Raw genomic sequence first — 69501 nt, forward strand, 5'->3', positions numbered from 1 at the left:
GCGTATGACTTGTCTAACTATTCCCTTTTCTTCTCCCCGTGATCATGTTAAGTGACAGGAGGGCAAGGGCTGTTTACATCCTCAGTAGCCAGACCATACCTGGGGACACAGGGTCACCGGCACAACCACCCACTGGCCTGTCGTGAGCTGTGGGAGGCCGTGGGGTCCTGTGTTGCTTAGCTGAGGTGGTGGCATGATGATAAGAATTTGCGATGACTGCTGATCAGGCTCCTTTTCCCGTTGTGTGCCTGGTGGAAAGGAAACCCTGGCAATCCTAGGAGTGTTTTGAGAACTGGAGGTGAGATTGCAGCCACGGAGACTCAATGATGGGCGGGGGCTACCTGGAGATGGAGAGGAGCCACGTTCTTGTGGGCTTTCTTGAAGCATTTCCCTGTCCCCTCCCCATTTAAAAGTTACTTTATAGTCTAGTCGAACTTCTATCTTTATCACAGGCATACGCAGCAATCCATCCACACAGTTTAAGAAACCACCCTTCCCTTCTCAATCACCAGAGGCACGACTTTTGGCTGATTCCTTGATATTTACCACCATGTATCCAAAGAGCCTCCAAGGTTACCCTGTTACAGTTTGCTTCTGTGATGGACACCTGGCTTCAATCTGTCCCTCCATCCCACCCCCTTCCTGTGTCCCCATCCCTCCAAGGCAGGCTGGGGGGGAACTGCCTAAATGCAGATAGATCAGTGTCAATGTTTGCATTATTTGTTGTCATTCAGTTGCTCAGTCATATCTGACTCTTTGCAACCCCGTGGACTGCAGCATGCCAGGCTTCCCTGTCCTTCACCATTTTCCGGAGACTGCTCAAACTCATCCACTGAGTTAATGATGCCATCCAACCATCTCGTCCTCCATCGCACCTTCTCCTCCTGCCTTCAATCTTTCCCAGCATCACGGTCTTTTCCAATGAGTCAGCACTTCTCATCAGGTGGCCAAAGTGTTGGAGCTTCAGCTTCAGCATCAGTCCTTCCAGTGAATATTCAGGATTGATTTCCTTTAGGATTGACTGGTTTGATCTCCTCGCTGTCCAAGGGACTCTCAAGAGTCTTCTCCAGAACCACAGTTTGAAAGCATCAGTTCTTCAGTGCTCAGCCTTTATTGCAGTTCTGCAAATGCTGTCTGAACCAAGCCTCCTAGAGCCACAGGATACTTTGCCTTTATTGCTGTTTTCCCAGTATTTAATTATCACCTATTTCCTCTTGACCAGTTTTCTACGTTTTTATCCTTCTTCTACCCCCAAACTCTCCCTCGATGCTTCAGATCTTCTCTCAGTAGAGCAAATGCACCCATTATTGCCCCAGCTTCACCTTCCTGAGGATGACTGGTCCTGTCTGTCTGGTGGGAGACCCAGAGTCCAGGATGCTAGGATCTGACTCAAGTGGTCACTGGACCACTCCAGTTGCTGTGCTGGGAACAGACTGAGGGGGTTGGGTGTGCAAGCAGGGAAGCCAGGAGGAGGCTATTTTAGTAAGTGGGGTATAGGACCAGGCTCCCTCCTCCTCTGTGGTTGCAGTGCTGGTGGTGGGAAGTGGCTGGACTTTGAAAGATGCTGAAGGAGAAACCAGCAGAACTGCATGTGAGGCGGGAAGGAAGGAGAGGAGAGGAGTGTGCCTGACCCCACGAATGATCGATGCAACAGGATCACTGATTAACATCCTCAAGGCAGGGGCAAGTTCTAGTCCATCCACACTGTTATAACAGATGGCGCAGGCTGGGGGGTGGGGTGGGGAATGGGCATAGTTATTCCAGTTATGGATGCTAGAAGTCCAAGGTCAAGGTGCCAGCAGACTCTGTGTCTGGTGAGAGCCCCTTCCAGGTTCATGGAACGGGTCCTCTCACTGTGCCCTCACCTGGAGAAGAGGTGAGGGAGCCCTGTGGGGTCTCTTTTCTAGGAACCCATTCATGGAACCCCTGCCCTAATGACCTAATCACGTTCCTGAAGGCCCCCTTCCTGACACCATCACATTGAGGGGTCCGAGCTTCAACACACGAATTTGTTCGGGCACAGACATTCAGGTCATAGCAAGGAAGATGCCAAGTTCAGGTGGGGCCACGTCCACGTGGCTGTCAGGTCAAGTGGGCGGTTAGGATCGTCCCCACTCCCAGGCTCGGAAACAGCCCCGTTGTTCGCCCAAGGGCTGTGGGTCTACTGCCACTCACTCCCACCAGGAGGTTCTGCTGATTTTCTTGAATTTCGTCGGTGACTCCTCCTTTGTCTTGTCTGCGGTCCCTTTCTGAAACTATTACACTTTTCTTACTGGACCGCTCGGAGGCCCGGGGATCTTGTCATTTTTCCTCTCCATCGCAGTCGTTCTGCTGCTCCTGGGAGATTCCCAGCCTCTCTTCCCTCAGGCTCCCGTCTTCAGCCCCCCGGGGATTCACGACCCCGAGGGTGCAGCGGCCCAGCCCTGGATCGGCCAGCCCCGGGCCGCGGGGCCCGGGGAGGAGGGCGGGAAGCACGCTGGCTCTAACCCTGTGTCTGCAGCCCCACAGAGTCCGTGTTTATTGATTTGTTACTTAGGAGAAGTCTCACGTTTCGGTCAAGTGGACTTCGTGCCCAGCTCCGCCCCACAGGGAGGTAGAACACCTGCGGAACCTGATTCCCAGCCCGCTTTGAGTCCGGGAGTGGGCGCCCACCCCCTGAGGGGAACGTTCGCGCCCGGAACCCTCGCCGCCGTGCCCCGTCGCACCGGGGGAATGCGCTTGGGTGCGGGACGCGCGGTGCGCGGGTACCGCGGTTCCTGTTCCGGTTTTGACCCGGCTAGGAGGAGGTGCGCGATCCCGGCCTGCGGAGGTAGAGCCCGCCCCCTCACCCCTCACCCTTCACCCCTCTCACCCCGCCCACCGCGTCCCGTCTCGTCCCACCGCTCCCCCTCCCACGCAAGGGCCGCGTCCCGTGGGGACCCTGCCTGGCCTTCTCGGCTCTGAGGCGACGTCCAGGCCCCTAGGATGTGGGAGGGAGTCGACTTCAAGTTCAGCCAGGGTTGGAGGGGAATTTGCTCTGTTGTGACGGAAGTAGATCCATTTCCTTCCTCGTTGGCCGCTGGAATCCTCCTCGAAGCATCCCCATACAGTCTTTTACACTAAAGAGGAGGTGGTAGTGAGGGGTACTCTGAAGGATGATTAGGAGTTTACCGAAAAGGGGAAGGATGACAACGCAGAGGTGGGAAGAGGAATCACGTGTTGGGAAGTCTAGGTTTCCAGCCCGGGGAGGAGCGATGTTTGTCTGGAGGCCTAGGCAGGGACATTTGGGGGCAGGGGCCACCGGTGCTGAGCCCAGGAGCACACAGGTCCACAGTGGGCTTCCGAGGGCCCCTGGCGGTTCTGATGTGAAACGTGACAGACCAGCAAGTCTAGCGACCTTTCCTCAGCCCCTGCTGGGGCTGGGCAGCATGCAGAAGATCCACTCTTCAAAGCAGACAAATTAAATCACGGGCTAGGGGTCATAAGCTTCTTCGCTCCAGCTGGCATCTTTAAAATGGTATTTTATGTCCAAATATGGATATTGGTTTAAGCATTTATTTTCTTCCTTTTTTTTTTTAATACAGTGTGAATGTCTGTTACTTAAAAATGTAACTTTGAAAACAGTTCCCAAACCGCAGGTGGCGTGCTGAAACAAGTGTTCCACCCCAGAGGGAGAGTGTGGTCCCCTCTCCTGCCCCACACCTCCACCCAGGCCTCAAGACAGCAGGAAGGAGGATGGGGGGGAAGGTGGTGCTGACCCATCAGGTGCCATTTTACTCATTTCGAAACCAGCCGCCTTCATTTGAATGCAAGTATCATTCTTATCGAGTAATTTTTGTCACACGGCTCCGTGGTGAGCAAGGTGCTGAGCATGGCTGGTCCACTACCCTCCCCCCTCTGTGGGTTCTCACAGGAACTGAAGGCTCAGACAGGTGAGGAAAACTCAGAAGAACCAGTGAATGTTTCAGTCTGGGTCTGTTTTGACTAAAATCTGTGCTGTCAACCAGCACCCTGGTTAGGACACGACAGATGTTATCTTCTTCCAGGTGTCGGGCTTGTGTCCTGAGAGGGCCGTGCACCTCAGTGCTCTCACCCGAGAACCTGATGGTCAGAGCACCGGGTGGCCTCTGCCGCGTCTCTGCTGGGCTCCAGCCGCCTGGCAGAATCTGAACACAGGGTGGCCTTCCCAGGAGCAGGTGTCTGGCTCACCACCGTTCAGGTTTCCGTGCTGTTGGCTGGGATCCTTTCCTGTTGCACACCATGACGGTGGTCTCATGATGTCGTTGACTGAGACGGAATATTCCTGGCCATGTTGCACGGCAGCATCACTCCAGTCTGTACCACGGTGGGTGAGGGCAGCCGGTGGGTGAGGGCAGCCCATGACCAAGCGCACCTGTGGTTAGGAGGCAGGGCTCTTCCTGAGGCAGCTGCTCTGTCTGGACCTGGACCTGCTCAGGACACAGTCCTCTGCCCTGACCTGGTGCTTTTTGCTGCTCCCCATGACCTTGGACATGTCTGTGACCATGGACGGAAGAGCCTGGCTTGCTATAGTCCATGGGGTCGCAAGAGTCGGGCACGACTTAGCAACTAAACCACCACTATGACCTTGGAGGTTTTAGCTCTGTTGAACGACTGGAAGATGAGTGGCTTCAGGAGCACATGAAGCTGTTCTGAAGGGGTGACCCCTGTCCCCACACATTTGGCCGGAGAATAAGTTAGTGCAGCCTCTCTGGAGGCCACTTGGGCCGTATTTACAGTAAAAGTCACTGTTGTTGTGAGGCTCGAGGGTGAGTAGGAGGGGTCCTTCTCAGCCTCTGCTTCACAAACACCCCTGGGTGAGCACAGCTAAACGTCCCCCCAGCTTTCTTCCCTGCAGGCTGATGTGACAGGCTCCCTGTCTCCCCAGCTCCAGCCACCTGCCCCACTGTGCCACAGAACACCCATCTCCGCGCGGAGCCAGCTGATCTCGCCACCTCCGAGCCCTGGGACACTGGGGTCAGGTCACTGCTGCTGGATACTGCCTGGCGGTGCTCTGAGCGCCAGTGTAGCAGGCCTTCCAACTGACTTGATAACTGACTTCTTCATTCTGCATGTGAGACTTCCGTGAACTGCTAGCCTTAATTAAGAGAAGGCCGTTGTCTCATTTTTATTTGCTTCTGTCATTTTGAGAAATTAAAGAGTTATTGACAATTACAAACACCCTGTAGATACACCATCCAGAACACAATTTTAATATTTTCCTGTTTCTTTTATGTATCAAAATGTTTGTGCTGGGGTTGAAATAGCTCCATTTTAAAATATAAGCATCATTTACTAAATTTTTATTTTCTTTGGCTCCAAAATCACTGCAGATGGTGACTGCAGCCATGAAATTAAAAGATGCTTGCTCCTTGGAAGAAAAGCTATGACCAACCTAGACAGTGTATTAAAAAGCAGAGACATTACTTTGCCACCAAAGGTGTGTATAGTCAAAGCTATGGTTTTTCCAGTAGTCACGTATAAATGTGAGAGTTGGACCATAAAGAAGGCTGAGCGCTGAAGAATTGATGCTTTTGAACTGTGGCATTGGAGAAGACTCTTGAGAGTCCCTTGGACAGCAAGGAGATCCAACCAGTCCATCCTAAGGGAAATCAGTCCTGAATATTCACGGGAAGGACTAAAGCTGAAGCTCCAATACTTTGGCCACCTGGTGCGAAGAGCCGAAGCCCCTGATGCTGGGAAAGATTGAAGGCAGGAGGAGAAGGGGATGACAGAGGACAAGATGGCTGGATGGCATCGCCAACTTGATGGACATGAGGTTGAGCAAGCTCCAGGAAATGGTGCAGGACAGAGAAGCCTGGAGTGTTGCAGTTCATGGGGCCACAAAGAGTTGGACACAACTGAGAGACTGAACAACAGGTAGACTTTTAAAACCTGATCACAAAAGTCATACATGCTCATTGCGTAAAAACTGCAGAGAGTGGAGAAGCACAAAGAAGAAAACAAAAGCCACCTGCCACCTGGGGGCTCACCTTCCCGTCCCTGGGTGGGATGTCCCTCCCCTGGGCCTCACTGAGAGGGCTTGTGTGGTCAGGCTGTGGCCCAGCCCCACACACATGTGTGTGCCCTGCTCCCCTCAGATCTTCCGGATCACCCAGGTCAGCCCTAGTTTTTCAGTATCAGAAATAATGCTGCAGTGAAGACCCATGGTGAACCTTCACATACATCGCTGATTATTTCCTTAGGACGCATTTGAAAAACAGCCGTAGGAACAGAGGGCTTGCATTTCCTATTTTTGTGTTTCATCTTGAAGGGACTATTGAATGTCCACTGGGATGGCTGAGCCGAGGCCCCAGGCCTCACTAGGCTGGGGGCGCCGGCCAGTTAATGTGGTATCTCTTGGGGCAGCTCGCAGCATGGTCTTGACCTTCCTCGCCCAAGGCCTTTCTCACCGCTCACGGTGTCGCAGAGTGGTCAGGGCCTGCGGGCAGCCAGGCCTGGGTCTGGGAGCTGCTTTTTCTGCTCCTCTCTGGCCCTGGGCAGGTGACTTCACCTCTCTGTCTTCCTTGGAAGCAGTGCTCTGGCTGCTGGCTCACTGCATCCGTTTCCGCCTGCCCCATGTGCAGTCAGAGGTCAGCTAGCCCTCCTGCCCTGGCTGGGGTGGGGGGGTGGGCAGGGAAAGTGGGGTTCAGCCCTCTTTTTTCCAGTTCAAGTCCTAGAAGCCCAGCTTTTCGCTGGGGTGGTGCAGCCCGATTCCCCAGAGGGAGCAGGCAGGCGGCTCGCCCCTCGGCCCCTTGTGGTAGAGGAAGGCCGCTCCAGTGGTCTCGCTGGCAGCAGTGTGACACTGCCTGTGCCGCCCTGTGGGGCCTGGTAGGTAGATGGGTGGGAGCAGCAACCACTCCTGGCCGTCCATCTGTCTGCCTCTCTGCACCCCAGAAAATGCTGCCGCTTCAGCAGGCATCCCTGAACATCTCTCTTGCATTGTCACCAGCAAAAGTCAGGCCTCGGGCCATAACCCAGAAACAGGCGGTACGTTTTCTGTTTACGGTTTCCCTTTGTTTTCGTTTCTCTGCCCTTAAAGCAAATAGAGAAGGATTTGCTAGAAGTGAGAAGGGGAAGCACTGAACCCCTGCTTTGCTTTTCAGTGGCTCACTTTCTCTCTGAATCTGTCACATCCCACATGTTCGTCACATTTCTTGTTTTCTCTGGTCCAGCCGAGCTGTTTTCTTAGAACTTGTCATGTTTCTTTATGGTAACAAAAATCCAGAGGTGTGAACGGCTATGAGCCCACCTCTGAACCCTGCATAGAGGGTAAGCCATAAGACACTCTGGCTTTTGGTCGCTGCCTCTGAAAGGGGCGTGGGCCACGTGCCCTGGAGGGGCCATGGTGATGGAAGCCTGGAGCCTTCCGGAGCAGCTGCCGGCTGGGCAGGCGTCTCCCCCGTTCCAGGCTTCTGCCTGCTGGGCCTGGAGGCTGGCAGGCCTTGTGTCAGGAGCCCCTGCTGTGGGGAGCAGGTGGCCGGCAGGCTGCACAGGGAGGGGCTCAGGCCAGGCCTTCACTGCTGGGGGCTGTGTTTGTTTTGTTAGGTAATTATAAAGTGCTGTGTGTAATCTTGTTTTAAATGAAAAAACAGAGGGCAAAACTGTTTGGTACGTACACCAAACAACACATTCTCTTTCTCCTGGAGCACGTTAGTGACAGAGAAAGTGAGGCTTGTCAGGAACGGGATGCCTGAATCCAGGGCAGGGTGTGGGGGCTGGGGTGAGGGCAAGCCACCGAGCCGTGGGTGAGGGGCCACCTGCTCATTTTAGCCTCTGACATTCAGAAGAGCCCTCTGGGGTCCCTGCACCTGTCCTCTGTCCCTCAAACACGGAGAGACGCTTCCCCCCACAGTGCAGCCAGGATCAGGCCATTTCCTTGTGCTCTCATGGACGAGGAGGACGTGGGGTCTGGCATGGTGGCTGATGGGGAACGATGGCTGGGGGTGAAAGGTTCTGGCTGGCTCTGGGCTCTGATTTAGGAGCAGGCTGACTTGGAATTTTCTCATGGGTGAGATAGGGTTACCAAAGGTTGCCCTATTTCTTGAACAAGGCAGTTGAAGATGAAAACACATCATGATATATAAAGTGTAGTATTGCTGTCAAATAACACTTGTTAAAAATCCTCTAAGAGAACTTCCCTCGTGGTCCTGTGGCTAAGACTCTGCTCCCAGTGTAGGAGGCCTGGGTTCAACCCCTGATCAGGGAATTAGATCCTACATGCTGCAACTAACACCCACTGCAGCCAATTAAATATTTTTTTAAATCCTTTGGGAACAACTCAGAAAGCTGGTCTACCCATCATCTCCTGGTCAGGGATGCTGCTCTGGCCAAGAGCATCGAGGTGGAAGAGGTGGGCCTTGAGACAGGGCAGGCAGTGGTCTGTGGACCTTGCAGGCCGCCCTATTGCTGGGAGGGAACCATCTTCAGTGGTACTGGGTGGCAGGCGGGTTCCTGACTGCTCCAGTTGTGGGGAGGTGTGGAAAGGGTGTGCCCAGGTCCCTGACCACCCAGGGTGGGTGGGGTCCTAGGGCAGGGCACAGAGTCGGGCTAGCCCTCCCCCAGGCTTTGTCCTCTGAAGCAGTCTGAAGAATTCCAGGTGCGTGTGGCGGGTCATGGCCCTCCTCCTGGCTGTGTTGGTCGTTGTTTTGTCATCAGGTTGTGGGGGAGAAGGAGGGAGTTCTCTTCTAGCTTAAAGAACAGATGCACAGACTGTTGAGTGTGCTGCCTCTGAGGGTCTGCTCTGCTTTAGACAAGTTCCTGGGTGACCTCAGCGGGGTGAGTGTCTGGAGCAGAAGTGAGCCCTGTGTCTGTATCCGGCTCGCTGGAGCCTCCAGGCCCCTGCTGAGGGTGAGGGAGCACAGTTTGGGGGCTGGGGTGGGGGTTAAGGCACCAACCCCACACAGCTAGAAATCCAAGTAACCTCACAGTCAGCCCTCCTGTGCACCCTCAGTCTCCATGTTCATGTCGTGGAAGGACGTAAGTAGCTCTGTTTCCCTTGACTTACCTAGTTTAGTTCATTGTTTTAGAATCTTGTATGTTTTTAAAATCCTTAACATAATGAGATTAAATTAAAAGCCATTTAAGTTCCAAAGGCATGCATCGAGAGGGTGTTAGTGTTTCCTGTCTTGGGACGACCCCCGACTGGAGGTGAGGCCGCCTCTCCTGGCCACCATGGGAGTCAGGCCAGGGCAGGCTGTGACCTCAGTGCCCTCTTTTCCCTCCCAGGTACCGCCAGCTGGCGTCTGCTGCCGCGATGCCATTGCCACACGTGGGGATGGCCCTCCGGCGCCTGGCCTGGGCCATGGCCTCCCGCCGGCTGGCCCCCTGGACATGTAGAGCGAGTGGCCTCCTGCACACGGCCCCAGCCGCATGCTCGGACTGCAGTGCCCCGGTCTTCAGCCGCGCCCCAGCCTTCGGGGACAGGCTCGCTCTCGTCGACCAGCACGGCCACCACACGTACAAGGACCTCTATTCACACAGCCTCCGCCTGTCCCGGGAGATCTGCCAGCTCCGCGCTCGTGCTGATGGGGACCTCCGGGAGGAGCGGGTCTCTCTCCTGTGCTCCAACGATGTCTCCTTCGTGGTGGCGCAGTGGGCCGCGTGGATGAGCGGCGGCGTGGCCGTCCCCCTCTACAAGAAGCACCCCCGGGCCCAGCTGGAGTACTTCATCCAGGACTCGCGCAGCTCCGTGGTCCTTGCCAGCCTGGAGCATGTGGAGCTCCTAAGCCCAGTGGCCCAGAAGCTCGGAGTTCCGCTCCTGCCTCTCCCGCCCACAGTCTACCATGGGGTGGCCGAGGACCCTGAAGAGGGCCTGGTGCCAGAGCGGGACTGGAGAGACCGGGGTGCCATGATCATCTACACCAGTGGGACCACGGGGAGGCCCAAGGGCGTCCTGAGCACCCACGACAACATCAGGGCCGTGGTGAGTGACCGGGCCGCCACCTTCGAGAGGGGTGAGCTGGGTCCCTGCAGTCAGTCCCTGCAACAGCCATGCCCAGACAAGTGCCTTCCTGGTGGCCTTCTCTTCACAGGCCCGTGACAGCTCTCACCATCACCCCCACCCTGCTGGAAGCACCCAGAGATGTAGGGCCAGGGCCGTGGGACCACCAGTCCCACTGGCCATGTAGGGGCGCTGTGCCAAGGTGCCAGGGTTATGGGCCCCCCAGGCTCCTCCAGCACAAGATGGGCCACTGTACATGGGGGAAGGTTTTCAAAGAAACCAGCTGCCAGTGAGTACCAGGATGGTGCCCTCAGCACCTTGAAGCGCGGCTTCTTTGGGAAGCAAGAGAGCAGGAGGTGCGTGCCACGGCTCAGGTATTACTCTGCATACTTAGTTACTGTCTTTGTAAAGCTCCGCAGCTGCTTTATTCATCTGTAGTTTATACTCTTCTTGCTTCCAAAAAGTATGTGCGTGTACAGCAGGAGTGGGAAATAGAAGCTCAGATCCACCAGAGGGAGGCCAGAGATCTGGCTAATTCAGTCTGTAAGTCAGCGTGAACCGAGTTGGGCTGGCTGCAGGCCAAGCGAGATTACAGACTGTCCCTGTCTCCCAGGAGAGGCCATCTCTGGGCCAGTGTTTCTGGGGTGTGGCAGTCACCGCAGCATGCACGAGGATGGGCTCGGCAGTGACTCAGGAGTTTTTGGTGGAACTAGGGAGAAAGAGGTGCTGGAATCAGCAGGGTCAGACTGGCAGCTGGATTCAAGCCTGGGCTTGAATCTACAGGAAGCACTTGTAGATTATCTGACCGCCTTGGGGGAGAGCTGCCCAGAGTCTGCAGAGGTCTTGGGACTCCAAATCTAAGGTCCTTTTAAACTGGCTGAAACTCCTGACTGCATGCAGCCCTGCTCTCCAACAGAAGGGTTGGTGGCTGGATAGACAGCCCCCGGTCAGACGCCAGGTCATTTCGTTATCAGCTCCCTGGGATGTGCCAAGGGCGGGCCAGCGGGTCTCCCTCTCCCCACCTTGGCTAGGGAGGCCAGCCCTCCTGCCCTGAGGCTGTGCTGTCATCCTGCAGGTGACGGGGCTGGTCCACAAGTGGGCCTGGACAAAGGATGACGTGATCCTCCACGTCCTCCCGCTGCACCACGCCCATGGCGTGGTCAACAAGCTGCTGTGCCCACTCTGGGTAGGGGCCACCTGTGTGATGCTGCCCGAGTTCAGTGCTCAGTTGGTAAGTTGGGGATGAGCTCTCAGTGTTGCCGGCTGGGCCCGGGGGGTGCAGGCACCCAACGGGGAGTTTCCTGTTGCTGCTGGAGCCAGGGATCCCGAGTCGGAGCTTCAGGCAGCACAAGTTATTCTGTCAGTTCTGGAAGTCCAAGTCCAGAAGGGTCTCACAGAGCTGGGGTCCAGGTGTCTCAGGCCTGATTCTGTCTAGAGGCCCCAGCAGGATCTGCTCCTGCTTCTCCCAGATCGTGGAGGCACCTGCATCACGCTAGCCTCTGCTTCTGTGTCCTCGTGGCCACCGTCCCTTCTGTGGTCATACCTCCCACTGCCTCCCTCCCGTAAGAACCATGTGATTGCATCGGGCCCACCCAGCGTCTGGTCTGGTGGAGTACGTCCCCGTGGTGTCGTCTAGTGTGTCTCGCTGTCCCTTCTACTTCTAGAGATGTGATGCCAAACTGTTTCCCAGAGTGGCGGTAGTGTTCACGTTCTCACCAGCAGTGCGTGAGGACTCCAGCTCCCCCATTCTCACCAGCATTCGTTATCTCACTGTGGTTTAAGTTTGCATTTCCCTGATGACCGAGGATAGTGAGCATTTTTTCATGGTCTTATTGGCATCTGTTTCTTTGGTGAACTGTCTGTTCAGATGTTTTGCCCATTTTAAAGTCAGGTTGTTTGACTTCTTAAGTTTGTTTATTCTGGATGCTGGTTCCTCATCACATAGATGGTTTTGCAGGTATTTTCTCCCATTTTGGCTTGTCTTCTCGTTTTCTTAATGACATCTTTGCAGCACACATGCTTTTAATTTTTTTGATGAAATCCATTTTATCCATTTTTTTCATTTCTTAGATCATGTTTTTGCTGCCATACCTAAGAAATCTTCGCCTAACCAAAAGTCATGAAGATTTTCTCCTACATTTTTTCCTTGAAGTTTTATGGTTTTAGCTGATACGTTTAGGTCTCTGACCCACTTTGGGTTAATTCTTAGGTATGGTGAGAAATGGGTCTAGAATTCCTCTTTTTGGATGTGGATATTCAGTTGTCTCTGCACTGTTGGTCAGAAAGATTGTCCTGCTGGAGTGATCTGGTGCCCCTGTCACAGATCTGTTGGCCGTCATCGTATCGACTGTTTCTGGAATCTCGTCTGCTCCAATGGTCTGTGTATCTGACCTTAAACCAGCGTCACATGCTGTTGAATGTAGCGCTCTGGAGTCAGTTTGGGGGCATTCTTCACTTTCCTCCCTCCTTTCCACATTTGTTTTGACTTCTCCGAGTCCTCTACCTTTCTCTGTAAATTGTAGGGCCAGCCTGTTGATTTCTGTAAATCAGAGTGTGCTGGGGTTTGGGGAGAACTGCTGTCTTAGCAACACTGGGTCTTCCCATTCGTGGACATGGATGCATCTCTACTGACCGAGCACACTGTCTCCCCTAATGTGTCATGCTGTGTCATCTCGTCCTACACGTGGTGACACTCTTCTTTTTCCTCTTCTCTCCTGTATGTATTTCTGTTTGGATCGTTTCCATTGACTTGTGTCTGACTTCTGTCTTTTCTCTGCTGCGTCTAGTCTGTTAGTGTTTGCAGTGAATTCCTAGTTTCGCATAATGTACTTTCCAGCTTATAATGGTTCTCTTGTATTCCTACTTCTCTGATGAAGTCCTTGATCATCCCCCAATTCATTCCTCTTCTCCAAATTTCTTAACCTATTTAATAATTTCTACTCCTTGCCATAATTTCAACATGTGTATTCTGAGGGTCTGCTCCTGTTGACTTTTCTTCTTTTCATACAGGCTTTATAAAGGGGCAGGGTTGTCTGTAAAAGAACGATACAGTTCTCTCCCTACAGAGGCACGCCTTTCCTGTGGAGTAGCTCAGGTGAGGAGCTAGCTACTAGCGTCTGATTAGGAGCCAGGGTAGGGGCTGCCTGTGGGAGCGGCTATCTGTGTGGGGTGTGCTGAACCCCTGTCCCACCCTGACTAGGTGCTGGCACAGTGGCTCCATGGGAATGAGGGTGAGCACACACGAGCACTTTGCCAGTGTGAGCTGAAAAACTGGAAGCATCTCTATATTAAAACAAGAAACATCTGTCAAAGAGAGTAAAATACAAAATTGACGTGACTTCTTCGGATACAACAGTACAACCCTCTGCCCCCATCGTGCGTGGTCTATGCTGCGCTCCAGCCTGCATGGCCCCTTGCCCAGCTGCGTCCACGCTCGTCTTCATGGCTGGAAAAGTCTGAGGTGCCACCTCTCCCCTGATGGTGGATCTGAGGCCAGTCCCTGAGCCAGGACCCATCCCCTCCCCCCCCCCATCCTCTTCCACCTCAGACCAGATGCCAGGGTCCCCTGCACAGTGACTCCACAAGGGCCAGGAGCTTCTGTCACCCTGTGAACGTGAGACCCTCTGGCACTTGAGAAAAGGGGGTCCTCTGTTAAGAGCACTATTCCTGGAACTGAAGGCCCACACATCTGTCTGTGCAGGTGTGTCTTCTAGTCTTTTTGCTGTCTGCGGCCTTTTCTCTTCTTAGGTTTGGGAGAAGTTCTTAAGTTCTGAAGCTCCCCGGATTAATGTATTTATGGCAGTGCCTACCATCTACAGCAAGTTGATGGATTATTATAACAAGCATTTTACCCAGCCTCATGTCCAGGATTTCGTGCGTGCAGTTTGTGAAGAAAAAATCAGGTCAGTGAATATAGTCCACCTTCCCATCTGGAAAGTCCTAAAGATCAATAAATGTAACTCACTTTTAGTGAGTCAGTTCTACTAAGTTTTAGGAAGCACTGTGTTCTTTGTACTTTAAAATGTGTCTCTACGTCTCTCTCAACACACCTGTATTCCCAGCACAGCTGCCTGGGTTCTGCATCCTTGTCTTTGTTCTGTCTCTGGGTCCCTCTGTCCGTCTATCTCTGTCTGCCCACCCGTCTTCCAGTGGAGCCTGAAGGGTGAGGGTGAGAATGTCCTACCTGAGCCCACATCTGCAGGCTCTCAGCAGCCTCCCAACCCCCCCGCAGATACCCTTCCTAACAGACATGCTAGCTCTTCGGCCCCATCTGTGGCGCGTTTGGTCTCCATGTTGCCACGAGTCTGCAGACCACGGCTCCTCTCCGTTTGTAGTTGCTCGGTTCACCTGGGAGTGCAGGTACGGAAGTGACTAGTTTGGCAGGTCTTTACAGGTCTGATGACATGTGCACCGAGAGCCCGGACAGCCGTGAACTTCACACCCTCTGTGTATCTGATTCCTGGTTCTTACGAGGAGCTCAGGAAGGGTTTCCTGGAGAGAGTTCCCGACTGCCCGAGATGAATATCTGATCTGGGCCTTCTGCTCCCGTTTAACCGGTCTCTGCTCCTCTTCTGTAAGATGCTTGGTGGAACTGGTGCCCTCTGTGAGGGTGCCATCCTCCCACGAGGCACTGCTTTGGGGCCCCCAGGACAAGGATGGCATGCACTGTGCTGAAGCAGCCGTATGCTCCTGAGAGACTGAGATGCCTGTGGTTGTGCTGGGCAGGTTGATGGTCTCGGGCTCTGCTGCACTGCCCCTTCCAGTGCTGGAGAAATGGAAGGGCATCACCGGCCACACTCTGCTGGAGAGGTACGGGATGACGGAGATTGGCATGGCCCTGTCCAACCCCCTGACCGCAGCTCGCCTGCCAGGTATGAGCAGCACCCACCATGTGTCCTCCCTCTGCTCTGGGTCCTTGGGTGGACCAGTCTACAGGCGATGCTGCCCTGCTGGGTTAGGGGAGCCTTCCCAGGTGACCCTGGATTCCACGTGACCCGGAAGCCATGTGCTTGGTAGAGCACCCCCAGGCTGAGTGCTGCGTCCTCCAGACCAGGTCACCTGTGGCCCAGAGCCTCCCATCCAGGTGCCCTGAGCCACACAAGGGCAATGGCAACAGAGGAGATGGTGGGTGTGGGGGGCAAGGGAGGAAGGGCCCCCACCTGTGCTTGGTGACCTGTGTGCCTCTGGATGGCCTGCTGCTCTGGGAGGCCTCCTGCCCTTTGGTCTTCCTGTCCCTCCTTCTCTGGGGCATTCCACACAAACAGCCTTCAGATCTCGGATCCCTGAGAGGGAACCTTAGGGCAGAGTCCGAAGCCTGAGACGTGAGCCTGTTCTGTTCTGGGCTCTTTTCCAGCCCTCGTGGCCTGTCTCCTCCAATTTGTCCAAAACACAGGAGGAGTCTCAGAAATAAATCTAAGGTGATTCTGTGCCTGTACTTCTGTCTGTCCATTCACTTGTCTTACATGGACAGTAAAAGGCACCCTTCTTGGGGGGTGGTCTGTGAGTTCTCAGTATGTCCACCATCACTGTCAGGTAGACGACTCTGAGTCACCTCAAGAGCCTCCCCACTTTGTGGTCAGCACCTCCCCCCTGACCAGCGAGCAGGTCCCTGGTTGCACTCCCTGTAGCTGTGCATCTCCTGGACCGTCACACAGACTCAGCCTCTGGACCTGCCTTTGGGGTCTGTCTTCTCTCACATGGTAGGACGAGTCTGAGACACATCCTGTGCCAAGCGTCATCTATGGTGTTCATGGGCTGCCTTTTGCTAACCTGTCCACCACCGATGGATACTGGATTGTGTCCAGTCTTGGACAGTTACTAGTCAGGCTGTTGTGAAGGTTTGTGTGCAGGCTGCTGTGTGAACATGTCCTTACATCTTATGGGCAGATGCCTCAGAATGCAACTGCTAGGTCACAAGGTGGGTGTGAACTGTGCACAGAACAGTCCCGAAGCAGAGTTGATCTTACCCCCGACAGATGAGGACCCTGAGGCTTGAGCAGGTGTTCATGCTCTGTTGCCACCAAAGACAGCCGGGTCTGGGGTAAGAGAGGGGCCAAGAGGTGGGCAGGGAATCTCCGGTCAAGACCAAGAGCAAGCTCAGGCTGGGAGCTGGGACCAGGGCCAGGATAGGATTCAGCAGCACAGGGCCACTTGGGTGTCTGCAGGAAGGTGTGGGGCACGTTTGGGGTAGAGGCAAAGGCCAGGGACAGAGGGACCTGCGCCAGCGCCCTCCTAGGGTGAGGCCCCGGGGGTGACCTGTACACGCACTGACGGGTGGCTGCCAGCACTTACTGGGCCCGGCCAAACAGGCACCCCAGGACCCAGTGCAGCACGGCCTCCAGCCCCAGAAGCCAGGAGGGGACGTAAGACAAAGTTCCCCGGACACAGCTAACACCCATTTTAAAGAGAAGCAGAAGGATGGAGTGACCCTGACCACATCCAGCATGCTCCTTGGTGGACACGACCATGCAGTCTGGGAGGGGCTACGCCTCCATGCTGTGAGAGGGGCCGCATCGCCGCTCTGTGGGAGGGGTCGTCACACCGTGTGGGAGGGGTCACGCCCTTCTCTGTGGGCGGGGCTGTGTCAGGCAGTGCGGGAGAGGTCACGTTCCATGTTGTGGGAGGGGCCGTGTCCAAACAGTGTGGGAGGAGTCACATCCCATAGGATGAGAGGGGTTGTATCACGCACTGTGGGCGGGGCCACGTCCGTGCAGCGTGGGAGGGCTTTGTCACACAAAATGGAAGGGGCTGCGTCACACACTGTGGGCAGGCCGGTCATGTTCACGGCATGTGGGAGGGGGCCACATCAACATCGTGTGGGACAGGTTTCTTTCTGGGCTGACAAAGTTCTGGAACTAGATAGGGGTGCTGCTTGCACAACGTCGTGAATGTGCTAAGTGCCACTAGTTCTATGCCTTATACTAAATAACTGCATCATATATAGATTTTGCTTCAGTTTTAAAACCTTTGGGAGCAAAAGAGGAGGAGGCCCCTAAAACCTTAAAAGACAGGCGGAAATGAACAAGACGTCACCATCTAGCAAACTGAGACCCGGTCACAGACTCTCCCAAGAGTGTGGATCCCAGAATACTGAGCAGCTCGTGGAGTTTGCCTACTGGGTTTCCTGGGGGTTTTTCAGTTCAGTTCAATCACTCAATCGTGTCCGACTATTTGCGACCCCATGGACTGCAGCACGCCAGGCCTCCCTGTCCATCACCAACTCCTGGAGTCCACCCAAACCCGTGTCCATTGAGTCAGTTATGCCATCCAACCTCATCCTCTATCGTCCCCTTCTCCTCCCACCTTCAATCTTTCCCAGGATCAGGTCTTGGCATCAGGTGGCCAAAGTATTGGAGTTTCATCTTCAACATCAGTCCTTCCAATGAACACCCAGGACTGATCTCCTTTAGGATGGACTGGTTGGATCTCCTTGCAGTCCAAGGGAGTCTCAAGAGTCTTCTCCAACACCACAGTTCAAAAGCATCAATTCTCCTGCACTCAGCTTTCTTTATAGTCCAACTCTCACATCCATACATGACCACTTGGAAAACCATAGCCTTGACTAGATGGACCTTTGCTGACAAAGTACTGTCTCTGCTTTTCAATATGCTGTCTAGGTTGGTCATAACTTTCCTTCCAAGGAGTAAGCATCTTTTAATTTCATGGCTGCAATTACCATCTGCAATGATTTTGGAGCCCAGAAAAATAGTCTGACACTGTTTCCACTGATTCCCCATCTATTTGCCGTGAAGTGGGTTTTTATCCTGTGACAAATGTTAAAATAAAGGGCCTGAAACCTTGAAGTGAAGGCTCAGACACCAGGCCTCTGGCCCTGGAGGCTCTGTCCCGCCTCAGTTGTTCATTACAGTGTCATCGCAGCCACCACCTGCCCTCACTTTTGCAAGTTTAAAAGTTGACTGTAACTATGTGGAGGAAAGCACTGAGCAAACTACAGGGATCTAATAAGTGAGCCAGGATGCTAGCTGCATCACTCCTGCTGTGAGGATGCCCACTGCCCCTGCCCCACACCTGTTCCACTCTTGCCCCTCACCAGAGACAAATTACAGTCACCTAGGCCCTGACTACCCAGACAGGTGCTCAGTGAGGCAGACGTGCCCTGCATCCAGCTCTGGGTGCTGGGTGACCACCAAGGTGACCTGAAGACCTTCTGGGGCATTTGGAGCCCCAGCTGCTGCTCTGTGGTTCTACCTAAGGCTCTGCTCTTGGCTGCTGGTGCTTTGCCCCTCGGTGTGCACCTGACCCTAGGTAGGATCCTCCTGTCTGTGCACGAGACGGTCCGTGGGTCTCCCCCCACCCCACCCCAGTGTGCCCACATGACGTCAGGCAGCTCCCAGCACCTCCGCATGCGGGCACTCTCCAGAATCCTACTGACCACCTCTGTTACTTGTGCCTTCCTGCTCCTTGCAGGCTCTGTGGGGACCCCGCTGCCCGGCGTCGAGGTGCGCATTGTGTCAGAAAACCCACAGAAGGACGGCTCCCCCTACATTATCCATGCAGAGGGAAATGAGGAGGACACCAAGGTGAGTCTATTCGCACTGGTGGCACGTGGGCATTGCACAGCCATTACCACCCAGCAGGCCAGTGGCAGAGGCAAAGTCCTTGCTGCGCGGGGCAGCCCCTGGACCACAGCAGTGCTGATGGGCCTTGACTCCGGGCACTGCTGGTGTTTAGGGCGCTGCCCGCCATGCAGACAGTGCAGAACAGAGTGAAGCCAGGTTTCTCCCCAGCTCCTTCCTCTGAGCCATGTTGAGGGGGGTCAGGAAGACCTCAGCTAGGACAGCCTGAGCTGATGGTGAGACTGGCCCCCCAGCCTAACAGTCACCCCTTTGGAAAAAATTCATTGGAAACGGAGATTCCTGCTTGGGAAGCCACTGTCTGCCGTCTGTGTTGTTCTAAGATCCAGAGGTGAAGGGAAGCAAGGACTGTGGTCTCGTTTCAGTGAGGACTGTCATAGCCACAGGCCTGCTGGTCACCAGTGATCAGGATCACAGAAGAGGTCGGGATTGGTGGGAAGTGGAATTTTTAAGAGATTGTTTTATGTACAGCAGCTCTTTATACCGTGGACTTCTGTTAAAGCTGAAAGTACCAGGGGTTCCTCATTTCAGCACTTTTTTCCTTCCTGCCCGTACTCTAGCGTCACTCCCCGTGCCCCCCACCCCACCCCTCACCTGTGCCTGGAGGGGCCCAGGCATCCCTGCCCTTGTGGACCTCAATCTCATCATGGGAGATGGCAGCATCCAGGAGATGGTTGTTGAATGTCTGAGATCGAGCACGTGGGGGGAACTTGGGTGGTTTTTACTGTGATTTTATGAAAAATGACATAAATGCCGTGGCCTGGGCATGGGTTGGAAAAAAATTTTCAGGCAAGAGGCAAAATGAGAGGAGAATGGAGTTTATTAGGATGGGAGACAGTGAGCTGAGACCTTTCGTGGGCTAGTAGCCAGTTTTTACAACCTCAAGACAAAGGTCCTGCTGGAAGAGTGGCATTAGGTGATTGGTTAGGGTGCTATAAGGTGGGTATTTTTAGCTAATGTGAGGTCAGGGAGCTGCTGGTTTAGATCCTGGGGGCTCATGGCAATGGTTGCTATGGGACTCGGTTGTTCTGGAGCTGACCTTGGTATAGGACTCCACAATCAAGAAGTATGTGTTCCTTTAACGCAAGAACCTCTCACCTGGGTTGCTTTTGCTGGGCTCATGCCCTCTCGGCCTCTCCTCCCAGGCGTAACAGGCCTCTAGACCAGCCTTGTTCACGTCCACAGTGTGTGGGCAGCTTTCACGGTGGCCTAGAGCTCCCCAGCCCTGGTCATCACTCCCTGACCACGCTCTGCCTGGGCTCTAGCATCAGCCCAGCTGGTTCAGAGCTGACAGCCACACTCACATCCCAGGATCCTTTTCTGGCTCTTGGCCTGTTCCCTGAGGTCCCCTCTGCCTCCTCATGGACTCCTGCCCACACCCAAGTCACCTGCCCCAGTGTCCAGCCCTCCCTGCAGTATCAGGGCAGCTTCCCCCCGCACCCTTCTCCCCGCACCCTGCCTTGGATGCTCAGCCCACCCCCCATTTTTGGTGTTTTTCCAGGGACCCCGCACTGGAGGAGGTCTCCCCAGCAGAGGAACTGTGTGGGTAGCTGGGCCCATAGGCACCAGCAGCACAGACAGCATGGGGGCCCTTGCACCACCCTCCTCCAGGTGCCTGAACACCTTTCTGCGAGATATCTCGAGACCTGCTGGAGAGAAGGCGGGGTGGGGAGCAGGTCCCTTCTCAGTCACAGCCAAGCCTAATGACTTTGTCCCTGTGGGGCGAGCAGCCCGCCCCCTCCGCCAGCTCCTGCTCCAGCCTGTAGGGCCCTCCTGACTGAAACATGCTCAGAATAGGAGGCTCCAAAGCGGCAGCCCGGGCCCTGAGCACCTTGACAGTCAGAGAAGGAAGCGAGTGGCCCACAGAGGTGGGGGCTCCAGGGCCCTGGGGACAGCAGAGGTGAGGAAGCTTGGGACTTGGAGCTCTAAGTGGTGTGCTCTGGAGCGTTTCCAGTTCAGTCGAAGGGCCCATGGGAATGCAGCTGTCTGGATGGCTCACCAACAGGTCTTTTGCCTCCCCTGCCGCGCATCCCTCCCCCCATGCTTGTGCTCACGAGAGGGGTGGCAGCGCCCCCATTCCGAGGCTGGGTGGGACTTGGGGTACTTCTCACTGCCCTGCCCCTGTAGGGACCCTGTAGAGAGAATAAAGTGAGTCTCCATGCAGGGGCAAAACCTGCATGGAGCCTACGCCCAGCTTCCCGCGCTTAGCGGGACAAAGCGGCCAGGGTGAGGCCCAGAGGCATGGCACCCGGGCTCAGGCCTTGCTGGGGGGAGCTGGAAGCAGGTACTGTGCACTGCTGATGGCGATAGAGGAGGACGCGGGCTCCCAGGTGCGCACCTGGTCTGAACACGTTGCTGAAAAGTACTGGTTATGTCCCTGACCCGGGACTTGGCAGCAAAACCCTCCAGCTCTCATCTGATGGCTGCCCGCACTCCACACAGTCCAGACAGGAGGGACTGTAATGTTCGGAAGTCAGGGGGCCTACTGGTGTTGTGGTTCAGGGGTTTTGTTAATACCTAATTGAAAATCACTTCAAACTTACAGGAAAGTTGCAATAATACTTGAGTCAGGAAAGCCCTCTGGCCTGTGCCCAGTGCACCTGTCCTTCCGCACGCATGCGGGCTCACCCTCCTGACGGTGGGCCCAGGCGGGCATCCACTCCTGCCGGTCCTTGGCTCACTGCCTGCACACCCCACTACCCCACCTCCGTGCAGTGACACCACGTGGCGACTTCCTCCCCTGCAGGCTCATCAGGGGTCTTATTTTTTCCATATGGAGATCCAGTTGTTCATATGCTATTTGCTGAGAAGACTACCCTTTCTTGTTTGTAAAGTATATACCTGTGGATCACAATAAACTGTGGAAAATTCTGAAAGAGATGGGAATACCAGACCACCTGCCTGCCTCTTGAGAAACCTATATGCAGGTCAGGAAGCAACAGTTAGAACTGGACATGGAACAATAGACTGGTTCCAAATAGGAAAAGGAGTACGTCAAGGCTGTGTATTGTCACCCTGCTTATTTAACTTATATGCAGAGTACATCCTGAGAAATGCTGGGCTGGAAGAAGCACAAGCTGGAATCAAGATTGCCAGGAGAAATATCAATAACCTCAGATATGCAGATGACACCACCCTTATGGCAGAAAATAAAGAGAAACTAAAAAGCCTCTTGATGAAAGTGAAAGAGGAGAGTGAAAAAGTTGATTTAAAGCTCAACATTCAGGAAACAGAGATCATGGCATCTGGTCCCATCACTTCATAGGAAATAGATGGGGAAACACTGGAAACAGTGTTTATTTTTGGGGGGTCCAAAATCACTGCAGCCATGAAATTAAAAGACGCTTACTCCTTGGAAGAAAAGTTATGACCAACCTAGATAGAATATTTAAAAGCAGAGACGTTACTTTGCCAACAAAGGTCCATCTAGTCAAGGCTATCGTTTTTCCTGTGGTCATGTATGGATGTGAGAGTTGGACTGTGAAGAAAGCAGAGCGCAGGAGAATTGATGCTTTTGAACTGTGGTGTTGGAGAAGACTCTTGAGAGTCCCTTGGACTGCAAGGAGATCCAACCAGTCCATTCTAAAGGAGATCAGCCCTGGGATTTCTTTGGAGGGAATGATGCTGAAGCTGAAACTCCAGTACTTTGGCCACCTCATGTGAAGAGTTGACTCATTGGAAAAGACCCTGATGCTTGGAGGGATTGGGGGCAGGAGGAGAAGGGGATGACAGAGGATGAGATGGCTGGATGGCATCACTGACTCGATGGACGTGAGTCTGAGTGAACTCCGGGAGTTGGTGATGGACAGGGAGGCCTGGCGTGCTGCGATTCATGGGGTCACAAAGAGTCAGACACGGCTGAGCGACTGAACTGAACTTATATACCTATTTGAATATATGTGTTGTTGTTTAGTTGCTCAGTTCTGTCTGATTCTTTTGCACCCCAAGGGTAGCCTGCCAGGCTCCTCTGTCCATCTCCTCTGGGATTTCCCAGGCAAGAATACTAGAGTGGGCTGCCATTTCCTTCTCTAGCGGATCTTCAACACCCAGGGACCGAACCCACGACTCCTGCATTGCAGACGAATTCTTTACTGCTGAGACTCCAGATACATTTTCTTCCATTGATATGTGTATCTGTTCTTCTGCAGTACCACAGTCTTGACCACTGTGACTTTATAGTAAATCTCAAAATTGTAGTGTTAATCTAGCAACTTTATTCCTATTCAAAGTTTTCTTGGCTGTTCTAGTTCTTTTGCTTGCCCATACCATTTTAGAAATAGTTTGCCTATATCTACAAAAAATTCTTTTGGGAGCTTGGTGAAAATTGCGTTCAACTATATATCAGTTTGGGGAGAGTTGACATCTCTACTCTAAGGATTCTTTCAATCTGTAAATGTGGTACACCTCCCCATTTACTTAGTTCTGCTTTGGCAGGGGTTGTGTGAGTGAGATCTTCAGCATGCTGCTGCTGTACATGTTCTGTTAGACTCATACCTGAATATTTCCTCCTTTCTCCATCCCTTACTCCTTTTTCTCTTTTTCAGTGATTGTAAGTGCAGAATTTTTTTTGGTTTTTGTTTCTAATTATTTATCCCTAGTATATAGAAATAGGATTGATTCAAGCTATTCACTTTGTATCTTGGTAAATTCATTTTTTAACTTTCAGTTCAGTTGCTCAGTTGTGTCTGACTCTTTGCGACCCCATGGACTGCATCACGCCAGGCCTCCCTGTCCATCACCAACTCCTGGAGTTCACTCAAACTCATGTCCATTGAGTTGGTGATGCCATCCAACCATCTCATCCTCTGTCCTCCCCTTTTCCTCCCACCTTCAATCTTTCCCAGCATCAGGGTCTTTTTCAACTGAGTCAGTTCTTCGCATCAGGTGGCCAAAGTATTGGTGTTTCAGCTTCAGCATCAGTCCTTCCAATGAATATTCAGGACTGGTCTCCTTTAGGATGGACTGGTCTCCTTTAGGATGGACTGGTTGGATCTCCTTGCAGTCCAAGGGAGTCTCAAGAGTCTCCTCCAACACCACAGTTCAAAAGCATCAATTCTTTGGCACTCAGCTTTCTTTATGGTCTAACTCTCACATCCATACATGACCACTGGAAAAACCATAGCTTTGCCTAGACAGTCCTTTGTTGGCAAAGTAATGTCTCTACTTTTTAATATGCTGTCTTGGTTGGTCATAGCTTTTCTTCCAAGGAGCAAGCGTCTTTTAATTTCATGGCTACAGTCACCATCTGCAGTTATTTGGGAGCCCCCCCAAAATAAAGTCTGTCACTGTTTCCATTGTTTCCCCATCTATTTGCCACGAAGTGATGGAACCAGATTCCATGATCTTAGTTTTCTGAATGCTGAGCTTTAAGACAACTTTTTCACTCTCTTCTTTCACTTTCATCAAGAGGCTCTTTGGTTCTTCTTCTCTTTCTGCCATAAGGGTGGTGTCATCTGCATATCTGAGGTTATTGATATTTCTCCCAGCAGTCTTGATTCCAGCTTGTGGTTCATCCAATCCAGTATTTCTCATGATGTACTCTACATATAAGTTAAATAAGCAGCATGACAATATACAGCCTTTATGTACTCCTTTCCCGATTAGGAACCAGTCTGTTGTTCCATATCCAATTCCAACTCTTGCCTCTTGACCTGCATACAGCTTTCTCAGGATACAGGTCAGGTGCTCTGGTGTTCCCATCTCTTTAAGAATTTTCCACAATTTGTTGTGATCCACACAAGGCAAAGGCTTTGGCATAGTCAGTAAAGCAGAAATAGATGTTTTTCTGGAACTCTCATGCTTTTTTGATGATCCAACAGATGTTGGCAATTTAATCTCTGGTTCCTCTGCCTTTTCTAAAACTACCTTGAACATCTGGAAGTTCATGGTTCATGTATTGTTGAAGCCTGGCTTGGAGAATTTTGAGGACTACTTTCCTAGTTGTGAGATGAGTGCAATTTTGTGGTAGTTTGAGCATTCTTTGTCATTGCCTTTCTTTGGGATTGGAATGAAAACGGACCTTTTCCAGTCCTGTGGCCACTGCTGAGTTTTCCAAATTTGCTGGCATATTGAGTGCAGCACTTTCACAGCATCGTCTTTCAGGATTTGAAATAGCTCCACTGGAATTCTATCACCTCCACTAGCTTTGTTCATAGTGATGCTTTCTAAGGCCCACTTGACTTCACATTCCAGGATGTCTGGCTCTAGGTGAGTGATCACACCATTGTGATTATCTGGGTCACAAAGATCTTTTTTGTATAGTTCTATGTATTCTTGCCACCTCTTCTTAATATCTTCTGCTTCTGTTAGGTCCATACCATTTCTGTCCTTTATTGAGCCCATCCCTGTGTGAAATATTCCCTTAGTATCTCTAATTTTCTTGAAGAGATCTCTAGTCTTTCCCATTCTATTGTTTTCCTCTATTTCTTTGACCACTTAGGAAGGCTTTCTTATCTCTCCTTGCTAGTCTTTGGAACTCTGCATTCAATTGGGTATATCTTTTCTTTTCTACTTTGCCTTTTGCTTCTCTTCTTTTCACAGCTATTTGTAAGGCCTCCTCAGACAACCATTTTGCCTTTTTACATTTCTTTTTCTTGGAGATAGTCTTGATCACTGCCTCCTGTACAATGTCATGAACCTCCATAGTTCATCAGGTACTCTGTCAGTCAGATCTAACCGCCTGAATCTATTTCTCACTTCCACTATATAATTGTAAGGGATTTGATTTAGGTCATACCTGAATGGTCTAGTGATTTTCCCTACTTTCTTCAATTTAAGTCTGAATTTGGCAATAAGGAGTTGATGATCTGAGCCACAGTCAGATTATATTCTTTGGCTGCAAAGAATACAATCAGTCTGATTTTGGTGTTGCCGATCTGGTGATGTCCATGTGAACTCTTCTCTGGTGTTGTTGGAAGAGGGTATTTGCTATGACCACTGCGTTCTCTTGGCAAAACTCTATTAACCTTTGCCCTCCTTCATTCTGTACTCCAAGGCCAAAAATGCTTGTTACTCCAGGTATTTCTTGACTTCCTACTTTTTAGCTTTAGGACTTTTTAAAAATTATTTTTCCTTGAGATTTTCTACATACGCAGTTGCAAATAGAACAATATATTTCTTCTTTTCCAATCTGTATCCCTCAATTCTTTTTCTTGACTTATTGCCCTGACTAGGATTTCCTGTATGATGTCAAATAGGAGTAGTGAGAGTGAATGTCCTTATCCTATTTCTGATCTTATAGGGAAGGTATTTGGTCTTTCACTGGTAAGCATGACAGTAGCTAGACTTTTTGTAGATCCCATTCTGTTTTTGATATGCTGAGAGTTTTTTCTCATGAATGGATATTTTCAAATGTCTTTTCTGTGTTAATTTCTTCTTCCTTATTTGGCCGCTAATATGATGGATTATGGCCTACCCTAGTGGTTCAGACAGTAAAGAATCTGCCTGCAATGCAGAAAACCCGAGTTCAATCCCTGGGTTGGGAAGATCCCCTCGAGAAGCGAATGGCAGCCCATGCCAGTATTCTTGCCTGGAGAATCCCTTGGACAGAGGAACCTGGCAGGCTGCAGTCCATGGGGTTGGACACAACTGAGCAACTAACTCACATGGTGATTGCACTGAATGATTTTTCTTTTTTTAACATTTACTTATTTATTTGGCTGTATTGGGTCTTAGTTGTGGCACTCGGAATCTTGGTTGCCTCATGCGACAGTCTCTCACTGTGCTGCGCGGGCTCTCTGGCTACAGCCCCATGAACTGTAGCCTGCATGTGGCACCTTAGTTCCCCAACCAGGGATCAAACCCTTGTCCCTTGCATTGCACAGTGGATTCTTAACCACTGGACTACCAGAGAAGTCCCTGCATGATTTTTCTAATATTGAACCAGCCTTGCATTTCCAGGACACACCCCACTTGGTTATGGTATATCATTCTTTCTATATAGTATTGGATTTGCTTTACTGACATTTATTGAGGATTTTTGCATCTGTATTCATGAGGGATTTTAGTCTGTAGTTTTCTTGTACTTTTTTCTGTGTTGCATATGAAGGTAATGCCGGCATCATAAAATTATTTGGGAGGTGTTCCCTCTTTTATTTTCTAGGGAGGATTGCATATAATTGGTGTTATGTATTTTATAGAATTTCTACCTATCCGTCATGCCTAGTGGTTTCTATTTTTTATTTTTGGAAGGTTTTAACTATGAATTTAGTTTCTCTAATAGTTATAGACGATTCAGATCATCTCTTACATTTGGGGTGAGTTTTGGTAGATTGTGGTTTTTGAAAAATTGAATACTTTATGCATGAAGTTTTTCACAGTATTCCTTTATTGACCTTTTAATGTCTGCTTAGTATAAAGTGATATCCTTCTCACAACACATATTGATAATTTGTCTCTTCTATTTATTTTTTTCTTTGTTATTCTTGCTAGAATTTTATCCATTTTTAAAATGTTTTTTTAAAAAAATTCACTTCAGGATTCCTTGATTTTTCTCTATTTCTTTTCTCTTCGCAATTTTAATTGGTTTCAGTTTCTATCTATATTGTTTCTTCTGCTTGCTTTTGGCTTACTTTTCTCTTTTTCTATTTTCTTAAGGTAAAACTTTAGGTTATCAATTTGAGACTCCTTTTTTTCTAATATATGCATTTAATGATATGAACTTCCCTCTAAACGTTGCTTTAGCTTTGGTGGTTTAGTTGCTAAGTCGTGTCTGACTCTCGGAACCCCATGAACTATAGCCCACCAGGCTCCTCTGTCCATGGAATTTTCTAGGCAAGAAGGCTGGAAAGGGTTGCCATTTCCTTCTCCAAGAGATCTTCCCAACCCAGGGATCGAACCCATGACTGCTGCATTGCAGTTGAATACCACTGAGCCACCAGGGAAGCCTTACCTCTGAAATTTTGATACATTGTATTTTAATTTTCATTATATTCAAAATATTTTCTAATTTCCCTTAAAACTTTTTCTTTGACTGATGGATAAGTTAGAAGTATGTTGTTTATTTTCCAAGTTTTAAAATTTTTTCTTTTATTGATTTCTAATTTAATTCCCCTGCAGTCAGAAATGGAGAAGGAAATGGCAACCCACTCCAGTACTCTTGCCTGGAAAATCCCATGGACAGAGGAGCCTGGTAGGCTACAGTCCCTGGAGTCATGAAGAGTCAGACACGACTGAGTGACTTCACTTTCACTTTTCACTTTCATGCATTGGAGAAGGAAGTGGCAACCCATTCCAGTGTTCTTGCCTGGAGAATCCCAGGGACGGAGGGGCCTGGTGGGCTGCCGTCTATGGGGTCGCACAGAGTTGGACACGACTGAAGCGACTTAGTGGCACCCACAGCAGCAGTCAGAAAACATATTCGGTATTATTTCAGTTTTTATAAATTTGTTGAGATGTGTTTTATGACTCAGAATGTGGTCTTTCTTGGTGACTGTTCTGGTGTACTTGAACAGTGTGTATTGTGCTGATTTTGGTTGGGGTGTAAATGTCCCTTAGATGAAAATGGTTGATGATGGTGTTCAGGTCTCTCTCATATCTGTGCTGGTGAAGAGGAACTAAAGAGCCTCTTGATGAGGGTGAAAGAGGGGAGTAGAAAGGCTGGCTTAAAATTCAACATTCAAAAACTGAGGTCGTGGCATCTGATCCCATCACTTCATGGCAAATATAAGGGGGAAAAGTGGAAGCAGTGACAGATTTTCTTTCCTTGGGCTCCAAAATCACTGCAGATGGTGATTGCAGCCATGAAATTCAAAGACGCTTGCTCCTTGGAAGGAAAGCTGTGACAAACCTAGACAGGGTATTATAAAGCAGAGACATCACTTTGCTGACAAAGGTCCATCTAGTCAAAGCTATGGTTTTTCCAGCAGTCACGTGTGGATGTGAGAGGTGGGCCATAAAGAAGGCTGAGCGCTGAAGAATTGATGCTTTCAAATTGTGGTGCTGGAGAAGACTCTTGAGAGTCCCTTGGACTGTAAGAAGATCAAACCAGTCAATCCTAAGGGAAATCAATCCTGAGGATTCACTGGAAGGACTAATGCTAAAGCTAAAGCTCCAATGCTTTGGCCACATGATGCGAAGAGTTGAATTATTGGAAAAGACCCTGATGCTGGGAAAGATTGAAGGCAAAAGGAGAAGGGGGCAGCAGAAGATGAGATGGTTAGATATTATCACTGACTTAATGGACATGAATTTGAGCAAACTCCAGGAGATAGTGGAGGACAGAGGAGCCTGGCCTTCTACAATCCATGGGGTCGCAAGAGTTGGACACAACTTGGTGACTGAACAACCGTGAAGCTGCTGGTAACATTCTGCTGTTAAATTTATTTTGTTTGTATTAATATAGACGCTTCCTGATCTATGGCTTGGTTTCTTCTGACTGGTGTTTGCATGGCATATATTGTTCTATCCCTTTGCTCCTAACATGCCATGCAACTGTATTTGAAGTGAGTTTCCTATAGATAGCACATGTGTGTGTTAGTCGCTCAGTCATGTCCGACTCTTTGCGACCCCATAGACTGTAACCCGCCAGGCTCCTTTGTCCATGGAATTCTCTAGGCAAGAATACTGGAGTGGGCTGCCATGCCCTCTTCCAGGGGATCTTCCCGACCCAGGGACTGAACCAGATTCTCCTGCATTGCAGGCAGACTCTTTACCTTCTGAGCCACCAGGGAAGCCATGTAGATAGCACATAGTTGGATCATGTATGTCTTTTAATCTAATTTGAAGTTTGTGTTATAATTGTTATATTTAGACCACCATGTACATTTAATGTGACTGTTGATATGTTTGAATTTAAGCCTCTCATTTGTTTTTTGCTTACTGTTCTGGCCCTCAGTTTCTCATTGCTTGGCTTTCCTCCAACTGCCCTGTTTGGGGTCAATTTTTTTAGTCTTCCATTTTAATTTGCCTGCTGAGTTTTTGAACATACATCTTACAGTTTTTAGTAATTGGTCTAAGGACTACAAAATACATGGTTCACTGCTTGAGATCTACTTAGACTCAACATTGTGACACTTCCAGCAGGACACAGAACTCCTACTACTGCCAAAGAAAAGGTAATCATTGCTCGTGTGAAGTGCTGAGGCTGACAAGGACCCAAATGATGGGCATAGGGACCCCTCGTGGGATAGGCAGAAGGCAGAGAGACTGGGCTCAGCCCTGAAAAGAGCATCAGCAAGAGGGGGTGACAGCCAAGGAGCCGTGGGGGTCACTGGATGGAAGTTTACCAAGAGGAAACCTCATGGGTCAGGGGGATCCTGGCTAAACAGATTCCTAACAGGATTTGTACTGAAGGCCAGCTGGATGGGTGGTCAGCCATCACCAGCGAGGTGGCAGGGGATGAGGAACTGGACAGATAAGAGGGTAAGCAGATATCCGAGTGGAGGGGCCTCTCACTAAACTGACTTAGCTGAGTTCTTGCTAAAACTGGCTTTCTTAGGAAGTACACTTTAGCTCAGTTGGTAAAGAATCTGCCTGCAATGCAGGAGACTGCGATTTGATTCCTGGGTCGGGAAGATCTACTGGAAAAGGGTTAGGCTACCCACTCCAGTATTCCTGGGCTTCCCTTGTGGTTCAGCTAGTAAAGAATCCACCTGCAATGCAGGAGACCTGGGTTTGATCCCTGGATTGGGAAGATCCCCTGGAGAAGGGAAAGGCTACCCACTCCAGTATTCTGTCCTGGAGAATTCCATGGACTGTATGGGGTCGCAAAGAGTCGGACACGACTGAGCGGCTTTCACTTTCACACTGATGGGCCTAGGAGAGGTTTAGGAGGCTGACCGCTGTTGAATGGAGCAGAGGGTCTTTGTCATACGCTTGGGTCGCTGTGCCTTCTCCCTTTTAGGTTGTCGTTGTCATACATAATGGTGCCGTGTATGGCAAGCTTCCTTAGTGGTACAGTTTTTGCTTTCAGTGGTCAAAAATTCACAAGGATAAGAGTCAGTTTTATTCAGCCAAATATTTACCAATTCTGTTGCTTTTCCTTTACTTCTGATCTTCCAGGTTCATTCTGACTGAGGAATTTTGTAGTAACTTTTCTAGGTCAGATCTGCTGATGAAAGATTCTTTTATTTCTTTCTTCATCTAAGACTGTCTTTACTTTATCTTCATTCTTGAAAGTTAGTTTCACTGGATTTGGAATTCTGGGTTGTCAATTATTTCAATGCCTAAAACATGTTATTCTGGTCTTTTTTTTTTTTTTTCTGGTCTCCACTGTTTCCGCAGAGAAGTAATTAGTTGTTTGAATGCCTCAAAGTTATGCCCTGATGTCAAGAGTTTTGTCTTTCTTTTTAGTTTTCAGTGACTGGATTATGATATGTCTTGGCTTGTATTTCTTTGGGCTTATTTGGGGCTCATGGAGCTTCTTGAGTCTTGAATCTTGAGCCTCTTGAATACATTTCTGTATTTCACCAAACTTAAGGGATTTTAAGCCAAATTTTATCAAATATCTTTGTGTCCCTAGCTTTTCCTCTTCTGGGAATCCGATATCATGACTGTTAGCCATTGTGATACTGGTCTTGGCTTCTCATTACTGGTTTATTTTTTCCAATAGTTTTTTCTCCTGTTCAGGTTGAGTAATATCTATTGCTGTTTCTTCAGGTTCTACGATTCTTTCAGTTTTGCTACTGAGCCCATTCAGTGTTAGTGTTAGTCACTTCAGTTCAGTCGCTCAGTCGTGTCCAACTCTTTGTGACCCCATGAATTGCAGCATCCAGGCCTCCCTGTCCGTCACCAACTCCCAGAGTTCACTCAAACTCATGTCCATCGAGTCGGTGATGCCATCCATCCAGCCATCTCATCCTCTGTCATCCCCTCCTCCTCCTGCCCCCAATCCCTCCCAGCATCAGGGTCTTTTCCAATGAGTCAACTCTTCACATGAGGTGGCCAAAGTACTGGAGTTTCAGCTTCAGCATCAGTCCTTCCAATGGACACCCAGAACTGATCTCCTTTAGGATGGACTGGTTGGATCTCCTTGCAGTCCACGGGAGTCTAAAGAGTCTTCTCCAACACCACAGTTCAAAAGCATCAATTCTTCAGTGCTCAGCTTTCTTCACAGTCCAACTCTCACATCCATACATGACCATTGGAAAAACCATAGCCTTGACTAGATGGACATTTGTTGCCAAAGTAATATCTCTGCTTTTGAATATGCTATCTAGGTTGGTCATAACTTTCCTTCTAAGGAGTAAGCATCTTTTAATTTCATGGCTACAATCACCATCTGCAGTGATTTTGGAGCCCAAAAACAAAGTCTGATGCTGTTTCCACTGTTTCCCCATCTATTTCCTATGAAGTGATGGGACCAGATGCCATGATCTTCGCTTCCTGAATGTTGAGCTCTAAGCCAACTTTTTCACTCCCCTCTTTCACTTTCATCAAGAGGCTTTTTAGTTCCTCTTCACTTTCTGCCATAAGGGTGGTGTCATCTGCATATCTGAGGTGACTGATATTTCTCCTGGCAATCTTGATTCCAGCTTGTGCTTCTTCCAGTCCAGTGTTTCTCATGATGTACTCTGCATATAAGTTAAATAAGCAGGGTGATAATATACAGCCTTGATGTACTCCTTTTCCTACTTGGAACCAGTCTGTTGTTCCATGTCCAGTTCTAACTGTTGCTTCCTGACCTGCATATAGATTTCTCAAGAGGCAGGCAGGTGGTCTGATATTCCCATCTCTCTCAGAATTTTCCACAGTTTATTGTGATCCACATAGTCAGAGGCTTTGGCATAGTCAATAAAGCAGAAATAGATGTTTTTCTGGAACTCTCGTGCTTTTTCTATGATCCAACAGATGTTGGCAATTTAATCTCTGGTTCCTCTGCCTTTTCTAAAACCAGCTTGAACATCTGAAAGTTCATGGTTCATGTAGTGCTGAAGCCTGGCTTGGAGAATTTTGAGCATTACTTTGCTAGCGTGTGAGATGAGTGCAATTTTGCAGTAGTTTGAGCATTCTTTGTCATTGCCTTTCTTTGGGATTGGAATGAAAACGGACCTTTTCCAGTCCTGTGGCCACTGCTGAGTTTTCCAAATTTGCTGGCATATTGAGTGCAGCACTTTCACAGCAGCATCTTTCAGGATTTGAAATAGCTCCACTGGAATTCTATCACCTCCACTAGCTTTGTTTGTAGTAATGCTTTCTAAGGCCCACTTGACTTCACATTCCAGGATGTCTGGCTCCAGGTGAGTGATCACACCATCATGATTATCTGGGTCGTGAAGCTCTTTTTTGTACAGTTCTTCTGTGTATTCTTGCCACGTCTTCTTAACATCTTCTGCTTCTGTTAGGTCCATACCATTTCTGTCCTTTATCGAGCCCATCTTTGCATGAAATGTTCCCTTGGTATCTCTAATTTTCTTGAAGAGATCTCTAGTCTTTCCCATTCTGTTGTTTGCCTCTATTTCTTTGCATTGATCACTGAGGAAGGCTTTCTTATCTCTCCTTGCTATTCTTTGGAACTCTGCATTCAGATGCTTATATCTTTCCTTTTCTCCTTTGCTTTTTGCTTCTCTTCTTTTCACAGCTATTTGTAAGGCCTCCTCAGACAGCCATTTTGCTTTTTTGCATTTCTTTTCCATGGGGATGGTCTTGATCCCTGTATCCTGTACAGTGTCATGAACCTCTGCCCATAGTTCATCAGGCACTCTGTCTATCAGATCTAGTCCCTTAAATCTGTTTCTCACTTCCACTGTATAATCATAAAGGATTTGATTTAGGTCATACCTGAATGGTCTAATGATTTTCCCCACTTTCTTCAATTTGAGTCTGAATTTGGTAATAAGGAGTTCATGATCTGAGCCACAGTCAGCTCCTGGTCTTGTTTTTGTTGACTGTATAGAGCTTCTCCATCTTTGGCTGCAAAGAATATAATCAATCTGATTTCAGTGTTGACCATCTGGTGATGTCCATGTGTAGAGTCTTCTCTTGTGTTGTTGGAAGAGGATGTTTGTTATGACCAGTGCGTTCTCTTGGAAAAACTCTATTAGCCTTTGTCCTGCTTCATTCCATACTCCAAGACCAAATTTGCCTGTTATTCCAGGTGTTTCTTTACTTCCTACTTTTGCATTCCAGTCCCCTATAATGAAAAGGACATCTTTTGGGGTGTTAGTTCTAAAAGGTCTTGAGGTCTTCATAGAACGATTCAACTTCAGCTTCTTCAACGTTACTGGTTGGGGCATAGGTTTGATTACCGTGATATTGAATGGTTTGCCTTGGAAATGGACAGAGATCATCCTGTCGTTTTTGAGACTGCATCCAAGTACTGCATTTCGGACTCTTTTGTTGACCATGATGGCTACTCCATTTCTTCTGAGGGATTCCTGCCCGCAGTAGTAGATATAATGGTCATCTGAGTTAAATTCACCCATTCCAGTCCATTTTAGTTCGCTGATTCCTAGAATGTTGACGTTCACTCTTGCCATCTCCTGTTTGACCACTTCCAATTTGCTTTGATTCATGGACCTGACATTCCAGGTTCCTGTGCAATGCTGCTCTTTACAGCATCGGACATTGCTTCTATCACCAGTCACATCCACAACTGGGTATTGTTTTTGCTTTTGCTCCATCCCTTCATTCTTTCTGGAGTTATTTCTCCACTGACCTCCAGTAGCATATTGGGCACCTACCGACCTGGGGAGTTCCTCTTTCAGTATCTGTCATTTTGCTTTTTCATACTGTTCATGGGTTCTCAAGGCGAGAATACTGAAGTGGTTTGCCATTCCCTTCTGCAGTGGACCACATTCTGTCAGACCTCTCCACCATGACCCTCCTGTCTTGGGTGGCCCCATACAGCATGGATTAGTTTCATTGAGTTAGACAAGGCTGTGGTCCGTGTGATCAGATTGGCTAGTTTTCTGTGAGTGTGGTTTCAGTGTGTCTGCCCTGTGATGCCCTGTCGCAACACCTACCATCTTACTTTGGTTTCTCTTACCTTGGACGTGGGGTATCTCTTCATGGCTGATCCAGCAAAGCGCAGCTGCTGCTCCTTACCTTGGACGAAGGGTACCTCCTCACTGCCGCTCCTCCTGACCTTGGACATGGAATAGCTCCTCTCAGCCCTCCCGCCTCTCCTTGGATGTGGGGTTGCTCCTCTCAGCCACCTCCCCTGACCTCGGGCGTATGGTAGCTCCTCTCGGCCGCCATTAGTCACTTAGTTGTGTCCAACTCTTTGTGACCCCATGAGTGTAGCCCACCAGGCTTCTCTGTCCGTGGGATTTCCCAGGCAAGAATACTAGAGTGGGTTGCCATTTCCTTCTCCAAGGGATCTTCCGAACCCAGGGATTGAACCCCAGTCTCCAACACTGCAGGCAGCTTCTTTGCATCTGAGCCACCAGGGAGCCCATTCAGCCCATTTCCTTGTTTCTGTTGTTGTAGTTTTAGTTCTAAAATTTCCATTTGGTTCTGCCCTGTGTCTTTTATTTCTCTGCTGAAACTTTGTATTCCCACATATTTGCAGTGTTTGCCCTTACCTGTTGGAGCATGTTGATAACTTGTGCTTTAGCGTCTTTCTTAGGCACACCCAGCACCTCTGCCATCTGGTGCTGTCCCATACTGATGCCCTTTTCTCATAAGAGTTGGTACTTTCTTGGCATTTCACGTGCTGAGTTAACTTTGTATTGTGTCCTAGACACTCTGAGTGTTGTGTCATGAGACTCTGGATCTTGTTCACGTCCAATGGAGAGGTCGGTATTTTTCTGTTACTATTATTTAGTTGGTCTAAGTCTGAAACCTGCCATCTCTGAGGTCAGTTTCCATGTCACTTTCATTTTCACGGCCTCTGCTTTACTGTGCATACCTGCCCTGCAGACATGGCACCCCATGGTCAGGCCGACGTTAGCAGTGCACCAGATGAAAGATGGCAGTGGGAAAAATGGTGAAATTCAAGTAAAGTCTGTGGTGTAACTGAAAAAACAAACACCTCCTCTGAGCAGACGGGATGGCAGAAGCCCTGCTGGCCTGGAGCATGCAGCCCAGTCCCCCTGGGTAACATCACTCCTGTGTGGGAGCCAGGCGGTGGGGAGGGTCCCCTCGCTGTCCACCCACTGTGTCGGTCCCAGGGGCATTCAGCTTTCCATTCAGGCCTCAGACAACTCAGATGATTTTACAGCACATTTCCAAGGGTGTCTTTTCTTTAGAATAGGGGGATGTTCTCCCCACCGAAAAGTTCATCCCAGGTGGGAGCTGATGAGCTGAGCGGGGTTTTCCGGGGGCACTTGGTCTCATGGGTCATAGTTACATTGCTGTCAGCTGAGCCGTGAGCGCAGAGCCAGCGAGGCTCTACTGAACGTGGTTCCACCTTTTCTCTGTCCTTTTCCGGCATTACAGACTCCGACTCCATGTCTTAGAACACTCAGCCCCTTTCCACCCTCACCCTGCCCACAGCGGGGAGACTCTAGGGTCCCTGCTTATGACTGCCTGGCTCTCCCAGGCACCCAGCTTCTCCCCCTGTAACCCCCATGGGCCCCCTTCCCACCCTGCACAGCTGCCAACCCCAGGCTCTTCCCAGGAGCCATGGCAGATGTGGGCAGCTGCCCACTTCTCCCACGTCTGAGGTCGGTCTAAGAGACACCCTGAAGACAGTTTCACAGGAGCGTGGCCCTCAGAAGTGGACAGACAGGCCAATCATGCTGGGCTGTGAGCTCTGGGACAGGGTGGGCACAGAGGCCTCGGGCAGCGTTCCTGAGGGGGCCATGAAAGCTAGTTGGTGCTTCCCATCAAAGCGTCTAATCTCAGGAGAGCGTGTGGGCCTCGGGAGGAGCTGGGGTGGTAGAGACCAGCCTGAAGGGGTGAACTCTGACGCCTACCTTTCTCTCTCACCACAGGTGACCCCAGGGTTCGAGGAGAAGGAGGGTGAACTCCTGGTCAGGGGGCCCTCTGTGTTCCGAGAATACTGGGACAAGCCGGAGGAAACGAAAGCCGCCTTCACTTCAGACGGCTGGTTCAAAACAGGTAGGCGGGTGGGTCCAGAGGGGACGAAGGGAAGTCAGCACCGCTGCAGCAGGACACCCCCAGAATCCTCCCTGGAGAGGGGAAGAGGGCACTTTGCATCTCCTGTCTTTAAAGCTGCACCCCTGACACTGTACCCTAGTCCCCCGCAGCCTCTGGAAAGAAGATCCTGAGACTGTGGGCCTCAGGGGCCAGCTTCCCCCAGCCCTGCAGCCAGACTCTGGCCCTGTCCCTTGCCCGGCCACCCTGCACGTGGTGATCTGTCTGTCCCTCAAGGTCAGGATTCCCCTTCCGAGGGACCGCTGCTCTCCACATCAGAGACCCTCCCTGCCTTCCCATCCCCACTCCCCCTGCTTCGTAACCCCTTCCCCACCCCCACAGAAGGAGTTTGCTTGCGGTTTGGTTTGGTCCCCTGAAGTCTGCTCTCTGTCACCTGCCTGCACAGTGTGTGTAGCCAGAGCCTGGGGCCCTATGCAGGGGCAGGCAGGGGTCGCCCGACGTCCGCGCACCCAGAGACTGCTCTGAGGTGCCTCACCCCAGCCGCCGTCCTCCATGCCCGTCTCCTTGGTCCCAGTGGTCCCGTTGAGTACGAGGCCGATTCAGCAGATACTGGGAGTGTTTGAGTTTGTAGCTGCATGGGATTCACTGGTGTGTGCTCACACAGGACACTCCCAGCAGTTCCTGACAGCCAGGAGAGGCGCTCCGGGCATTTGTCCTTTGCTTGTTGCCTGTCTGAATTTCTAAAACTTGCATGCTGAGCATGCATTATGTCACAATTATCTTAATAATCTTAAAGCAATATTTTCCCAAAAGAAAGGCCTGCTCCTCTGTCATCGTGAGACAGCCTCCTAATTAGAAACACATCTCTTGGCAGCTCCTCTGTGGGCAGCAGAGCTGAGGAGAGAGTGATACACAGCCGTGAGGGCACACGGGTGCGTCTAGGGGTGGGAGAGGCGGTGGGCGTGCCCTTGGCCTGGTGACCCCCTGGGAACCACTCCTGGCTGAGGCACACACGTGAGTCTTCATGGGCTCAGGCAGTGTGGGTTCTCAGGGTAGAATTCACTCTCCAGTCTGCCACCATCATGGGCCTCAGGTCACCAGGTGACAGAGCAGGGCCATGTGCATACCCCCCAGCAGTCCTGGGGTGCTGCGGGCCCATCAGGTGGGGCTCAAGGGGGAGGGGGCAGATGAGAGTTCCCCGGAGCAGAGCAGAGGCCTGCTCCAGGGGCCCTGGCTGGTGCCGGCAGAGGGCTCAGTGGTTGGGCCCCAGGGCCGGGACAGCTGTTCATGCATTCCAGCTTCCCTTTGTAAACGTTGAATTCATACAGGCCAGCCTGGTGGCAACAAGATTACTGCTGCCCTTGAAAGGCAGGGTTTAAGAAATACAACTTTAGGCTCATCCTGCTTTTGTGTGTCCCTTCTGGAGCCCTCTGAGCATCCTGACTTGGAAATCTGACTTCTTTGTGGCCATCTTCCTTTATTTTTAAACTCAGCTAAAGCTGCAGTCTTTTTCTTTAAAAGCACGGGAACCAAAGCCCTGTGGACTTTGCCAATAGCAGGGCTCGCGCACGCCGGGCCGGCAGCGTGCAGTGAGGGGCAGTCAGCATAACACGTCTCAGTCCCTGGTCGTGATGAATATTTCAGTTGAAAGGAATAGCATGCATTAATTATCGTAAAGAGATGTCTTTAGGAGAAAATGATTTTGAAATTCAGTTTAATTTCATTGTAATGCGCAGCAAACAGGAAGGGAGTCTGTGTGTTTAATTGGCTCTCGGGGGTGAGGCCTGGAAGCCGCGTGCCTTTGTCACAGGCCATTAGTGATACAGGCTGCATAATGTGCGCGGCAATCAGCTCACAGCTGCCGCTCCTGCGGGGCAAGTGAGCGGGATATTAACTAGAAATCAGGATGAATTAAACTTAACCCTTTCCCCGACCAGCCCTCCTGCCACACACATTCTGGCCCAGGCTGCAGGGGGCTGCGTCTGGGACTTCTCAGAGGATGAGGGGAGAGAGGCCGCCCTCCCCAGCCTGCACAGAGCCCAGTTTCTATTGCCTGGAGCTCTCTGCCAGCCGCTGGGGTCCTGGCTGCTGCTCAGGCAGGAAGTCAGAGCCCTCCTGGAGCGCCCCCAGTGATGACCCTAAATGCGTCCCACCTTCCACACGTGCGTGCGCACGGGCTCAGTGCTGGCCCCGGGTTGGGAAACGGTGATGCCAGAACTCCCTCCTCAGGGCTTTACACTGACCCCGCTGTCGAAAACGAGGATGTGGGACAGACGAATGTAAGGACACAGGATGACGCTAAAGAGAGAGATGAGGACACAGACAGCCTGGAACAGATGATGACCGAGACAGAGCCGAGGACATGGGACAGATGTGGGGATGCAGCACGCATGTGGGAACGCAGAACTAAGCCAAGCCAGCGCTGCGATCGTCCTGCCCTCTGGACACAGTAGAGCAACTGGCCACTGAACAAGGAAACAGAAACGTCACCTCTGCCTTATTCTAGAGAAGGTCTCCTGGGGCTTCTCTGGTGGCCCGGGAGTAAAGAATCTGCCTGCCAGCAGAGACACGGGTCCATCCCTGACTTGGGAGGATCCCACGTGCCATGGAGGCGCTGAGCCATGCACCACAACCACTGAGCCCGTGTGCCCGCCCTAGAGCCCAGGCTCTGCAGGAAGAGAGGCCACCACAGTGAGAGGTCCGCTCGCTCGCCACAGCTAGAGAAAACCTGCCCACTAGCCAAGACCCAGCACAGCCAAAGTTAAACATATGAAAAAAGAGACAAAGTCTGTACCCTTTAAAGGTCTCCTCACACAGTGTGCTGTTAGTGACATAGGAGATGGAACATCCCTGATGATAAATCCACACATTTGTAGGAGAAGCTCAGGTAGCTGGGGAAGGGTGCATAAGAAGCCCACCAGAATGTAACAGGGTACCTTGGCACTGAATTGATGATCTCTTTTTCTTCTGTTAACGAGCACACAATGATATTACCAGAGAAAAACCTTAAAGGGTATTTATCTAAAAAAGAAGATTCACCAGCAGAAAACAGAAAGGAGCCATTCCGTGGCCCTGCGCATACTTGGCTGAGCGTGGAGTCCGCTGAGAGGTTGGGGAGCCCAGGACATGAGGGCTGACCCAGGCCGAGAGCGTGGCCCCCTGCGCCCAGAGCCCAGGAGGAAAATAAGGCCATAGGCAGGTGGAGGGGAAGTGCGGTCGGCCATAAAAATGCAGAAACTGTTTCACTTCCCAGTGGTGAAAGGCAAGTATGGAGACAGACTCCATCCACCAAACTGGCAGAGACTCTTCTGGAGCTGACGCTCAGTGCTGCGAGGTGGGTGCTTGGCTCCCACGGGCGGGGTGTGTGTCAGGAGGGCTCCTGGGAATCCATTCACAGATAGAGGTGTAAGCTCCGATGTTTATAGACCCCTCATTTGCTGCTGGGTTCATGGACCCCTTGGGTGCGTCCAACCCGCAGAGGATCGCGAGCCTTCCGCATCCACAGCCCAAGTGACCCCGGCCTCAGGGAGCCCTGCTGGCACGTGCCACACACGCGTGTCCGCGGGCATGCACGGCCATCACAGACGGGTTTGCGCACCATGCGCAGGACACTAACTGCTGTCTCTGCGTGATTCCCTCTAGTCCTTTGTTTCTCTCGGCAGAATTTCCTGGGTGAGCTCCACCGCCACATGTGAAGGTGAGATGCTCTCAGTTGTCTGAGACAAAGGCCCCCCTGCCTGGCGCTCACCCTGTGCCAGGCTCTCCTGCCCTGTGCTCACCTGCCCAGTGCTCGCCCACTGCACACTGAGCCCTGACACATTTTTTCCATGACCTGTGCATCCACTGTGACCAACAGCAGTCAGGAATCAGGCAGCGTATTGAAAAGGGGGGGTTTCTTGTTAGGGTGTGACAGCACGTGTAGCTGGAGGATGTCGAACCCTTCACATCTGCTGACCGTGAATAACATGCCCGCCCCCCGGCAGGGCCCTCCAGACCCCCAGGACATGCGGTGTGGGCAGGCTGCTGACCTACTGGCCCCGCCACCCCGCGGGGCACAGCCTGTGCGGCGGACTGTGGTGCAGCCTGGCGGCCGTCCCTTTATGTGGGCTTTACTTTGTGTCTTGCATGAAACCCTTTGTTCCCCAGTGGTTGCCGTGATCTGCTTCTCTGTGTTCTTCTGGCACACCCCACTTTGCTTCGCCTGGCACGGCTCCTGTGCGGACAGTGGGTCTCATCCGGTTTCGCTCCTGCTGGGCCTCTGTGCTGCCCTTTGGCCTCCGTGTCTGCCCAGGCCGGCCCAGGCCTCTGGGCAGAAGGTCCTTGTTTTCATCAAGGTCCCATACGGGCAGCTGGGAGACTCCAGCCATCTGTCAGATTTGGGGAGGAGCCCTCATACCCCAGCTTTGTCCACGCTGGCAGCTGGAGGCCGCCCAGGGACTGCCAGATACTCATGGACACACTGTTTGGGGCTTCCTGAGTTGGGGTGCTGGTCTGTCCAGCCCCCACAAGAGATCCCCCAGTGCTCCCCCTCCGCCACACCAGCATACAGCTCCCACCCACCTCCTCCTTCCTCCAGGATCACGTCTGTCCCTGCACCCCTGTGTCATCCTCCTCAACTTGGACCATGTTCCCAGGAGCCCCTGAAGCGGGCAGCAGCAGGTGCGCTCCGGAGAGCTGTGTCCACCGGCATACTCGTCTGGCTGGGCCAGGCTGGGCCAGAGCTTCTGGGGGCGCTGCTGGCTGCAGCCGTGTTGCTCCTGGTGCATCGTGACCTTTCCTCTCTCTCGAGTCCCTTTGCCCTGGGAGCCCTTTGGTCGACAAGCCCCCTGTCTCCGGGGCTCTGACTGTCCTCGTCTCACTAGCGCGCTGGATGGCTGAGTTCTCTCCGATGTCCAGCGGGGGTCGGGGGCTGAGAGCAGGAGGCAGGTTGGGGCTGGGCTCCGTGCTGCCGTCCACCCACTCTGTCCCCAGAGCACAGGCAGCAGCCGTGCACTGAGGGCCAGTGCCCCTGCGCCCTGCTCTCAGCCGCCCTCCACGCCTCCCCCAGGGCACCTGCCAGCCCGGCTGTAAATGGCCCGCAGAGTCTGTCTCCCTGCCTCCCAGCTGCCTGTCTTCTCCCCAGCATGCCCTCTCCCGTCCCCTCTGCATAGCTTTGGTGCCTTAAAAAAGCCCGTTGCTGTTGACTTTATTCCAAGAGGGAGCGATCTGAGCTGTGTGTTGAGGCCCTGCTCAAGGGAGGTGTCGTGTGTCCACTTTCCTTCTCTTCTCCTTGGCCTCCTGCTGGGCCACACCGAGGGGCACAGACCCTCCGGCACCTTCTGCCTCCATCCTCATGTTCTGCGTCCATCTGTCTCAAATCTCTGTCTTCTTCCCTCTTATGGGGGTGTTGTGACCAATTTGAGGCCACTGGGTAATCGAGGACCTCCATGACTTGTATCCTTACTTCCTGCCTGACGGTGACCCCAGGGAGTAGCCGGGCCTCCTTCACTCAGCACACAGACCTGGGACCTCCCCCAGTCTGGCGTCCCTATGTCCTTCCACCAGCCCTGCCATCTTGGGGCTGGCTTTGCTCAAAGACCCTAGTCTCACTGCTCTTCATGTGGCTGGAGGAGGTCAGTAAGTGGACCACTGGTGTGCAGGGTCGAGGGGGTGGCAGGCAGCTGGTGAGGCCATGGTAGTGATGTCTGAGCGGAGTGGCGGACAGGTGGAGAAGCAGATACTGCAGGTGGGCAGTGGGCAGTGGGTGTGAGCGCCCCCGGGCGAGGGGCATGGTTAGGGGTCTGCTGGAGGATGTGGGTGCGGCCGTTGGGAGCTCTCGCCCTGGGTTTAGTTGATATCAGAGCAAGGAGGGTGCAGGTGTTGTGGCTAGGAGCCCTGAGGCCACCTTAGCCTTGGTGTGGGCATTGGGGGTGTCCCTGGCAGGACCAAGTGTGGGACGCGGAGCCCAGGGCAGGGCAGTGACCCTTACATCCCGGGTCTCTGGCAGGTAGAGGCCAGTGGGAGCCAGGTATGGAAGCCACAGGAGGGACCACCCTGGGCTGGGGTTGATACTCAGGGATGGAGAAGCTGTCCAGTGTGGAGGGGACACGGCCAGAGCCAGAGCCGCATAGCCAGGGCCCTGGTGGGCCTCGGGGGACGGGGCACCCTGCGTCCTGTCCCTGCAACCTGCCTGTCACTCCTGTCACACGTGTCCTTCCCCGCCATCCATCACCCATCCGGGGACCGTGGTGGCTCCCAGGGCCTCCCCTTCATCCTGCTTCATGTTGGGCAGGAGGGCCCCCAACTCAGGAGCCCAGCTCCCGCCGCGGCCAGCCGGGCACAGCCATCCATCTTGTTTAATAGGCTGGAGCGCCCCGCGCGGCTGGGCTCCGGGAGAGCGAGCTGATGGATGGGCCTCCTGCGTTGGACGGCAGTGTATCATGAAATACTGATTTATTCCAGCTAATCACCCGTGTGAAGTGTGTGAGAGCAGACGGTGGTGCGTCAGTGCGGCTCTCAGAGCACAGGCAGGCATTCCCATGTGCCCAGTCTCACACATGCATGCACACTTGTGTGAGCGCGTTCACCCTCAGCCCTGCTCCCCCTGTGCCCACGATGCCCCAGCGGGCATGTGTCCCACGCCCTTGCTGGGGTGGGAAGCACCCAAACTGAGCGTGGCAGGGAGGTCCCTTCCTCCTGCCAGATCCCCCACGTGACACCACGTGTGGCCCACGCCCTGTCGGGAAGGGTCTACCCTGATGCCCATGCCAGGCCCTTCTGTGGCTGGAACCCAGGGAGGCCCCGTGGGTTGTATCTCCTGCCTCTGTGGTCCTGGGAAGCTGTGGGCTATTTCATGATGGTCCTTGTGGGATGTGGCCACAGAGGCGTCTGTGTGGGCATCACACAAGGCCCGCAGCTGTCCACATGGCACTGGCCGGCTTGTTCCAGAGAGACGTAGACACCCCGAGTCACAGGGCCACACCCAACCAGCTGACCCAGGCCTCTCCCCAGGTGACACAGCAGTGTTCAAGGACGGCAGCTACTGGATCCGTGGCCGCACCTCGGTGGATATCATCAAGAGCGGCGGCTACAAGGTCAGCGCCCTGGAGGTGGAGCGGCTCCTGTTGGCCCACCCCAGCATCACCGGTGAGTGGCCCTGTGGCCCTGCCCTTCAGCTGGCGCAGCTGCCCTCGGCTTCCCGGGCCGTCTTGGGACCGGTCCACATGTGGCTTCCTGTGTGTGTCGGGGCACACCTTCAGGTCCTCTGCTCCCCTCCCGCTCCCTGTCTCAGGTCCAGGCTGGCCAGTGCAGGCCGTGACCCCGTGGTCAGGAGTGGTGGTGTCCCGGGCTGTCCTGACACCCCAGGGTGCCCTGTGCCCCTGTTTCTGGCCACTCAGGCTTCTCTGGGTCCTTCCCGCAGCCTTCAGTGCTCGTCCTCTTGTGTCCTGAGATCCCTCCCTCTGCTTCCTCCACAGACGTGGCTGTGATTGGAGTTCCAGACATGACATGGGGCCAGCGGGTTACCGCAGTGGTGACCCTTCAAGAGGGCCACTCGCTGTCCCACCGGGAGCTCAAGGAGTGGGCCAGGTGAGGGCTGAGCTATATGGTCCTTATGGGAGCTGCTCCGCGCCCTGCCATACACACAGACACTCACGGTGTGAAGGACCCCAAGACAGCTGTGTAGTGATGGCTAGGGGGCACCGTGGTCCTTACAGGAGCTGCCCCCACATACATAGACATAAGGTGTGAAGCTAGTCCTTAAGGAGCTGCTTCCTCCCCAACAAAGACACATGTGAGGTGTGAAGGACCCCAAGAAGGCTGAATTGTGATGGCAGGAGCAGATGTAGGACCCTGACCCCTGACTCAGGTCTGAGCTTCCAAGGCAGGTTCTGAGGCAGACGGGGGACCCGTATGCGCCTGTGTCCTCTCCTGGGTGTAGGAGGGACCTCGTCAGGGAAGGTCCATTCGCAGAGCCCAGCTCAGAGGACGCTGGGGCAGGCTGAGCAGGTTGGGGGCACCGCTGAGCTCGGGGCATCGCTGGGGCCTGTGGGTGCTCGCTGCCGGCTGAGCTCAGAAAGATGTTAGTTCTGTCCCCAGGTTCTTTATCTTAGATGTAGGAGGCTTCTCCCTCTCCCCTCCCCACCCGCCCCTTCTGCTGCCTCCTTGACACCGAAGATACTTGTGGCTCTCCCAGCGGGATCTTGGGAGCAGTCGGAGTCCTTGTTTATCGGGCAGCACAGCTGGGCCATTAGATTCCCCTGGATTTGCAGAATCACAGCTGGAACATTATAGTTTCACAAAGGCGTGAGCAGGATTCTAGTTGGCTTTGCTGCTTTGGTTAAACAGTTGCTTTGTTAAAAGGCAGAGCTCACCATCCTGTGTTGAGAGCAAGTCTTCCGGCATTAAAGCTGCCCCTTGTCTCCCCAGACTCCCAGCATCCCTCCACGGGGTCTGCTGCCTGCCGAGAGCTTGGGGTCCTGGGAGATGCTCACCGCAGGGTGGGCCTGGGGCAGCTGGGACCCTGGGCTTTGTATCCTCACACGAGGCAGCCATGGATAGTGACCCCGCAACTGCCCACCCCGTGGAGGGAGGGCAAAGGTCCTCCTCTCAGAGGGCAGGGCCAGCTCCAGGTTTGTCTACACCCCTGGTGGGGGAGTATGGAGGAGGGGCCTCACTCCAGTCCTTGACACTGACTCAGTGAAGCTGCTGTTTCTATGTCATGTCTGTTGCCATATAAGGGTCTTTTTTAAAGGTTATTTTAGAATAATGTTTTCCCTTCCACTGCTGTTTTTTCATTCCTGAAGATTCTTGCCTCACAGTCTGTCTGCCCCCCAGTAAAGGTCCATCCTGTCCCTTCCCCCAGACTGCTGTGCGTCTAGCGGAGTTGGGGGAAGCTGGCAGCCACCCCGTCCCAGCTCAGGCACTGTGACACTAGGGGTGCACGTGGCTTGGGGCTGGGCAGCAGCGCCACATTCCCAGGTCTGGACATGGCCTGCCCATCACACTGTCCAGTCACAGAAGCCCATGTGGGGCTTACACCCTCTGGGCAGGGGCGGGGGGTTAGTTCAGGAATCCTGTGCCCAGATGGAGCTCTGCGGGATCAGGTATTGAGCAGGGACGGTGCTCCCAAGGGGCTGAACAGTGGGGATTTCCCCGCAGGGAAGCTCAGGAACAAACAGCTCAGCTCTGCGGGGTTCCCACTCAGGCAGCACTTTGCCCTGACCAGTTCCTCCCACACCACTTGCTGAGCTGATGCTCTCCAGAGGAGAATGGGTCTGTTCTCAGAAATGGCGAGCTCACAGGCTTTTAGACTGCTCCTCTCCATGCCTGCGACTTCTGTTCCCGTTTTGGTGACTATGGGATGGGGTTCGGGCTATGCGTCCTGCCTCTGTTGCCCCCCTGCCCCAGGCAGCACCTGTGCTTCTGCTGGTCTCTTACAAAGGGGCCCGAGTGTGCCAGGGCGCAGGGAGCTCTGCTCAGGATAGCCGTGGTGCCTGTAGCCTCGGCGTGGGGTTCAGAGCTGACCAGGGCTATTCGCAGGAGGATGCCTCATCAACTGGGCCCCTCCCACTCTGTGGGTGTCAGCTCTGGTGTGGGCTGGGCAGTGCTGGCCGGTGTGCATGCATGGTCAGGACACCCAAGGGTGTGCGAGGTGCCAACCACCCCCCTCCCGTAACCTCCCACTGGAGAGAGGTGCCAACCATCCCCACGGCCCCTGCACTCAGGCCCCTTGTCTCTGCAGAGGCGTCCTGGCCCCGTACGCTGTGCCCTCGGAGCTGCTGCTGGTGGAGGAGATTCCGCGGAACCAGATGGGGAAGGTCAACAAGCGAGACCTCGTCCGGCAGCTTTACCCGCATGAGAAGGGCACCCCCGAGGCCGGGAACCAGTGAGCCAGCCTCCCACGTGGCCAGAATGAAACCGCCGTAAACCCTGCAGTGGCATTGTGGCTGCAGCCAGACCCCACAGTTCAATATGCTCTGCACCCCTAACCCGCAGGTCCCTGTATGTCCAGAGGTATCTCGGGGAAGCTGGTCTCCCTGGAAACTCATTAAAGGCCTCGCAGAGAAGCCAGTGCCTGTCTGGCAGTCCTGCCTGGGTCTGTGTGGCCCCTGCCCTCGCATGGGGAGGGTGTGGTCCGCACGTGTGTGCACACTGCGGGGCAGGGTGGACGGCGGCCCTGGGAGGGTGTTTCCTGCAAGAGTGGGTGGCTGTGGAGTGTCCAGCGCCTGTGGCCCTGGCCGAGGCTCACTAGGCCTTCAGGGCCAGGGCCGTGGCTCAGGCGACCAGAGGGCAGGGAGTGCCTGACTCTTGGCCCCAGAGTGGCCACCTAGACCAGGTCGGGCTGGGGGCTAGTATCTGGGGCTCTGGGGCCACTTGTTCCGAGTCGTGGCTGCAGCCTGGATCCCACCATCCTCAGGGTCCAGAGTGCTCAGTCGCCAGAGGTTGGCCACGAATGGCCCCACTACTGCACCCCTGACCCTTGACCCTTCCTTCCCCTGTACTGTTCCTCTGCAACACCCTCAGCCCACTCCAGTCTTTGTCTGGATGTCTCCCTCCTTCCCAGACACCCACTGGCCCCTGCTGCCTGGCCCCAGGCCCCCCTGCCCTCCCGAGCCAAAGGCAGAGGTGCCCTGGGAGACCCAAGGGTCATGGGGAGGCTGAGCGGGAACGAGGACCGAGCCGAGGCCCAGATGGGGAGCATGTGGGGCCAAGGCCCCTGCCCCACCCTGAGTGTGCGGCCCGAGACTGCCCGAGGCCAGCCCCGGGCACATCCACCTCAGCACCCTCCTGCGAGAGGCCTGGCCATGCACAGCCACCACCTATGCAGCAGGCTGGCCTCCCTGGCTGGGCGCTGGCCGGTGGCCAGTTCTCTTGGGCGGCACTGGACCTCTGGCTCCTGCTGTTCTCATGTCGCTGGCTCTTCACCTGATCCCACTGGCTGACTCTGGCTGAGGGGACTGCGGGGTAAGAGCCAGTTGCTCTTTAGTGCTTACTTCTTTTTTGTCCAGGAAAAACATCGGCAGGTTGGACAAGGCATGGTGTCCACTCAGGAGAGTGTGAATCAGGAGTCAGTTTCGGCTGCCTAGTGATGTCACCCCTATAATTAGGTTCTTGTAAGGTTATAGGGGGAGAGAGCTGCCTTCACCATGCCAAACCTGCCACAGACACCTGGAGATGGGGTCCCCACGCACTGGCCAGGGGTCTCACTTAGGGCTCTGAGGGAGGGTGAGGCTGGCCCGAGACCCCTAGGGCCAGTGGTCTCCTCGGTCGGCCTGGGCTGTCTTTGGTGATGAATTTGGGCTCTTCAGGGGTTACGGGTTTATTCAGAGATGTTACTTCCATTTAATGACCTGAATCTGCTATAAAGCCGTTTACTTCATCCAGGTTTCAGACCTACTGGCACGAAGTCCCTCTCCAGTCTTGCTGGTGTGTCTGGTTGGCTCTCCTTTTTGTTGGCTCACCCTCCTCATGGTTTCTTCTGTTTCTTTAGCGTCTCTTTTCCTGGTGGCTGACTGGACCTGCCCTCACTGTCTTCACCTGGCTGTTCTCCTAGCCCCTACCTGGGCGCCTCCCTCCCCACCCAGCTCCAAACTCTGGGTCACTTCTGCTTTGATTTTTTTTCCTTAATTTTTTAAAATTGGCTTTGTTTTTGGCTGCACCGGGTCTTCATTGCTGCGTGCAGGCTTTCTTTAGTTTCGGCGAGCCAGGGAAACTCTCTAGTTGTGGTGCGTGGGCTTCTCGTGGTGGCAGCTTCTCTCATTGCAACACACGGGCTTGAGAGCACAGACTCAGTAGTTGGGGCTCCCAGGCTTAGCTACTCCACAGCCCATGGAATCCTCCTTTAACCAGGGATCGAGCCGATTTTTAATCACTGGACCACCAGGGAAGTCTGCTGCTTTGATTTACTCTCTTAGCCCACGAGTGATGAAAGCACATCCTGTGTCCACTGTTTCCCCACTGGTCTCTGCAGTGACCCTGAGAATGTGGGCCACGGGGCTCCAGTGCTTTGGAGTTCCTGGTACCTCCTGTGCCCCCTTAACAGCAGCAACTTCTGTCCCTTCAGGAGGCTGCTCTTCTGACTTGTTTCAGCAGTAGGTGCTTAGCCCCTGGTCATACCCCATTATTACATATCATTCAATTCAGTCGCTCAGTCATGTGACTGACTCTGCGACCCCATGGACTGCAGCACGCCAGGCACCTACTCCCGGAGCTTGCTCAAACTCAGGTCCGTCAAGTCGGTGATGCCATCCAACCATCTCACCCTCTGTCGTCCCCTTTTCTTCCTGCCTTCAATCTTTCCCAGCATCAGGGTCTTTTCCAACGAGTCAGTTTTTTGCATCAGGTGGCCAAAGTATTGGAGCTTCAGTTTCAGCATCAGTCCTTTCAATGAATATTCAGGACTGATTTCCTTTAGGATTGACTGGTTTGATCTCCACAATCCAAGGGACTCATAAGAGTCTTCTCCAACACCACATTTCAAATTACATATGGAGTCTCTCTTTATCTCTGTTTGAGTTTCCCTGTTAAGTCACAAAAACTGTCTGAGTTCAGTACTGCTGTCCGGCTTCCGGGGTTGGTGTTTGTTCTGTCCCTGGCTCCTTTGCACCCCGCCTCCATGTAGCTGTACTGTCTTGTGAGCAGCGCATCTAGGTCTGATGTTTTTACTCCAGTGTCTTCTTTAGTGAACAAGTGCAGTGCATTTATTGTTACTGTTGATGTCTTTGGATTTATCTCCACAACCCCTAGTTGTGTTCTCTGCCACCACCTTAGGGATGTGGGGTTGCTGTTTTGCCTTCTCTTTCATTGTAGTAATAAACTTCTCTACTTTTCTCTTTGTTTGTTTGGAAATTATAAACTAAAGTTCTGTTTTTTGAGTACCCTTAAGACATTTAAATTGGAGAAGGCAATGGCACCCCACTCTAGTACTCTTGCCTGGAAAATCCCACGGACAGAGGAGCCTGGTAGGCTGCAGTCCATGGGGTCGCTAAGAGTCAGACACAACTGAGCGACTTCACTTTCACTTTTCACTTTTATGCATTGGAGAAGGAAATGGCAACCCACTCCAGGGTTCTTGCCTGGAGAATCCCAGGGATGGCAGAGCCTGGTGGGCTGCCGTCTATGGGGTCGCACAGAGTCAGTCACGACTGAAGCAACTTAGCAGCAAGATGTTTAAATACTTGCTAATATTAAAAAGCAGAGACATTACTTTGCCAACAAAGGTCTGATAGTCAAAGCTATTGTTTTTCCAGTAGTCATGTATGGATGAGAGAGTTGGACTATAAAGAAAGCTGAGCACCAAAGAATTGATGCTTTTGAACTGTGGTGTTGGAGAAGACTACTGAGAGTCCCTTGGACAGCAAGGAAATCCTACCAGTCCATCCTAAAGGAAATCAGTCCTGAATATTCATTGGAAGGACTGATGCTGAAACTGAAGCTCCAATACTTTGGGCATCTGATGCGAAGAACTGACTCATTTGAAAAGACCCTGATGCTGGGAAAGATTGAAGGCAGGAGGAGAAGGGGATGACAGAGGGGGATGGTTGGATGGTGTCGCCGACTCTATGGACATGAGTTTGAACAAGTTCGGAGAGTTGGTGATGGACAGGGAAGCCTGGCGTGCTGCAATCCATGGGGTTGCAGAGTCAGACACGACTGAGCAAGTGAACTGATAAAGTCTGAGTTCTTCACAGTTATGCAGCACAGGGCTTCCCCGTGGCCAGGATGATGTCTGCCAGTACCTGCCCCACTGCCATCTCAATAGGTTTCTGTAACAGTTCAGTTTTGTTTTTGATACAGAAATTAATAGGCTTCAGGGCTTCCCTGGTTTTCCAGTGGTGAAGAGTCCACCTGCCAATGCAGGGGCATGGGTTTGATCCCTGGATCACTGGACTGAGAAGATCGCACAGGCCTAGAGGCAACTAAGCCTGTGTGCCACAACTATTGAGCTTGAGCTCTTGATCCTGAGAGCTGCAACTACTGAGGCTGCACACCTTGAGAAGCCACAGCAATGAGAAGTCTGCACACCACAGCTGGAGAGTAGCCCCGCCCCCTGTGACTAGAGAAAAGTCAATGCAGCAGCGAAGACCAGCGCACACAAAAGTAAATAAAAAATTTTAAATTACTATACTTTTCCATAGTCATTAAATTTACTGAAATTTTATCCACTCTTGGCTCAATGGGATTTCATTTTAACCCGAAACTCTCTGCAGTTGTTTCAGTAACGTGGCTGAGGGTGTATACAAGTCTCTACTTTTCCTCACTCGAATGACGGACGGGCTGTCTGCTCCTCTGGTGCCAAAAAGGTTTTCCTTGTCCTGGACACCAGTAAGTGTCTGCCTCACTCACGCCTAGGATGGAGCCCTGAGGGCCTGGGTGGGGACAGGTCCAGAGGACTGGCAGGAGGGGAGCCACAGGGCATGACAGTCTGGGAAGTTCTGGTCCCCAGAACGTGTGGGGAAAGGGGCGGAGGTGGGGCTGGGATACCTGCCAGGTGCGCACAGGCTCCCAGCTTTCAGGAGCAAGCAGGACTTCAGGACCAAGGAGAGTGGCCGGAATGTACGACTCTTCTCCATTAGAGGCTAGAAGGCTGCTAGCTGGGCGCTGCTCTATAGGGCCCAGACCTGCAGCTCCAACCAGTGCAGGTCTGTCCCTGGACAAACTGCCAGGCTCCTGTGTCTGGTGGAGAAAGGCCGACAGGAAGGGCTAAGGTCCCCAAGCCCACCCAGCCTGCATCTTCCTCCTCAGGCGGGTCCCAGGAGAGGGACACGAAGGGCCCCAGACCCGCCCCCGGGGGGCCAAGCCTGCTGAGTCGGGGGGGGGGGGGGGGGGGGGGGCGGGGCGGGGGCATGAGCTCCCGCCCTTGGGGAGTGGGCAGGGCGGTGCGCTTCCCTGCCTTCAGTTTGGGCAGGGCGGAGTCCTCTTACAGTGGCTGATTTAATCTGAATGGCAGTTAATGTGGTTTATGTGGCAGTTTGGGATCCTTTGCTCCCAAGTTTGTCACTAGTCCTCTTTGTATTGATTGAGAAAAAGTGTCGCTGGTGCCCAGTTGGGCAGGCTGGGGATGGGGGGAGAGAGTCTGCCTGGGCAGACGGGAACCCCACGTTCCTTCTGGAGGTCCCTCCCGGTGTACCGCATGTCCCCCTCCCATGCCAGCACCCCTCCATTCCTCCTGGCCCTCACCAGCTCTGACTGGGGAGGTACCAAGGAGCAGCTGCACTGGCGGCATCTCTGGAACGCCTGGGAAGACCCGAGAGGCAGATGAAAGGACTGGTACCCTACAGCCCAGGGAGCCTGTGGTGCCCGTGGCACCCGGGAACAGCCCCTGACCTCCCCTCCCCTCTCCCAAGGCCAGAAGGACCAGCCACTGAGCGGCCTCATTTGCCAGAGCCCATCACTGGATCATAGAGAAAGCGAGGGTATTCCAGAAAAACATCTGCTTCATTGACTACACAAAAATCTTTGTGTGGATCACAACAAACTGTAGGAAATTCTTAAAGAGATGGGAATACCAGACCGCCTTACCTGCCTCCTGAAAAACCTGTATGCAGGTCAAGAAACAACAGTTAGAACCAGACATGGAACAATAGACTAGTTCAAAATTGGGAAAGGGGTATGACAAGACTATATATTGTCACCCTGCTTATTTAACTTATGTGCAGAGTACATCCTGCAAAATGCTGGGCTGGATGAGTCACAACCTAGAATCAAGATTGCCAGGAGAAATACCAACAACCTCAGATTTGTAGATGATACCACTCTTGTGGCAGAAATCGAAGAGGAACTAAAGAGCCTCTTGATGAGGGTGCAAGAAGAGACGCTTGTGCTATGGCCCCAGGAGCCCCACATTGGAACCAAGAGCCCCAGGCAGCACCACGGGTTTCTCCTGATGTTTTCTTCATGCTCCACCAGGAGCACAAAAAGAAAGTGAAAAAGCTGACCTAAAACCCAACATTCAAAAAACTAAGGTCATGGCATCTGATCCTGTTATTTTGTGGCAAATAGAAGGGGGAAAGTGGATGCAGTGACAGATTTTCTTTTCTTGGGCTCCAAAATCACTGGGGACAGTGACTGCAGCCACGAAATCAAGAAGTGCTTGCTCGTTGGAAGAAAAACTGTGACAAACCTAGACCACGTATTAAAAAGCAGAGACATCACTTGGCCAACAAATGTCCATATAGTCAATGGTTTTCCCATATGGTTTTTCCAGTAGTCATGTATGGATGTGACAGTGGACTGCAAAGAAGGCTGAGCACTGAAGAACTGATGCTGTCAAATGGTGGTGCTGGAGAAGACTCTTGAGAGTCCCTGGACTGCAAGGAGAGAAATCCAGTCAATCCTAAAGGAAATCAACCCTGAATATTCATTGTAAGGACTAATGCTGAAGCTCCAATACTTTGGTCACCTGATGCAAAGAGCCCACTCATTGGAAATGACCCTGATGCTAGGAAGGATTGAATGCAAAAGAAGGGGGCGACAGAGGATGAAATGGTTAGATAGCATCACCAACTCAATGGACATGAATCTGAGCAAACTCCGGGAGATAGTGGAGGACAGGGAAGCCTGGCATGCTGCAGTCCATGGGACCCCACAGATTTGGACAGGACTTAAATTTGGAAAACTTAGCAGTGGCCACAGGACTGGAAAAGGTCAGTTTTCATTCCAATCCCAAAGAAAGGCAATGCCAAAGAATGCTCAAACTACCACACAATTGCACTCATCTCACATGCTAGTAAAGTAATGCTCAAAATTCTCCAAGCCAGGCTTCAGCAATACATGAACCATGAACTTCCTGATGTTCAAGCTGATTTTAGAAAAGGCAGAGGAACCAGAGATCAAATTGCCAACATCCGCTGGTTCATGAAAAAAGCAAGAGAGTTCCAGAAAAACATCTATTTCTGCTTCATTGACTATGCCAAAGCCTTTGACTGCGTGGATCACAATAAACTGTGGAAAATTCTGAGAGAGATGGGAATATCAGACCACCTGCCTGCCTCTTGAGAAATCTGTATGCAGGTCAGGAAACAACAATTAGAACTGGACATGGAACAACAGACTGGTTCCAAATAGGAAAAGGAGTACGTCAAGGCTGCATATTGTCACCCTGCTTGTTTAACTTCTATGCAGAGTACATCATGAGAAACGCTGGACTGGAAGAAACACAAGCTGGAATCAAGATTGCCGGGAGAAATATCAATCACCTCAGATATGCAGATGACACCACCCTTATGGCAGAAAGTGAAGAGGAACTAAAAAGCCTCTTGATGAAAGTGAAAGAGGAGAGTGAAAAAGTTGGCTTAAGGCTCAACATTCAGAAAACGAAGATCATGGCATCCAGTCCCATCACTTCATGGGAAATAGATGGGGAAACAGTGGAAACAGTGTCAGACTTTATTTTGGGGGGCTCCCAAATCACTGCAGATGGTGACAGTAGCCATGAAATTAAAAGACGCTTACTCCTTGGAAGAAAATTTATGACCAACCTAGATAGCATATTGAAAAGCAGAGACATTACTTTGCCAACTAAGGTCCGTCTAGTCAAGGCTATGGTTTTTCCAGTAGTCATGTATGGATGTGAGAGTTGGACTGTGAAGAAGGCTGAGCGCCAAAGAATTGATGCTTTTGAACTGTGGTGTTAGAGAAGACTCTTGAGAGTCCCTTGGACTGCAAGGAGATCCAACCAGTCCATTCTGATCAGCCCTGGGATTTCTTTGGAAGGAATGATGCTAAAGCTGAAACTCCAGTACTTTGGCCACCTTATGCGAAGAGTTGACTCATTGGAAAAGACTCTGATGCTGGTAGGGATTGGGGGCAAGAGGAGAAGGGGACAACAGAGGATGAGATGGCTGGATGGCATCACTGACTCGATGGACGTGAGTCTGAATGAACCCCGGGAGTTGGTGATGGACAGGGAGGCCTGGCATGCTGCGATTCATGGGGTCGCAAAGAGTCGGACACGACTGAGCAACTGAACTGAACTGAACTAGGGACTAAACAACAACATCCCCCCGGTTTCTTCCAGACGAGGACCCTTTCCAGCCCAGGCTGGCCCCAGGTGCACATGACATGCACAGGACGTGGCTTGTGAGGGCTGTGACATGACGTGTGTGCAGGACACAGGCTCACTGAGGCCTCTGAGTGAGCAGGACAGAGAAGTGCACTCCTGCCCTGGAGTCTGAGGGTGCAGGGGTGCCCTGGCCCTGCCCACTTGGTCAAGGTTTTTACTGGAGTGGGTTTTTCCATGAGAGCCACCCTCTGGGGGTGCCAGTTATGTTTACGAATTGCTTTCAAGCTTGACCATTTGAGCCCAGAGACCTCTGTTCTCTGGCCTGTCCTGCACTGCGTCAGTGTGGCCAGGCCTGCTGCCCTGGACCTTGCAGGTCCTTGCTGTGGCCTGAGGCTCAGGCTGGCCTCAGGAGCTTGGGATTCTGGCGGGGCAGCCTGGCTCGGTCATTGAAGATGCCACTTGGCAGAGGCCATGCCCCCCAGACTCAAGGCCGTCCCCTTCAGGGAGGACCAGACAACCGCCTCCACCTTACCTGGAGCCACACTGCCCTCTGCTGGCGTTTCTGGGCATAGCAGGGATAGATAGAGGAGGGATCCCTGCTCTCCTCCTGCTCTAGTACCTGCTGGGACCCTTCATCCCTTGTGTCAGGTCTGCTGGTCAGGAAGGACCCTGGTCCCAGAAGCTGGGGGGTGAGGGGTTGGGGCGGGGGTAATTTGAAACTCAGAGACAGCCCTGGAGATGGCTGGGACAGAGCCTGCCGCCCCAGGGCCTCTAGCCCGGCTCCCATTTTCTCAGGGCTAGGGCCAGTGGGAGCTGCCAGTACCCCCAGCTCCTGCTCTGTGTTCTGTCTCTGTCCATTTGTTTGTCCAAAGTCTTCTATGGACCCAAGACTTTAGAAACAGTTTGAGAATGACCATTCAATGTGTGTTTGGGAACCGTGACTGGGCTCCAGAATAGGCAAGGCCCCCCCCAAACATGCCTGTGGACACTCATACCTGTGTGGTCCTGGGAGGCCATGCCTGGCTGTGGTGTGGCCGCCAGGGGGCGCGCACAGTCTGGACGGGGTAGTTACACCCTGCGTTCCCCACGCTCCAGCCCACCCCGGTGTCATCTCTGACCCTGGGCCCCGTTTAAGGGACAGGAAGCCCTCTGCAGGGCCCCACTGCTGTATCCTGGCCATGGCAGCAGTTCAGGACCCTCCCAGATCTGCCCCACTGTTTGCCTGGCTCCACTGAAGACCGCCCCCCGCCTCCCGCAACACTCTTGCTGCCTCACCACATTGGGATCTGTTGGTGCCTAACTTCCTAGGGAGGGCAGCCTTGTGACAGCTGATGCCCCAGAGCCTGGAAGGGGCCTGGCATGGGAAACTGCACAGTGGGAGGGTTGGGGTGGGGAGACAGGGAGGGAGGAAGAGCGGAGGGAGTGCCTGCCTCCACCCAGCCTCCAGACCAGGCTTGAACTTGAAAGGGGTGAGGACCTTGTAGCCTGTTGCCTGGGCTCCTTCCCAGACCCCACCAGGATTGGCTGTGTCACCTTGGCCTCTGGGTCGTTGCCTGGTAAAATGGGGCCCCAGAGGGGCCAGCCACTGTGGGGTGAGATCAGCGCCTGGCCCCCCCGGAGCAACACTGCCCTTGCTGCCCCTGGGCACCTCCACCTGGATGACCACAGGCACTCCGTTCATGTCCACAAGGAACCTGTCCTCACCCAGGTCAGTGCCTGGTGTCCAGGTTGCCTCCTTTTTGTCCAATTCTCCTGAACCCCCAGGCATTCTCCCTCCCCTCTGTGTCCCCATTCTGGACACAGAGACTGAACCCTGAGTGGGTGGGTGGGCACCGCTCTGTGCAGCCCCAGGAGCTAGTCACCTGGCCATCTGTCCCCTTGCCACACGACCCTAGTTGATCCTCTCCTGCAGGATGGGCATGTGCACCATGGAGCCCTGGGCAGACTGGGCCAAGGGTGGGGGCATGAAGTTATCCCAGGGAGCCCAGCAAACAAATGCCCACTGAACACAAGCCGTGCGGCCCAGTTACACACCCGACTACATTGCCAGAAAGTTACTGTAAACTTAGCAGCTGAAACAACTCTATAACCTCACTGTTTTATTCTTTTACATGTAATAATAATCCTTGTTGCACTATCATTACATTATTATTGATATAACTACATAATTTTTTAAAGTTATAGGAGCTTCACTTCCCTGCTGAAAGCCTCATTGCCTCTCTTTTATCAAGAGAAAGTTGCAAATCCCTAAACAGGTGGATGAACCTCCCAAGGTTTGACCCCCCACCTCCCACACCCCCTCCCCCAAGGCTCCCCCTAGTGGAGCCTCTGCCCTCCTCCCAGTTCACAGGTGCCCAGGCCCCACCAGAATCAGGGGAGACCACCCGGGGAAGGGGGTCCAGACCCTTTGGGGCTGGGTGAGGACACCCACGCCTCAGGCCCCCCTGGCATTGACAAAGGACCCCCAGAGAGGGTCTGCTGGTGGTGAAGGGTTAAACCCTGGGGTTGGCAGCCTGGGGGCTGCAGAGTTGAGAAGGAGAGGGGATGCCCAGAGGGTCAGTAGCCTTGAGTCCACTGGGAAAAAGGCCAACTAGCCCTGGCACCCTGGGGTGGACCAGTGGTGGATAGGCCCTCGAGGCTCAGATACAAGCGGTCAGTGGAGAGAACTTCCTGTGCAAGGGCCAAAGTTGGACTGGGCCCCAGGCTTCTGCATCTCTTGGGCCACCCCCCAACCCCGGACCAGGTCCAGCTCATCCTCCCCCTGGAGCCCCCATCCCCAGAGGTTGTTGAGGAGACAGATGGCGCAGAGCAGGGATGGACTAGTGAGAGGAGAGTGTGCCTGAGGGTAATCAGGGGACTTGGGCACTCAGCGCCCCCCTTACCCCCTTCTACCTCAACTATGGGGGCAGAAACTCAAAAACATTCAGAGGGCTTCTCCTCCATCCGGGTTTGGGGTCCCTGACCTCAGAGGCAGGATGGTGGCCTCCAGGAACTGTTCACCATCAGGGCCTCGGAGCCTGCAGATGGAAGGGACTCCCGCCATCCACCCCCACCTTGGAGCCCTGAGTGCCAGGGATACAGTCACTGCCGGAGCCCCCGCCCCACCCCGGCAGCCTGGCCTCCTTCCAAGCAGGCTACAGGCACAGATGGTGCTGCACCTGCTCAATCTAGAGAGGAGGCAGAGGCCCCATGCCTGCTTCTGCCGCGGAGACCAGCTCCCACACAGGACACTCCTCACTCCCCTGCTCGAGGTCCGCAGGGCACCCCCTACCTCCCTACCCCCTGCCCTCCCTGATTCTGAGCGACACACCAGGAGGTAGAGGCTGGGAGGGGAGAGACAGCCTGCCCCTTCCACCCAGCCGTTTCCAACCGACGAGGAAGGAAAGGAGGCAGCAGGCAGGGCTGGGCTCTCTTTCCTGTACGCTATCCCTAGGGGGCAGCAAGGGTCAACCCGCCCTGAGGAGCTCCACCCACAGCAGGAACACTAAATGAACACGGCGAAAGTGATCGGGCCCTCAAGGCGCCAAGCGCCTTGCCTTGGGACTGGAGCCTGACGGCAGTCTGGGTAAAGACATGGCCAGTGCAAAGGCCCTGAGGCAGGAGCACGAAGGTGCTCAGTGTGAGGGAGAATGTTCGCAGCCTTTCTGACAGGCATCCTCTCCACCGCCTGACCGGGAGCCCAGCTTTCGGCTCCGCCCTGGACACGTGCTGTCACTCAGCCGCAGGCCCCGCCCCGCCCCGCCCCGCCCCGCCCCCGCACACGTGCTGTCACTCCCTCGCCAGTACACTTGTGCTGTCACTCAGCCGGGTCCTGTCCCAGCCGAAGGCGCCGCTCCCGCTGCCCGACACTGCCCGCCGCCTGCTACCGGCCCATGGACGCCGCGCTCCTCCTCGCCCTCGGGCTGCTGGCCCAGGTAAGGCCGGGCGCCGCGCGGGGGGTCGCTGGCCCCTGTGCTAAGCGCCGCGTCTCAGAGTGGGGCAGCCCGGCCTCCGGCCTCCGGCCTCCGGCCTCCGGGACCGCTGGCTCTGGGCTCCCGTGGGCGGCTGTGAGCTGAGGGACCCGGGGTAGGCTCTGGGTGGGGCAGCTCTGTTCAGGGCTCTGTGCCCCTGGGGGAGAGTAGTGTAACCGCCCCCAGTGGACAGGACGGGGAGCCAAGTTCAGGGACTGCCAGGAGAGAGGACCCAGAAGGCCACCCTCACGCTGGAGGTGCTGGCCTCAGCCCTAGAGTCTGGGGGTATTCAGTCTTATGGGGTGCATGGGGAGAGGGGGCAGCAGAAGCACCCCTGGCTGGGAAAGCCTGGAGGCCAGGTTCCGGCCATGTTGATCCCCCATGAGTTGGCAACTGACCGGCCTAGCTGGATGGGGCAGCTCTGCCCTCCAGAAACCCATTCTCCCTGGGGAGCCCCATGCCCAGTAGAGACAGGTCCCAGCACACATAGTCTCTGCCTCCACACTTCCTGCCAGCCCCTCGACCCCCACACCCTGAGGTCTCTGCAGCCTGGGAGCCAGCAGGTGGGGGGAAGCACAGAGCCCCCACTCTGCACATGGGCACCCTTAGATTCAACCACATCCTCACACCCCTTAGCTAATGGGCAGGCACTGGGCTGGGCCCAGGAGTGCAGTGTGTGAGCCAGTGCCACTGGTGAGGCCAGAGGGGATGGCCTCGGGCCTCTTAGACTGGACAGGTGATGATCACGGGGGCGATGAGCCACGCTTAGGACCCGTTGCTTGTTGTTACACTTCCACACCCGCCAGGGCTTCCCCTCTCATCCCCACAGACCCTCCCACAGTTCCGGTGGGCCAGCTTGGGTTTCAGCCCCTGGCAGCTAAGTGCCTGTCATCTGGACCCTCCAGTGGCTGGCCCCTCAGGCCTCCAGCCCCACAGCTCCAGCCACCTCCACGCCTGCCTTTGGGCCCTTTCACTGACACCCCCACCCCCTGTAGACCATGCTCCCCACTCCCCACTGTTGTGTCTAGCTAGCTCAGAGAGGCCATGATCACCCTCTGCCCAGCACAGCCCAGCTGCCCACGACCTGCACCCCTCAACCCCCTGCTAGGAGCTCATTGGGTGCAATGGGCTCTCTGCTCCGACCAAGCCAGGCCCAGATGCCCCACACACTCCAGAAGGCTCTACTCGCTCCAGAAACAGCGTTCCAGCCCCTGGTTCCCAGGGACCCACTCCTTTGAGACTGAGGGTATCATCCTCAGACCAGGTCCCAGGGGAGGGGAGGAGAGCTCAGATTCCTCTCCCCTCCCGCAGGGCTAGAATGCACCCCCTCCCAGACAGCTGGGACTGCAAGGATTCTGGGGGGGGCGCGAGTGGGGGGGACCAGTCAGCGAGCCTGGCCGCTCACGTTCCTGCACTCAGCCCAGCTCAGATCAGCACCCAAACGAGGGGAGCGTCCCCTGGACCAGCCCTCCCCAACCCAGTTCAGCTTTCAGACTTTTGTCCCTTCCTATCCAGCCACAGGGGTCCTGTGGCCACTTCCTGGACACACCTTCCTTCCCCTCCAAGAGGCCCTGAGCAGGGCTATCTGGGGTGGGCCCCTGGGGTAGGGGCTGTTGACCAGACATTGTATACCCATTGCCAGCTTGGTGGGCTTGACGGAAGCTCACCTTCCCCCTGCCTGTGTCCCCTGAAATCTCAGCCAGGGGGCTTCGCATGTGTATTTTCAGAGCCGGCCTCTGTCAGTCCCTCCTCTGTGCCCATAGTGTCCCCAGTAACTGGGTCCATACTGGGACCCCACCCCGGGACCCTGCCCCGCCTGGGGGTAGGGAGCAGATAGTTCGGAGCCGACCCACACACTGCTAGAAGGGGCCCCCAGCTCCGGTGACCTTGCACTTGTGTGTGGGGACACCCCTCCAACATCACTTCCAAGCCTGGGTTCCTCAAATTCTAGGGACCAGGGGGAGGCCTGGAGCCTTGGGTCATGTGGGTGCGGTTTGCCTGGGCCAGGGAGAGGCTGAGGTACACTGTGGGCAAAACGTTCCCAGTCTGGTTTCCCCCGCAAGCTTCCCAGGCCTGAGCCCCTTCCCCCCACCTCCTCGGCTGGAATCCAGGCCACCCCGTTCCTGGACGGCCTGGCAGGCATCAGGCATGCCAGGAATGGAGCCAGCTGTCCGCCTGGCCCAGAGGCCCTGTGGTTCTCCCTTGAGCCCCCCTCCAGCTGTTGCAGGCCTCAGCGGAGGGACAGGATGGTGAGGCAGAGGACAGCTGTTCCCCCCACCCCCACTGGGGCAAGCACCATGCTCCCTGCTGTCCCGCCCACGGTGCTAGGGCGGCGCCTCAGCTTCCCTCCCTGCAGCCCTGCTTACTGTCACGCTGATGTGGGGCTGATCCCCTGGCCTGCTCTGGAGGAGACCGTGTGTCTGCTGTAGGGGCTGCCCTGTACCAGGACTTTCCTGTTGCCAGGGGGTCTTCAGAGTTTGCAGAGCCCCCGGGAGCATGGCTGAGGTTTCCTCCCAGAGGCCACGTGACTCAGCAGAGCCCCAGAACCCCTTCCACTGTCCGCGGCGGCCTCTGATTGCACCGGGCAGGGAGATTGAAAACACCCTTCTGTCAGCCAAGACACATGGGGGTCCCCTGCTCACCACTCACAGGGGCCTCTGGAGGCCACAGGGCCAGGAGCTGAAGCAGGCTCTCCCTGCTGTCCCACTGGCTGCCCTGGTCACCAGTGTCTCTACCCAGCACGGAAGAGTGTCCAACTCTTTTCCCCGGGCCCCTGGGAGACAGCCTGCCTTGTAATTCTTTGTTCTGAACCCGAGGGTTGGTGAAGACAGCAAAGAGCTCTATGGGCTACCTCCAGGTCCCCGGGCAGGATGGACCCCAGCGGAGGTCAAGGGCAGCTGACTGCCCCTCTGGGGCTCTGGCACTGTTTTACTTCTGTACAGTTGATGGTAGGGATGGATCCACCAGGGACCCCAACGCCACCCCACACGCAGACCCTCTGAGAGGTGGGGTGGAGCCCGGTCCCAGTCTCCCAGTCCTACCTCTCAGCCCCGTGCCTGCCTGGATTCCCAACTCAGTAGGTCTGGGGTGAACTGGTGAAATCTGTCCATAATGTTTACCATCCTGGTTGGTTCTGATGACAAGTCAAGCTGAAGTAGCCCAGCCACATGGTGGCGGCCAGGTGGAGAAGGCACCCCACAGGTCCCAGGGGATGAGCGGTCCTGAGCCAGAAAGGCCCCACAAGGAAGTTTCGGCCTCGGGGCCTGGCCCTTGGTAGCCTGCAGCTGGACAGTGTCACCTACTCCAGACCTTGCCTGGTCTGGGGTGAGCAAGACCGTTCTGCCCTTGTTGCTGGTTTGTGGGGTGCTCACCACACGGCTGGGCTCCATGAACTCCAAATGCAGTAGGGAGCTCTTTTACTCAGGAGCCTTGGGGTTGGGGCCCAACAGCAGGGCAGGGGCCTGGCATCTCTAGGGGTTCCAGGTGTTGTCTTCAGCTCTTGGTTAAGGGTGGGGCTGAGGGTAAGCTTTGGGGAGCTGCTGGACCCCCACTGGGGGAAGGGGGTCCCTGACACCCATTGCTTCTTAGTGGCACGGGGGCTTTGGTGAGCTTCTTCCGATCAATGTCCACGGTTCTGTCCACGTGGCTTCGTCCCGGCCCCGATGTTTTGTGATTCCTAGGCAGCTCCTAGGCCTTCACTGACCACCAGTGTCTCTGGAAAGGGGATGCTGGGAGAACAAAGGACAAACTGAGACACATTCCCAGAGTGGGAAATGGGCTGCAGCGCAGCCCAGGCCCCCACCCCTTGCAGCCTCTCTTCTCGGGGAGGGGCCCCTGCCAAGGCTCCATGGCTTCTGCTGACCTTGTCACCTTGAGCTTGGGAGAGTCTGGTGGCCAGGACTCCCAGAGCCCACCCAGGCCACTTGCCCTGTGCCAAGTTGGTGGGCATCATGGGGTGTCGCCAAGGCCAGGGGTGGGCAGGGGTCAACCAGAGGCTCGATGGGGAGCTGCAGGGGGCTAAGGGCCAGTGCAGGTGTGGACAGGGCAAAGCGTGTCCCTCAGGGTCCCTCCAAGAGCCTGAGGTCAAGAAGTACCTGCAGACTGTCCCCCACACCTGCCCAGCCCAGCCCTCCACCACGCTGAGGTCAAGGCAGAGCCTCTGTGTCACTGGGCAGCTCAGAAACACTCCTCTTGACAGAGGTTCCAGCATTGGTGGTCCTGGGGCTCCCACCTCTGCTGCTTCCTGAGGGCCATCAAGAGGGCCAGGCAGGATGGGGTGGGGGGGAAAGGAGTTGCTGCCTTGAGATGCCCAGGGAACAGACACCGTCCCCCGAGCCTGTGACAAAGGCCAGCAGGTCCTCGCCTGGCAGGAGTGCCACACTGGCTTGTGCTTGGTGAGAGGCCAGCAGCCGGGGAGCTTGGAAGCTTTGCAGCCATCTGTCAGGCCGCGGGGAGCTTGGGGGCCTGATGAAACGCCTGGTCCTCTCCCCTAACCGAGTTTGCTACTTTCTGGACCGCAGGCTCCTGGCACTTCAGGTGAGAGGGCAGGATGGGCACTCAGAAGTGTGGAGGTGGCCTGGGGCCCCTGGGGAGGCTGGCCTTAGTCTGGGTGTCGCTGTGGTTCTGTAAGCAAAGTGTGTGAGGACCCAGCTGGGCAGAACAGGGAGGCTGTGCTGGGAGCAGGGCACGGGCCAGAGGTTGCCCAGAACAGCAGCCTCCTGGCTGAGGGGCTTCTCCTCCCTCTCAGCCCCCACCCCGAGACCCCGCACTCACCAGTCTCCTCACCCTCCTTTCCTGAAGCCACCAGCCCAGTTGGGGGGCTCATAACAATGGCACATTGCTCACATTCTTCTATAGCCACGCCAAGCTGGTTCCCAGCAGTGCCCCCATCCCACCCCATCTCAGGCCCTGACAGCCCTCATCCAAGTCCAGCCACGCTCCGTGTCCCCCAAGACTGCACCAGCCTCAGCCCCACTCACCACTCGGGGAGTGTGGAGGACCCCTAATATCTCTATGCTCAGCCGGCCACAGTGCCTGAGCCCAGGCTCAGACCAGCCACTGCCTGATCAAAGAGCGGACACAGAAACCGCATGCTTCAACCAGGCCTCAGGAAGCTCTGGGCATTAGCTGGGGCTGCTGTCAGCTCTACCTCAACCCCCAACCGGCTTCCTTCTCTGGGCCTCAGCTTCCTTGTCTGAGTGTGGCAGAGGAGTGAGCTCACAGTGGGTCTGGGAGCATTTTGGCGGGTGCTCTGTCTCCCACCAGGCTCCTTAGTGGTGCGGTTCTGAGTACAGATCTCAGCAGGTGGCAACCAGGCAGGGCCTGGGAGGTGGTGATGTGCCCACTCCTGCCTGTTGGGTAGACTTGGGGGAGTATGGTAGCCTTACACAGCAGCCCCACACGCTGTCCTGCCTCCCCTGGCCTGATTCCTGGAGGAAGAGGCCTGTGCAGGGGGGACCCTGCACCCTCCCCAGTCTGGCAGAGGAGGCCTGTGGTGTGCACAGCTACCCTGGGTGTGGGACGGATGCCCCCGACCCCTCCTCTTAGGACAGAAGCATTGGCCTGGTCAATCTCAATCAACCCTCAAGAACTCAAACCGTGGTGAGGCCTGGGATGGCTGTGTGTCACCCCCACTGTCCCCGGCCAGGAGCACCACAGTCACCTCTGGCAGATCAGCCTTGTGGGGGGAGGCTGATCTCTTCCTGCCCCTCCACCCCGTTATCTGCACTATTTACCCACAAAGTAGGGGGAGGCGTGGGAGGGGTGCCCAGCTTGGCCCAGCTGTCTTTTCTGGACAACCCACCTCCCCCACCCGCTGCCTCCCCAGGATCCTGGGAGCCAGGCCACCTTCTGTCCTCCTGAGTTCCCCATGCCACCCAAGTCCTGGCGCCATAGCCTCCCCTAACCACACGAGGGAGGACCTGAAGTCCAGGGTCGGGATGTCCAGCCCTGGCGAGGGAGCACTGGGCACTGCTGTGCTGGTGACTGCCGTTCTCCTTCTTTGCAGAGCTTATGCCCCTCAGCGGGGGTCCCCAGGCTGAGGCGGCCCCGCACCCTGTACCCCTGGCGCCGGGCACCCACGCTAGGTCGCGTTCGGAGAGCCTGGGTCATCCCTCCCATCAGCGTGTCCGAGAACCACAAGCGCCTCCCTTTCCCCCTGGTGCAGGTGAGGGGCCAAGTGGAGGGGGGCGCTGAGGGCATATGCTTTAGGAAGGGAAAACCCTGGGGCCACAGGCCGAGCGACTTCGTCCCAGCTGGGGGAGGGGCAGAGAACTAGGGGAGAGACCCCCTCCCCTGGGGGCACCTCCCCAGCCCGTTTCCTGGCCCGCAGATCAAGTCGGACAAGCAGCAGCTGGGTAGCGTCATCTACAGTATCCAGGGGCCCGGTGTGGACGAGGAGCCGCGAGGCGTCTTCTCCATAGACAAGTTCACGGGGAAAGTGTCCCTGAACGCGATGCTGGACCGGGAGAAGACCGACCGCTTCAGGGTGGGCCCCGCGCCGCCCCGCCCCGCCCCGCCCATTCCCGCCGGGGCCCCGCCCATTCCCGCCGGGGCCCCGCCCACACCTCCACCTGCAAGACTAGCGTCCTTAGTTGAGGGGCGCGGGCAGGTGTTCAGGGTCGCTCGCCCATTGGACAGATGCGTGTGAGCAGGCTGCGTCCTGCCCGGGAGGACTGGGCAGCCGGCAGCAGGGTGGGCGTCAGCTTTCCCAGGTGTGGAGGGTTCTCCCCCCAGCCTGCTATGTGTGGCGGGGACGGGACGCCGTTGGGGACTCCCACGGAATTGGCCACCCACAACGCAGATGCCCCATAGTGACCGTCAGGGTCGGGTGGGTGGCATGGGACCTGCCCCTTGGAGGTGTTGGGATTGTGGAGCCTGAGAGGAAGGGCGCGGGGAAGGGAGTCAGGACTGGGTGAGCCAGGCGTGGAAGAGGGGAACCTGGAACTCACCCGAGCCTCCTGTAAACAGAAGCTCGGCCCCCCAGCCTGGCCTAGGGAGGGAGCTTCAGACTTTGTTTTCATGTGCCCTGAGTCGTCGCCAGACTTTGCGAGGCTGGTTCCCTTGCGCTGAGTCAGAGAGCGTATTTCCCTGGAAGTTGTATCAAGTCCATCCTCCAAAGGGACAGGAGGTGGCTTAATTTAAAATTTCACGTGTGGAGAGGAAACTTCAAAAGCAGCCAAAACCATTTACAGAAAAAGGGCCCCGAGACCAGGAGCACTTAGGAAGCGTTCCAGCCACACTTAACACAAGGCTGGCAGGCTTGGTGGCCGGCCGGCCTGCTGGGAGGACGCAGGCGCCCCCTGGTGGGGAAATCCCGCCTGCCCCGCATTGCCGGGCCGCGGGCCGCTTCTCACCTGTTCGCTGCAGGAAGCAAAATCGGCTCTCACTGTCCCTGTCGCCCTCGTGGGAGCTACTGGAAACTGGGGGCCACAGTGCCAGCCCTTGCTGTCTGCTTCACTAGCTCAGGGCCTTTGCTCTGGACCTGGGGGGGTCCACCTTGGAGGAGCCCACGGACCTGGAGATCGTGGTTGTGGACCAGAACGACAACCGGCCTGTCTTCAGGCAAGAAGTGTTCACTGGCCGGGTGCTGGAGGGTGCTGTCCCAGGTGAGCCGGGAGGGGTCCCGGTGGGGGAGGGGGCTTTGCCATGGGCACTGGTGGGTCAGAAGTCCAGGATTTCCCGTCAGTGAGAACTTGAGAGGTCCTTCAGAGAGTCTCCAGGATGGAGGGAATTTCCACGGGTCAACTCAAGTCACTTTCTGTTGCAATATAAATTTCAATGCCCCAGTCTTCCAAAATGCAGAGATGGCAGGTCCCGGATGGCAAACCTCTGGTGGTTTCTGTTGCACTCCCCTCCCACTTCTGCCTCCTGCCCTTCCTCTCCCGCCAACCCCTCCTTCCTCTTCCCCACTTCTCCTAAATAGAAGTGAATTCACATAACGTAAAAGTACACATTTTGAAGCGAACATTCAGTGGTGTTTACCACAGTCACAGTCTTCTGAAACCAGCACCTCTGTTCCTTCCAAAACAGTCTCAGGCCCCAGAGGAGAACCCCTGCTCATTATCGTCACTGCCTTTACTGCTTATTAATTCTACACTTTGATTGCAGAACCCTCCACCCTCTATCCCTCATGAGTCCTCACAGGATGGACTCACTGGCCTGATTCTGTTCCAAGGAAGACAGACATTGCAGACAGCAGTCTACCCCTGCCCCTCCCACCCTGGTCCCAGGGGCTCCAGTCTGATCCCCAGCCAGTTGTGCTGCAGAGGTGGGAAGGCTCAGGGTCAGCACCAAGGCATGCCCCTCCTTTGCCACATGTGTGTGTATGTGTTTAATCTGACTGTGCCCGGTCTTAGTTGCAGCATACAGGGTCTTCAGTTTCCGCACTGAACTCTTACTTGTGGCACATGGGATCTAGTTCCCCAACCAGGGATTGAACCCGGGGCCCCTGCTTTGTGAGCCGAGAGTCTTAGCCACTGGACCACCAGAGAAGTCCCCATGTGTGTTTATTTCATCACATTTTGTGCTTTTCAAGACTTAAAATGACAATAATTTTTTTTTGTACTTCTAATTTCTCCTTCTGACATGGTTTCAGAGTTTGGGGAAAGTTGCCCCTAATCCCTCTACAGGCCTCAGAGAGGTACACTGTGTATCATGTTTGCCTCAACCACTATTTAATTGTTTCCCATCCTTCCTGTCTGGACCTGGTTACAGACATGAGGCCTTCAGAGTGCACACTTCCTGACTTAGTGTCGCCATCATCAGGAGGGCGACACTGACACAGTAACATCTCGCCTACAGCCTCAGTGGGTGCATGGGGAAGGGCTCAGCCCCCTGCGTGGGCACCAGTGGCTGCAGCGACCTCGGCCCCTCTTCCTGCTTCCACGGAGCACTCCTCCTGCTGTACCAGGGGAGCCCCTGTGTGTTCACTTCCCTGGGGGCCACTCCCTGGGGGATGGTGTCCCACCGTCTGGTATGCTCACACAGGGGTGATCTTGAAGATTACCCCTTGTTCTGGTTGTGGGGCAAGACTGACACCCCCACCTGCTCATGCACCCTTGTTGGGGACAGTTCCTGGGTCACTAGTCTTCACAACGCTGCCTTTTGTTTTGCAAACTTTTATTGTAGCAAAATGCATGTAAGAAAATTTACCCTCATAACCATTTCTAAGTGGCTTTAAGTCCATTCACATCGCTGTGCAACTACTACCACCATAGAATTTTCTCATTTTCCCAAACCAAAACTCTGTCTCCATTAAATACTAGCTCTCCATTTCCCCCTCTTCAGCCCCTGGCACCTACTGGCTACTTGTTCGTGCATGACTTGACTGTGTATGGGTGAAATCACACAGCATGTGTCCGTCCGTGTCTGGCCTATTTCACTGAGTGTCACGTCCTCAAGGTTCGCCAGTGTGGTGCCCAGGTCAGCATTACCTTCCTTTTCAAGCCTGAATAATACTCGCTGGCTGTTTGTACTACATTTTGCTGATCTGCTTATTCTTCATTGGACACTTGGGTTGCTTTCACTTTTTAGCTTTTGTGAGTAGTGCCGTACTGGACATGGGTGTGCAAATATGTCTTTGAGACCCTGCTTTCAATTCCTTTGGGTACGTACCCAGGTGGGATTTCTAGATCATGTAGCAGTTCTATTTTTAACTTTTTGAGGATCTTCCATAGTGTTCTCCGTCATGGCTACACCATTTTTCATTCCCACCAACAGTGTAGGAGGGTCCCAGTTTCTGCACATCCTCACCAGCACCTGCTGTTTTCTGTTTTGTTGTTGTGTTGTTAGCAGCCATCCTGTGAGGCTGCTAACAAAGCAGGGGCCCCAAGTTCAACCCCTGGTTGTGTGGCTGATGTGAGGGGGTATCTCATGTGGTTCTCATTTGCTTTTCCCCAGTGATTAGTCATGTTGAACATTTGTTAATGTGTTTATTGACCATTTGTACATCTTCCTTGGAGAAAGGACTGTTCAGTCTTTTGCCCACTTTGAATAGGGTTGTTTGTTTTTTGTGTGGTTGAGTTTTACGGGTTCTCTACATATCCTGGATATCAGATCCCTTATCCCTTATCAGATAGATGATTTGAAAATGTTCTGTAGCTCTCACAGGTTGTCTTCTCGCTCTGTCGATGTGTCTTTTGATGCGTTTCTGATGCATCATGAAGTCCAGTTCATCTGTTTTTGTTGCTGTTGCCTGGGCCTTCATGATCGTAAACAAGAAATCATTGCCAAATCCAGCGTTGTAAAGCTTTTGCCCTGTGTTTTCTTCTAGGAGTTTTGTAGTTTGGGTTGTACATTTAGACTTGATCCACTTTGAGTTGTTTTTCGTATGTGGTGGTAAGTAATTCCAGGTCCAGCTCCATCCTTCTGCAGGGGGATATTCAACTTTCACAGCACCGTTTGCTGGGAGACAGCCTGCTCCCTGTTGAGCAGTCCTGGCGTCTTGTGTAGCCTCACCTGCCCAGGGGGGTGAGGCTTATTCTTGGGGTCTCAGTTCTGTTCCACTGGTCTGTGTGTCTGTCTTGAGGGCAGATGTGCACGGATTACTGTACCTGTGGAGAAAGTTTTGAAATCAGGAAGTATGTCCTCTTAATTTTGTTCTTTTTTCAAGATTGTTTTGGCTGCTCAGGGTCCCTTGAGTTAGACAGGAACTTTAGAATGATTTTTTTTTTAATGTCAAGGAAACATCCTTGGGATTTTGAGAGGGCTTGCATTGAATCTGTAGGTCACTCTGGATGGTACTGACAACTTGGCAGCAAGTCTTCCAGCCCATGATCATGGGCTGTGTGTCCATTTATTTATGTTTTCTCCAACTTCTCTCACAGACGTTTTGTAGTTTTCATTGTGAAAATTCTCTCGCCTCATTGGTCACAACACTGACATCCTGAGGCATGTATAGTCACTGTGAACCTTGTCTCTGAATGGGGCTGTGTGGCTGGACCCCCTCAGGAGACACATAGGTCCTGTTCCCGGAGATGCCCGACTTTGGCCACTAGTGAGGAGGGTGTCCGCCAGGCGTCTCTGCTATGATTGTTGTACTTTTCTCTTCATGGAGATCCTTTGAGATGGCTCAGGTGGCCCCTCACACTGAAG

General features: G+C 53.6%; 2 protein-coding genes across 4 annotated transcripts in view; both read left to right on the top strand.

Moving 5' to 3' along the window:
- Positions 1-2771: 2771 nt before the first annotated feature.
- On the top strand, positions 2772-47240 carry ACSF3 (acyl-CoA synthetase family member 3). 3 transcript variants are annotated; one of them, XM_052656177.1, is made up of 10 exons: positions 2772-2809; positions 9226-9922; positions 11016-11171; positions 13688-13842; positions 14666-14811; positions 18368-18480; positions 36351-36477; positions 43465-43599; positions 43929-44040; positions 46196-47240. In XM_052656177.1, the coding sequence occupies exons 2-10, from the start codon at positions 9254-9256 to the stop codon at positions 46341-46343; spliced, it is 1761 nt and encodes a 586-aa protein (XP_052512137.1). In that variant the 5' UTR covers positions 2772-2809; positions 9226-9253; the 3' UTR covers positions 46344-47240. The 3 variants fall into 3 exon arrangements, with proteins under 3 accessions (XP_052512137.1, XP_052512140.1, XP_052512138.1); XM_052656178.1 differs by lacking the exon at positions 2772-2809 and adding an exon at positions 8738-8775; XM_052656180.1 differs by lacking the exons at positions 43465-43599; positions 43929-44040; positions 46196-47240 and adding an exon at positions 42817-43087.
- An 11021-nt stretch (positions 47241-58261) lies between these two features.
- The window catches only part of CDH15 (cadherin 15), a 19053-nt gene continuing 7813 nt past the window's right edge, over positions 58262-69501 (top strand). Inside the window, exons 1-4 of the mRNA XM_052655605.1 lie at positions 58262-58371; positions 64415-64573; positions 64739-64894; positions 65870-66014. Of these exons, the coding sequence (XP_052511565.1) occupies positions 58330-58371; positions 64415-64573; positions 64739-64894; positions 65870-66014 (502 nt within the window). The 5' untranslated portion in view covers positions 58262-58329. The remainder of the gene's footprint in view (positions 58372-64414; positions 64574-64738; positions 64895-65869; positions 66015-69501) is intronic.

The sequence above is a fragment of the Budorcas taxicolor genome, chromosome 18 (genome assembly GCF_023091745.1).
Source record: "Budorcas taxicolor isolate Tak-1 chromosome 18, Takin1.1, whole genome shotgun sequence".
In the NCBI taxonomy this organism is placed as follows: domain Eukaryota; kingdom Metazoa; phylum Chordata; class Mammalia; order Artiodactyla; family Bovidae; genus Budorcas; species Budorcas taxicolor.

What these genes read in the sequence shown, in the direction of transcription:
- ACSF3 (XM_052656177.1), top strand. Translation starts at nt 9,254, where the DNA reads ATGCCATTGCCACACGTGGGGATGGCCCTCCGGCGCCTGGCCTGGGCC. An exon ending in AGACGGCTGGTTCAAAACAG is followed by an intron (nt 36,478 to 43,464) that starts GTAGGCGGGTGG and finishes GCCTCTCCCCAG; the next exon opens with GTGACACAGCAGTGTTCAAG. An exon ending in GGCCCACCCCAGCATCACCG is followed by an intron (nt 43,600 to 43,928) that starts GTGAGTGGCCCT and finishes CTTCCTCCACAG; the next exon opens with ACGTGGCTGTGATTGGAGTT.